Source organism: Phocoena sinus, chromosome 10, assembly GCF_008692025.1.
Source record: "Phocoena sinus isolate mPhoSin1 chromosome 10, mPhoSin1.pri, whole genome shotgun sequence".
NCBI classification, from domain to species: Eukaryota; Metazoa; Chordata; class Mammalia; order Artiodactyla; family Phocoenidae; genus Phocoena; species Phocoena sinus.
Window position 1 is genome coordinate 49,001,162 of NC_045772.1, and position 72,089 is coordinate 49,073,250.

Here is a 72,089-nt window from a genome sequence, read left to right on the forward strand (position 1 = left end):
ATGAACTACTGTATTTACTATATTCTTTTTTTTCAATCTTTATTGAAGTATAATTGCTTGTATTCTTAAAATACTTGCATGTTAAGAAAAATAGCGATCAGATTGTTCGGCATTAATACCTCCAAACTTAAATTGATATTGATTATAATTTAATGAAAAAATTTAAGGTATATTTGCATCTAGTATAATTGTTACGATCACTTAAAAAAAGTCACAGAACCGGAGGAAAACAGTGCTTAGATTAGCCAATACTGTTATTTTTAAAATGTAAGTCTTCTCCAGGACTCAGCATATTTTAAAAAATGAGATAAAATTATTTTTTGAAAATGGAATTATCCTCAAGCTGTCATTACTGTTTATTTTAAAGCAGAGGATGTAAGTGCTTTATTTTTGATCACCTCCAATGAGATAAGAATCTATGAAGCTGGTAGGAAAATGAGTTCATGACCAAAATGCTTACTCACTGACTATAGGAAATCAAAAACTATTATACTAAACCTGGAACCTACAAAGCAAAGCAATTGTTTTCTTTGAAAAGTATGTAGGGTTTGGAAAATTTCTGGGATTTGTCTGTACAAGCATCCTCTGGGCCCTAAAAGTGACGTTTTAGGGAAATGCTGGCGTATCAATTTGGGAAAGCTAGGAAGTGGTGCTTTGCGGGCTCCTATGGTGGTTAGGTAGTTCTCAGAAGACAGCACTGGAAATTAGATAATTGCTGATGTCATATTTTTCACACACACAATTTGGTGTCCTGGAGGCTATAAAAGCAGCATCTTCTACCTTCCCATCACAAGCAGAATCATTGAAAGCAACAGGTAAGTCCTCCAACAAACTTGGTATGCATGCTTGTTTGTTGGGGGTGACACTTCTTGAGACTTACTTTTTTCCTTTATGTTGTTTTTGCTTCTTGTTCTCTTGATACCAGGTTCTCCTTCCCTAGTCACCAGTTGCTCGAGTTTGTGTTGTCTACAATGGCTGCCCGGCAGAAATCTATGAGCTCTTCCCTTATGGGGACTCTGGTGGCCAGCTGCCTCCTCCACATGGCCCTGTGGGTGCAGGGAGGAGCGGCTGTGCCCATTGTGTCGCAGTGCAGGCTCGACAGGGCCAACTTCCAGCAGCCTTACATCACCAACCGCACCTTCGCGTTGGCTCATGAGGTACTCATCTCACTCTTTCTCTCTTTCTTTTGCATCCTTATCTACCTGGAAGCTGAATAGTTCTTAAAGTTTCTTCAGAGCACATCTAAGATCTTTAAGAAACCAACATTTATCTCTACTGGTAGACCAGCCATCATATGCTCTGTCTCTTCTGAGACTTTGTGGAGATCTTCCAATGTACGCCTTTAGGATGCGAACATTGAGTTTTACCCTGAAAGGAGCCATTTAGTAGCTCATCTTACTATTTATTTTTCCCTTTATTCCTCTAAGCATTATTTTATTTTATTTTTTGAAGAGAAAGAAAATGACATTTATTGAGCACTTACTATGTTATGAACTCTATGCTAGGAGCTTTAAATCCATTTTTTTTTAAACTGAGGTATAGTTGATTTACAATATTATTTAGGTTTCAGGTGTACAACACAGTGATCCACAATTTTTAAGGATTTATAGTTATTATAAAATATTAGGTATATTACCTAAGCTGTACATTATACCCTCATATTTATTTATTGAAGTCTAGTTGATTTACAATGTCGTGTTAGTTTCAGGTGTACAGCACAGTGATTCATATATATATGTATATATATATATATATATACATATATATATTCTTTTTCAGATTCTTCTCTCTTGTAGGTTATTACAAAAAATAGTTTCCTGTGCTATACAGTAGGTCCTTGTTGGTTATCTGCTTTATATATAGTAGTGTGTATATGTTAATCCCAAACTCCTCATTTATCCTTCCTCCCAACACCTGAGCATTATTTTAAACTCATGCACATATCTGAATCCTTTCTTTAGTCCTTATGTGGCTGCTCTGGGGAGAGGGGATAGAGCACAGCTCTACTTACAGACATTTCTTCTAGCTCCTTGACGTCCAGGCACTTAGTCTTTTCTTCTCTTCCAGGCTAGTTTGGCAGATAACAACACAGATGTTCGTCTCATTGGGACCAAACTGTTCCAGGGAGTCAAGGTAAGCCATAGGCATGATGCCACTCAAGGTTGTTTGGAGCGGTGGTGAGGATGGGTTGGGTCTTCTGAATGTCGCCTAATATGAGCCCTGCTGTTTCACTTTCACTAACAGATGATGGAGCGCTGCTGTATGCTGAAGCAGGTGCTGAACTTTATCCTTGAAGAGGTGCTGCTCCCCCAATCCAATAGATTCAAGCCCTACATGCAGGAGGTGGTGCCCTTCCTGGCCAGGCTCAACAAAAAGCTAGGCCAATGCGTAAGTTCCTTTCCCAACCTAAGTCCACCCGCTCCCAGGTGCCCCCCCTCCCTCTTTCTTCTGCATGGAGCCCTTTTCTTTCCCACCCTCGTTTGTTGCCCCTCCCATGCTGGCAGTTAGAAGTGCCTCAGTAACACCATTACAGGAATCATTGGGAGTCACAGAATGTTTACTTTTGCTTTAATTGAGTCACACTTTGAGTTGATGGTGATGGACAGGGTCTGAAAGACCACATGGAGCTTATTTGTCCCTGGGAAAAACCAATTCGGGTTATGTGAGATGAGAAGGGAGTTGGGAGCTGTAAGGAAAAATACCAGTTGGTGCAAATGAATCCACTGAGTATAAGTTGATGGAGGGAGGGAACTGGAAAGAGAGAAAGAGGGAAACAAGAAGATTTAATATTTGGTGGTGGGTGGGTGAAGACTGCTGTGCTTTTGATATGGGAAGGGACAAAATCAGAGGTGTGTGAACTCGATGCCTCTGAACATTTAAAACTATGAAAAAAGATTTGAGTGGAGTAAGCAGAGCAAAGAGGGCCTAGTATTTATTGCGGAGTGCCCTGTTCACATAAGATGCTTTATGTATGTTTCTTGTTCTGAGCACGCATTTTTGATGAGTTGCAGTTATGGTTTTATTCTTGACAGGATTTGCATAAACCACTCCACTCTTTCCACAAACTTCAACCTCAGTAGGGTTTCCCAAAAGTGAAGTGAGGTCCCATGTAATAGAAATGACTGGACTTTGGTGTCCAAGGAAATTCAAGAGCTCAGAAAATCTAGGCCACTGGTGAAATCTAGGTCATTGTGGGCAAATTTGCTAAGCACATTAATTCCAGGTGAATGTAACTTACCTCATTTAGGGGCGCTGAGGTTCAAAAAGCTTCAGTACGGCTGTGTTAAAATTGTTACTCTGGTTTTCATTTTGTAGCATATGGAGTGTGACAACCAGAATATCCAGAGAAATGTACAGAATCTGAAGGACACAGTGAAAAAGGTACTACTAATAACTGTTAATGCTAAATCATTTGCTAGAAGAGACAAATGTTGTTTTCCTTTCCTTTCTTTTCTTTCCTTTTTTTCCCTCCATGTCATGATTTTTTACTTGATTCTCCTGCCATTGGGTTGACTATTTAGGTGCATATGTGTTTATATGTGTCTATATGTTTATAAGTCAATTTCCAAATTTTGCAAATCATAGAATTCTAGAACTGGCTAGGAACTTAAATCATCTAATCTCATCACCCTATATGCCACTCACTGGCAGAGCCAGAATAGAATGCAGGTCTTCTGAATCCCATCCAGGCCAGAAGCAATGGGTATTATATTTAGTCTCATTAATTCTAAGGGAAATTTAAGATTCCTACTGATTCATTTAACCTGAAGAAGCATTTGTTCAAAACCAGAAAAGTGTCTGGGGGTAAATTTATTTGAAATAATTTTTGAAGTCATTCATTTGAAGATTTAAAACTTGGAGAAATATAGCCAGAACAACCATAACAAAAGAGCTGGACGTGCATATAGGATGAATTTCTGGAATGATTGATACTTACATTTAACTGTTATAATATAATACCCAATATCTATTGATTTTAATTTAAAAGCAAAAGTGAACAACCCCCAGTTTCTTTTACACCGTTTCAAATAGAATGAAAATACTAGTAACGGATTCATTATAGGGAAATGAAAGTCCGAGCTGGAAACCCTCTTTTCTTCCTCTCTCATTTTCCTTCCTTTCTAGTCTCCTCCCTCCTTCAACAATGCCCTAGTGAGCATCTATCTGGTATAGGTTAGTGTATATTTCAACAGTGAAAGATATTGTCAAGTGGCCTATTTGAGGAAAAGAACAATGGTGGAAGGGTCAGGCCAGCAACTGTGACTCATCCAAAAACCAGAGGTATGATTAGTAGCAGCAAAAGTGATGATTTGGCAAGCAGGTACAATGAAACCTCAGAAACATGAAGGCTCTAGTTGATGGAATTTTCAGGAACAAGCGTAACCTCAATTCCCCCTTTTTTCCATCTTGATGTTTTTTATAAAAAGTCTTTCTTCCTGAACATGCTTTAATGAACGTGTCTGGCTCTTCCTTTGATAACTGAAGGATTTGTTGTTTTTCATTGTGAAGATCAACTCTCTTTTTATAGAATCATTAGCTAGACGTGGAGGGCTGAATATTAGCATGCCATAGCCAAGAAGTACTTTGCGCTTCTGGTTTGAAAAATCCCTCATGTCGGCTTACTTTGTTGTCTTTAGAAAAGTGAAGTGTGGGAGAGAAAAATCTGATGGTGATCTGTGTGGGAAAACAGATTTTAAATCTTTTAATCCATTTTGAGAGAATTGACTTTCACGTTTGCCACCGGTTGCCACGTGGAAGAGCGGTTATGCTTTTGTTTTTCCCTTTAGCTCCAGAAAGCATAGTGAGAGGAATGTTATTCAGACAAATCGCAGCATGAGGAAAAACTGGTCAACGCTGTCTGAAACGGGAGGGTTGTCTTGGGGGGTAGTAATTCCGTCACTGGAGGTAAAAGCAGAGAGCAGGCTATAGCAGAACGGATGACACACAGTAGGGCAAGAGAAGCTTTAAAATTCTTTATAATCTTGGGAGTCTTTGAGATATAAAAATGATCTCTTGGCATTATGTCAAAGGAAGTATGGAAAGATGGAATGGTGGAAGAGAGCAGGAAGAGAAAGGAGACCGCAATCTAGATGACAGTGATGACTTAGGGTTGTTGTTTTCTTTGAGGTAATCTTGAGCACATTTAATAGATTAGATGAATTTCAGAGGAGGATGATTTGGACTTGAACTTGGGTTCCCTCACCCATGGAGTTTGAAAGCCTCATTTGCCTGCTGCTTGGAAGGAGGAGGAAAGAAGGGGTGTTAGAAGTCGTATCTGGCCTTCTACTCTTAAAGCAACTGGATAGGATGCATTTGGTATTTTCCCCATAAATGTGAAAACCTGTTTTTTCTACCCCTCGGTCAAGAAAGTGGAAACAGAAAAAGCCCATGTGTATTGGTAATGTGCAGTTTGGATACAAGGCTGTTTGAACTAAGTGGTTATATGTAACTGGTTGGTCATAGACAGTAGTGGGCATGGGAGGTAGGGCAAGGAGGATGAGTGGCACTCTGGGTCCCCCAGATCCCAGCACAGCCTCTATCTGCTTGCTCTGGTTAGGAAGTGGTTTGAAACATCATCAGCTTAGATTGATGCCCACAGGTGCCCTCTCAGTTCAGATAGCCATACTTTTAAAGTCTTTGGCAAATCACGTACACTTGCTAAAAGGGTATTATTACTGATCTTTTACAGAAGGCTAAACCTTGGTTTCTGTCCCAGCAACCTAACCATCTCATCTCCCTCTAATTCGTTTCTCTTTAGAAAACATGGTATAAATGCTGAAATACTTGTGTGTTCTTATTTTCACAGCTTGGAGAGAGTGGAGAGATCAAAGTAATTGGAGAACTGAATTTGCTGTTTATGGCCCTGAAAAATGAATGCACTCGTCCAGGGCAAAGCTCGAAAATGGATAACTAACGCTTCTTGCCTGTTAGAAATAACAATAAGATCCCCTGAGGTTTTCTTTTATCAAAAGAAAAAGGGGACGCCAAACTCCACAGTCCTGTGTGGATTCTAAACAAACCCCTGCTTAGCTTAAAAAAGAGAACAATGTCACTTTTATCCATATGACAGAAGGTAGACCTTCCAAGCATAACGAAATCTATTAATAGATAACATTTTATCGTAGTTGGTGTTTTATACACAGAAATTTAATTTTTAAGCAGTTGTCTATTTCCCCACAAAAAAGATTACTTTCCCATGTCTTTAGGGAAAAGCCCCTAAATAATTTCATTTCCATAATCAATAATTTATATTTATGAATTAATTTATTGTTATAAGTACCTGTCTTATTTATGTCATTTTACTAATATGGGTTTATTTATAGAAGCATTATAAGATATTTCTACTTAATCATAAGGCTAATATTAATATTTATGATAATAATTATGGAGCTATATATGATATGTTTATTTTATCTCAATAAAAACTTCGGTATCCTAAATCTTGTGGTTTTGTGATTTTTCCCCCTTTAATATTACCACCACCACCACCATCATCATCATCATCGTGTAATCATTTCTATTTGCTAAATGGGCCCAGAACCTGTATAAATGATTTTATTCCTGACTCTAAGTAAATGAGGTGGCTATTAGTATTATCCACATTTTACAGATGAGAAAACTGAATCAGAAACATGTTAAAAAACATTGTGTCACTATAAGCAGTGGACCCTTATTAAAGCTAGGTCTAACTGATTTCTGGGGGAATCTGTTATACTACCTATATAGACTTGTTTTGTTTTGTTTTGTTTTTCATTTTAACATCTTTATTGGAGTATAATTGGTTTACAATGGTATGTTAGTTTCAGCTTCACAACAAAATGAATCACTTATATATATACATATGTTCCCATATCTCTTCCCGCTTGCGTCTCCCTCCCTCCCACCCTCCCTATCCCACCCCTCCAGGCGGTCACAAAGCACCGAGCTGATCTCCCTGTGCTATGCGGCTGCTTCCCACTAGCTATCTACCTTGCGTTTGGTAGTGTATATATGTCCATGCCTCTCTCTCGCTTTGTCACAGTTTATCCTTCCCCCTCCTCATATCCTCAAGTCCATTCTCTAGTAAGTCTGTGTCTTTATTCCTGTTTCACCCCTAGGTTCTTCATGACATTTTTTTCCCTTAAATTCCATATATATGTGTAAGCATACGGTATTTGTCTCTCTCTTTCTGACTTACTTCACTCTGTATGACAGACTCTAGGTCTATCTACCTCATTACAAATAGCTCAGTTTCGTTTCTTTTTATGGCTGAGTAATATTCCATTGTATATACGTGCCACATCTTCTTTATCCATTCATCCGATGATGGACACTCAGGTTGTTTCCATCTCCGGGCTATTGTAAATAGAGCTGCAATGAACATTTTGGTACATGACTCTTTTTGAATTATGGTTTTCTCAGGGTATATGCCCAGTAGTGGGATTACTGGGTCATATGGTAGTTCTATTTGTAGTTTTTTAAGGAACCTCCATACTGTTCTCCACAGTGGCTGTATCAATTTACATTTCCACCAACAGTGTAACAGGGTTCCCTTTTCTCCACACCCTCTCCAGCATTTATTGTTTCTAGATTTTTTGATGATGACCATTCTGACTGGTGTGAGATGATATCTCATTGTAGTTTTGATTTGCATTTCTCTAATGATTAGTGATGTTGAGCATTCTTTCACGTGTTTGTTGGCAGTCTGTATATCTTCTTTGGAGAAATGTCTATTTAGGTCTTCTGCCCATTTTTGGATTGGGTTGTTTGTTTTTTTTGTTATTAAGCTGCATGAGCTGCTTATAAATTTTGGAGATTAATCCTTTGTCAGTTGCTTCATTTGCAAATATTTTCTCCCATTCTGAGGGTTGTCTTTTGGTCTTGTTTATGGTTTCCTTTGCTGCGCAAAAGCTTTGAAGTTTCATTAGGTCCCATTTGTTTATTTTTGTTTTTATTTCCATTCCTCTAGGAGGTGGGTCAAAAAGGACCTTGCTGTGATTTATGTCATAAGAGTGTCCTGCCTATGTTTTCCTCTAAGAGTTTGATAGTTTCTGGCCTTACATTTAGGTCTTTAATCCACCTTGAGCTTATCTTTGTGCATGGTGTTAGGGAGTGATCCAATCTCATACTTTTACATGTAGCTGTCCAGTTTTCCCAGCACCACTTATTGAAGAGGCTGTCCTTTCTCCACTGTACATTCCTGCCTCCTTTATCAAAGATAAGGTGACCATATGTGCGTGGGTTTATCTCTGGGCTTTCTATCCTGTTCCATTGATCTATCTTTCTGTTTTTGTGCCAGTACCATACTGTCTTGATTACTGTAGCTTTGTAGTATAGTCTGAAGTCAGGAAGCCTGATTCCTCCAGCTCCGTTTTTCCTTCTCAAGATTGCTTTGGCTATTCGGGGTCTTTTGTGTTTCCATACAAATTGTGAAATTTTTTGTTCTAGTTCTGTGAAAAATGCCAGTGGTAGTTTGATAGGGATTGCATTGAATCTGTAGATTGCTTTGGGTAGTAGAGTCATTTTCACAATGTTGATTCTTCCAATCCGAGAACATGGTATATCTCTCTATCTATTTGTATCATCTTTAATTTCTTTCATCAGTGTCTTATAATTTTCTGCATACAGGTCTTTTGTCTCCTTAGGTAGGTTTATTCCTAGATATTTTATTCTTTTTGTTGCAATGGTAAATGGGACTGTTTTCTTGATTTCACTTTCAGATTTTTCATCCTTAGTGTATAGGAATGCCAGAGATTTCTGTGCATTAATTTTGTATCCTGCTACTTTACCAAATTCATTGATTAGCTCTAGTAGTTTTCTGGTAGCATCTTTAGGATTCTCTATGTATAGTATCATGTCATCTGCAAATAGTGACAGCTTTACTTCTTTTCCGATTTGGATTCCTTTTATTTCCTTTTTTTCTCTGATTGCTGTGGCTAAAACTTCCAAAACTATGTTGAATAAGAGTGGTGAGAGTGGGCAACCTTGTCTTGTTCCTGATCTTAGTGGAAATGCTTTCAGTTTTTCACCATTGAGGACAATGTTGGCTGTGGGCTTGTCATATATGGCCTTTATTATGTTGAGGAAAGTTCCCTCTATGCCTACTTTCTGCAGGGTTTTTATCTAAATGGGTGTTGAATTTTGTCAAAAGCTTTCTCTGCATCTATTGAGATGATCATATAGTTTTTCTCCTTCAATTTGTTAATGTGGTGTATCACGTTGATTGATTTGCGTATATTGAAGAATCCTTGCATTCCTGGAATAAACCCCACTTGATCATGGTGTATGATCCATTTAATGTGCTGTTGGATTCTGTTTGCTTGTATTTTGTTGAGGATTTTTGCATCTATGTTCATCAGTGATATTGGCCTGTAGTTTTCTTTCTTTGTGACATCCTTGTCTGGTTTTGGTATCAGGGTGATGGTGGCCTCGTAGAATGAGTTGGGGAGTGTTCCTCCCTCTGCTATATTTTGGAAGAGTTTGAGAAGGATAGGTGATAGCTCTTCTCTAAATGTTTGATAGAATTCACCTGTGAAGCCATCTGGTCCTGGGCTTTTGTTTGTTGGAAGATTTTTAATCACAGTTTCAATTTCAGTGCTTGTGATTGGTCTGTTCATATTTTCTATTTCTTCCTGATTCAGTCTTGGCAGGTTGTGCCTTTCTAAGAATATTTCCATTTCTTCCAGGTTGTCCATTTTATTGGCATAGAGTTGCTTGTAGTAATCTCTCATGATCTTTTGTATTTCTGCAGTGTCAGTTGTTACCTCTCCTTTTTCATTACTAATTCTGTTGATTTCAGTCTTCTCCCTTTTTTTCTTGATGAGTCTGGCTAATGGTTTATCAATTTTGTTTATCCTTTCAAAGAACCAGCTTTTAGTTTTATTGATCTTTGCTATCGTTTCTTTCCTTTTTCATTTATTTATGATCTGATTTTTATGATTTCTTTCCTTCTGCTAACTTTGGGGTTTTTTTGTTCTTCTTTCTCTAATTGCTTTAGGTGCAAGGTTAGGTTGTTTATTCGAGATGTTTCCTGTTTCCTAAGGTAGGATTGTATTGCTATAAACTTCCTTCTTAGAACTGCTTTTGCTGCATCCCATAGATTTTGAGTCGTCGTGTCTCCATTGTCATTTGTTTCTAGGTATTTTTTGATTTCCTCTTTGATTTCTTCAGTGATCACTTCGTTATTAAGTAGTGTATTGTTTAGCCTCCATGTGTTTGTATTTTTTACAGATCTTTTCCTGTAATTGATATCTACTCTCATAGCATTGTGGTCGGAAAAGATACTTGATACAATTTCAATTTTCTTAAATTTACCAAGGCTTGATTTGTGACCCAAGATATGATCTATCCTGGAGAATGTTCCATAAGCACTTGAGAAAAATGTGTATTCTGTTGTTTTTGGATGGAATGTCCTAAAAATATCAATTAAGTCCATCTTGTTTAGTGTATCATTTAAAGCTTGTGTTTCCTTATTTATTTTCATTTTGGATGATCTGTCCATTGGTGAAAGTGGGGTGTTAAAGTCCCCTACTATGAAAGTGTTACTGTCGATTTCTCCTTTTATGGCTGTTAGTATTTGCCTTATGTATTGAGGTGCTCCTATGTTGGGTGCATAAATATTTACAATTGTTATATCTTCTGCTTGGATCGATCCCTTGATCATTATGTAGTGTCCTTCTTTGTCTCTTCTAAAAGTCTTCATTTTAAAGTCTATTTTGTCTGATACGAGAATTGCTACTCCAGCTTTCTTTTGGTTTCCATTTGCATGAAATACCTTTTTCCATCCCCTTACTTTCAGTCTGTATGTGTCTCTAGGTCTGAAGTGGGTCTCTTGTAGACAGCAAATATATGGGTCTCGTTTTTGTACCCATTCAGCCAATCTGTGTCTTTTGGTGGGAGCATTTAGTCCATTTACATTTAAGGTAATTATCGATATGTATGTTCCCATTCCCATTTTCTTAATTGTTTTGGGTTCATTATTGTAGGTCTTTTCCTTCTCTTGTGTTTCTTGCCTAGAGAAGTTCCTTTAGCAGTTGTTGTAGAGCTGGTTTGGTGGTGCTGAACTCTCTCAGCTTTTGCTTGTCTCTAAAGGTTTTAATTTCTCCATCAAATCTGAATGAGATCCTTGCTGGGTAGAGTAATCTTGGTTGCAGGTTTTTCTCCTTCATCACTTTCAGTATGTCCTGCCACTCCCTTCTGGCTTGCAGAGTTTCTGCTGAAAGATTAGCTGTTAACCTTATGGGGATTCCCTTGTGTGTTCTTTGTATTTAACTTTTGACAGTTTGATTAATATGTGTCTTGGCGTATTTCTTCTTGGATTTATCTTGTATGGGACTCTCTGTGCTTCCTGGAATTGATTAACTATTTCCTTTCCCATATTAGGGAAGTTTTCAACTATAATCTCTTCAAATATTTTCTCAGTCCCTTTCTTTTTCTCTTCTTCTTCTGGAAGCCCTATAATTCGAATATTGGTGCGTTTAATGTTGTCCCAGAGGTCTCTGAGACTGTCCTCAGTTCTTTTCATTCTTTTTTCTTTATTCTGCTCTGCAGTAGTTATTTCCACTATTTTATCTTCCAGGTCACTTATCCGTTCTTCTGCCTCAGTTATTCTGCTATTGATCCCATCTAGAGTATTTTTCATTTCATTTATTGTGTTGTTCATCATTGTTTGTTTCATCTTTAGTTCTTCTAGGTCCTTGTTAAATGTTTCTTGCATTTTGTCTATTCTATTTCCAAGATTCTGGATCATCTTTACTATCATTATTCTGAATTCTTTTTCAGGTAGACTGTCTATTTCCTCTTCATTTGTTAGGTCTGGTGGGTTTTTATCTTGCTCCTTCATCTGTGGTGTGTTTTTCTGTCTTTTCATTTTGCTTATCTTACTGTGTTTGGGGGTCTCCTTTTTGCAGGCTGAAGGTTCGTAGTTCCTGTTGTTTTTGGTGTCTGTCCCCAGTGGCTAAGGTTGGTTCAGTGGGTTGTGTAGGCTTCCTGGTGGAGGGGACTAGTGCCTGTGTTCTGGTGGATGAGGCTGGATCTTGTCTTTCTGGTGGGCAGGTCCACGTCTGGTGGTGTGTTTGGGGTGTCTGTAGACTTATTATGATTTGGGGCAGCCTCTGTGCTAATGGGTGGGGTTGTGCTCCTGTCTTGCTAGTTGTTTGGCATAGGATGTCCAGCACTGTATCTTGCTGGTTGTTGAGTGAAGCTGGGTGCTGGCATTGAGATGGAGATCTCTGGGAGATTTTCGCCGTTTGATATTATGTGCAGCTGGGAGGTCTCTTGTGGACCAGTGTCCTGAAGTTGGCTCTCCCACCTCAGAGGCACAGCACTGACTCCTGGCTGCTGCACCAAGAGCCTTTCATCCACACGGCTCAGAAGAAAAGGGAGAAAGAGTAGAAAGAAAGAATTAGTAGAAGTAGAAAGAAAGAAAGAAAGAAAGGAGGGAGGGAGGGAGGGAGCAAGGAAGGAAGCAGGGAATGAAGGAAAAAAAGAAAGAAGACAAAGTAAAATAAAATAAAGTAAGATAAAATATAATGAAGTTATTAAAATAAAAAAATAATTATTAAGAGAAAAAATAACAAAAAAAAATGGATGGATAGAACCCGGAACAAATGGTGGAAGCAAAGCTATACAGACAAAATCTCACACAGAAGCATACACATACACACTCAGAAAAAGAGGAAAAGAGGAAAAAATCATAAATCTTGCTCTCAAAGTCCACCTCCTCAATTTGGGATGATTCGTTGTCTAAAGGAGGGAAGGAAGGAAAGAAAGAACGAAGGTAACGTAAAATAAAATAAGGTTATTAAAATAAAAAGTAATTATTAAGAAAAAAAACAGGACGGATTGAACCCTCTGAGAAATGGTGGAAGCAAAGCTATACAGACAAAATCTCACACAGAAGCATACACATACACACAAAAAAAGGAAAAGGGGAAAGAATAATAAATCTCGCTCTCAAAGACCACCTCCTTAATTTGGGATGGTTCTTTGTCTATTCATGTATTCCACAGATGCAGGGTACATCAAGTTGATTGTGGAGCTTTAATCCGCTGCTTCTGTGGCTGCTGGGGGAGATTTCCCTTTCTCTTCTTTGTTCTCACAGCTCCCAGGGGCTCAAGCTTTGGATACGGACCAGCCTTTGCGTGTAGGTCGCCGGAGAGCGTCTGTTCTTTGCTCAGACAGGACGGGGTTAAAGGAGCCGCTGATTCGGAGGCTCTGGCTCACTCAGGCCGCGGGGGAGGGAGGGGCACGGAATGCGGGGCGGGCCTGCCGCGGCAGAGGCCGGCGTGACGTTGCACCAGCCCGAGGCGCGCCGTGCGTTCTCCCGGGGGAGTTGTCCCTGGATCCCGGGACCCTGGCAGTGGCGGGCTGCACAGGCTCCCCGGAAGGGGGCATGGATAGTGACCTGTGTTCGCACACAGGCTTCTTGGTGGCGGTAGCAGCGGACTTAGCGTCTCATGTCTGTCTCTGGGGTCCGCACTTTTTGCCGCGGCTCGCGCCCGTCTCTGGAGCTCCTTCAAGCAGCGTTCTTAATCCCCTCTCCTCGCGCACCAGGAAATAAAGAGGGAAGAAAAAGTCTCTTGCCTCTTCGGCAGGTCCAGACTTTTCCCCGGACTCCTTCCCGGCTAGCCGCGGCGCACTAACGCCCTGCAGGCTGTGTTCACGCCGCCAACCCCAGTCCTCCTCCGGTGCTCCGACTGAAGCCTGAGTCTCAGCTCCCAGCCCCGCCCGCCCCGGCGGGTGAGAAGACAAGCCTCTCGGCTGGTGAGTGCCGGTCGGCCCTGATCCTCTGTGCTGGAATCTCTCCGCTTTTCTCTCCGCACCCCTCTTGCTGTGCTCTCCTCCGCGGCTACGAAGCTCCCCCGCTCCGCCACCCGCAGTCTCCGCCCGCGAAGGGGCTTCCTAGTGTGTGGACACTTTTCCTCCTTCACAGCTCCCTCCCGCTGGTGCAGGACCCGTCCCTATCCTTCCGTCTCTGTTTATTCTTTTTTCTTTTGCCCTACCCAGTTACGTGGGGGGTTTCTTGCGTTTTGGGAGGTCTGAGGTCTTCTGCCAGCGTTCAGTAGGTGTTCTGTAGGAGTTGTTCCACGTGTAGATGTATTTCTGGTGTATCTGTGGGGAGGAAGGTGATCTCTGCGTCTTACTCTTCCGCCATCTTCCCGGAAGTCCCCTATAGACTTGTTATGTTGATTCAGCATGTGATTCTGAAAGGAAAAAGGTAAGACATTGTAAAGAATCCATCTGCCTTATTAGCAGTTTGCTAAAAGGAAGGAGTAATGCTGCTGGGGGAGAGATACACGTCGCCTCTATTGCTGTAGATGAACTGCTTTTAGTTCTATGTTGAGCTTGTTAGGAAGGGCATCCTCCAGTTTTCCTGTAAGTCAGGGAGGTAAAGGGGAAGCTGACTGAGTCTGGGGAGTCTTATCTGCTAGTGGAGTTTAGCCCTGATAGAGAAGTCTGTGAGTGGAAGATGAGCAAGATATCATGAAGCACACATGAGGGGGGAAAGCTGGATGTCTTCAAGATTTGTACGGTGGTACAGAGAAGAGAGAGGAGAGATAGAGATAAAAGTTGGACTAGTTCTGTCTAGAATAATGGACAAATGACACCAGCACTGAAGCATGTATAGGTCTTTCCATAAAAGGCAAAAGCCAGTGGTCAGCTGTCTAAAGTGTTTACTTCTCCATAAAATCAGGAACCCTGGGACTATTCTACAGGTCACTCACCAATTATTTGCCAAGTTCCTGCAGGATGAGGTCAAGACTGGTGATGATTAAGTTATAGAGAACAAACAAGTGGTAACCCGTGGGGAGGGGGAAGAGGGGAGGGGCAATGTAGGTGTAAGGGAGTAAGAGGTGCAGACTGTTAGGTATAAAATAAGCTACAAGGATATATTGTACAACATGGGAAACGGTGAATATTTTATAATAACTATAAATGGAGTATAACCTTTTAAAAATCCTGAATCACTAGATTGTACGTCTGTAATGTATATAATATTGCACAGCAACTATCCATCAATTAAAAAAGACTGGTGGTGATTGTGAGCACAAATGTAAATTGCAGATTCACTCGTGGATAAAGCGGAGTTAATACTTTGGGTATGGGCTCCAAATGCTTAAAGGTACCAAAGCTAAGCTTCAGGGTTGATGGGATGAGAATTATTTCTGGGATAAGCTGAGGTTTAGGATTCTTTCCGCTCTTCTTCCAAATGAGTCTCAGTGTAATGATTTGAGAAAAATTTGGTATCGTACTTATTTTTGACCAGTCTTCTAGAAATCGAGCCATAAGTGGAAGAAGACCTTTAAAATTGGATTCACAAACACTTCCGTCCTAGGACAAGGAGTCTGAAATAAAGAGATTTAAAAGTTCCGAATGCCAATGGACATAAGTCATGAGGTGCCAGGATCCTCTTCAAGTCTGGAGGGAAGTGCTGATAAATTTGGCAGCGACATGAAATAGTTCAAATTCCTCATAGGGAGTCTCTACGTAATCATTGGCAGCTGTTTGGCATCCGTGGCAGTGGCTAGCATTTGGCTGGCACTGTCAGCACTGCTCTTGTTCTTGGCAGTGGCAGAAGCCTTGGATGCCTCCTCCCCCAGCGCCAGATGGTAACACCCAGGTATTTCAGAAGACTAATTTGTGAGCTTGTGTGAGACCCAAGCCCCCTGAGACACAAACCAGCATTTAGGACTGAAGAGAAGCCATTGGAGGGTTTCAAGTGTGGGAAAGACTTGATATGACTCATGTTCCATAAATATCACTCTGGCTGCTGGGTGGAGAATAGGTCTATAGAAGGGGTAAGAATAGAAGCAAGGCCAATGCAATCGTCCAAGGAGAAAGTGGTGATTGTACTGAAGTACATGGGGGTAGAGCCAGAGAAAACTCATTGTGACTATGACACTCGGCTTGGTTGCCTGGGACATATGAGCTACGTATGGAGCCGATTCACTAACAGGAAAAGTGTTAGTTTTTCTCCTGGTTTTTCATTTATACTATAGTATTCATTCATATACAGTGCTTCATATAGGAATGAAAGTAAAGACAGTGATTTTGCCCTGAAAGCAGGTTAAAATGTTAAGATTTGAGTGCAGACAGTTAAACGAGGAGAATGCAGTGATACCAAGGGTTGAAAGCTGAGGTCCTGTGTCCTAGAGGCAACCATCAATATAGTGACTTTATCTTTAAAATCGACTTCAAGGAATGTTTATTGTTGAAAAAAACAGGTAGGCAAGGCTGAGATGACTGATCCTAATTGCCTAATTGTATTACTGCTACACCCTGAGGGCTAGGTAGACTGTAACTGGACCAAAGGGGTTCACTGGATTGTCTTGTCAACTTGCTCAACAGTCTCATCAATGAAAAATTGCATCAACCCAAGAGAGACAGGATCCTCAAGAACTCCATTTCTATAGGAATGAGGTTTAGTCACTTTACCAGGTGAAGGACTCCATCCAGTGAAGGTGCAGGCAGGAGGTAAGAGGAAAACGGAATGGGTGGTGGAAGAAGGAATTCATGATTATTATTTTAGGTCCTGTGAACAGCTATAAAAATAGGAACTATAGCAGATATGGTTTCTGTTATTCATTCTTTGTCCTTGTTTCTCCTCCTCCTCCCTCCCCTCTTACATGAAGAGTGCTAATGGGGACTGATATTTCAGTTTTCAGGTGGAACTATGACCACATTTACATCATCCCTACAGTGTAGTTGATGAGATTCTGAGTAGTTCCTGTGCTGGAAACAAGCATTTTTCACCTGCACAAAGAAAAGAGTGGGTGCTGAGGACAGAAAGAACGGATTATGCCAATCTGGCCCTCTACATCCATCCTCTGTTCTTTCCCACTCTACTTTGTCCCCAGAGAAGCTGACATACACGAATTGCCCCCTATATGTGCTGGCTGTCTGGCTTTTGATTGCATTTGGCAAGTGAAAAGAAGTTAGCAGGAAATTGAAAGAAGAGAATAAAGTTAGGATATGTATTCCTCTGGAATCCTCTGGCTAAGTTGCCATGCAGGTTGGTTGTATATTCTACCCAAAACCTCAGCTCCTTGCAGACAGCCCTGTTCCATATAGTTCTCTTTCCTGGTTCCGGAAATTGCTCTCCACCCTGTTCACTAGCAGGCTTCCATCTATTCTTAGCTTCAGGGCATCCCATTACTTCTTTATAGGGTTCCTTAAACTCTTTCCACACCTTAAAAAAAGCCAATCCCTTATTAAACTTTTTCAAATGCAATATTGTAAATCAACTATACTTTAATAAAAAAAAATTTTTAAACATAAGTTGGTGCAGCCACTATAGAAAACAGTATGAGGTTCCTTACAAAACTTAAAATAGAGCTGCAGTATGATCCAGCAATCCCACTCCTCGACATTTACCCAGAAGCGATGAAAACTCTAATTTGAAAAGATACATGCACCCCAATATTCATAGCAGCATTACTTACAATAGCCAAGACATGGAAACAACCCAAGTCCCCATCAACAGACGACTGGTTTAAGAAGATGCAGTATATACATACAATGGAATGTTACTCAGCCATAAAGAGAGTGAAATATTGCCATTTACACCAACATGGATGGACCTAGAGATTACCATATTAAGTGAAGTAAGTCAGGCAGAGAAAGACAAACATTATATGATATCACTTATATGTGGAATGTAAAAAATAAAACAAATGAATCTGTATACAAAACAGAATCACAGACATAGAAAACACACTTTGGGTTACCGAAGGGGAAAGGGAGGGGGAGGAGGGACAAATTAGGAGCATGGGATTAACAGGTACACACTACTATACATAAAATAGATAAGCAAAAAGGATTTACTGTATAACTCAGGGAACTGTATCCAATATCTTATAATAACCTATAATGGAAAATAATCTGAAAAAATATATATATAACTGAATCACTTTGCTGTATACCTTAAACTAACACGATGTTGTAAATCAGCTATACTTCCATTAAAAAAACAACTCTTTTCCATTATCCAGTTTGAATGTAACTTATGTTTTCTGCTGGGATTCTGGCCTATATATCTCTGTTCTCTCTTCCATTCTCCTCCCAGCTCCCACCTAGTAGTGGGATGGAGTAGTAGGATGGAGTCTGCTACTTTAGATATTGTTTACGGACAATAAATAAAGCCAGTTTTTGGCATATCTAAGTTGTGTGCAAATGTTTGACCCTGTAATGAAGCAAAATCAGTGGTATTTTGGTTTCTAAAATCAAAATAGTTTTCTTTTTGTTTGTTTGTTTTTTTTGCGGTATGCGGGCCTGTCACTGTTGTGGCCTCTCCCGTTGCGGAGCACAGGCTCCGGACGCGCAGGCTCAGCGCCCATGGCTCACGGGCCCGGCCACTCCGCGGCATGTGGGATCTTCCCGGACCAGGGCACGAACCCGTGTCCCCTGCATCGGCAGGCGGACTCTCAACCACTGCGCCACCAGGGAAGCCCTGAAATGCTTTTTTGAGTTGTTGTTTCACCTGTGACATTTTCATCTTGCCATCGCTGCAGATGCTATTTTTTGGGCACCATGAGTGCGCAGGAACTTTATGAATCTCACATGGCTGCTTGACTCACTGACACCCTTAGGCATTTCAATTCAATGTAGTTAATTAAGCAACTATTTAAATCATAGGGTATGCAAGATCTTCTGCTCATACAGCTTAATATCAGAAAAGCAAATAACCCAATCAAAAAATGGGCAGAAGACCTAAATAGACATTTCTCTAAAGAAGACATACAGATGGCCAATAGGCACATGAAAAGATGCTCAATATCTCTAATTATTAGAGAAATGTAAATGAAAACTGCATTGAGGTATCACCTCACACCAGTCAGAATGGCCATCATTAAAAAGTCTACAAATAATAAACGCTGGAGAGGGTGTGGAGAAAAGGGAACCCTCTTGCACTGTTGGTGGGAATGTAAATTGATACAACCACTATGGAGAACAGTATGGAGGTTCCTTATAAAACTAAAAATAGAGTTGCCGTATGATCCTGCAATCCCACTCCTGGGAATATATCTGGAGAAAGCTCTAATTTGAAAAGATACATGCATACCAATATTCATAACACTAATTACAATAGCCAAAACATGGAAGCAACCTAAATGTCCACCAACAGATGAATAGATAAAGAAGATGTGGTATATAAATACAGTGGAATATTACTCAACCATAAAAAAAGAATGAAATAATGTAATTTGTAGCAACATGGATGGACCTAGAGATTATAATACTAAGTGAAGTAAGTCAGACAGATAAAGACAAATACCATATATCATTTATATGTGGAATCTAAAAAAAAGAAACAAATGAACATATTTACAGAACAGAAAGAGACTCACAGACATAGAAAACAAACTTATGGTTACCAAAGGGGATAATGGTGGATGGGGGAGATAAATTAGGAGTCTGGGATTAACATATACACAATACTATGCATAAAACAGGTAAACAACAAGGACCTACTGTACAGCACAGGGAACTATACTCAACATGTTATAATAACCTATAATGGAAAAGAATCTGAAAAAAAATATATAGATAGCTAGATAGCTAGATATAGATATGTATAGATATAGATATATACATATATGTATGTATGTAACTGAATCAATTTGCTGTACACTTGAAACTAACACATTGTAAATTAACTATATTTCAATTTTTTAAAATGTCTTCTCTGTGAAATTTTCTCTTTTTCTTCCCTTTTACAACCTAGTCATAGTTAATTGCTCCATCTTCAGGACTGGCCAAGCATAATCTATATCTCTCTCTTAGCATTTATCACACCAAAGTTTAATTATTTACGTGTCTATGTTGAGAACGTTTCAAGGACAGGAACTATTGTTCATCTTTGTATTCCCGGAGCTAAAAATGCCTGGCACTTTACAGGTGCTTGGTAAATGTTTAGTACATGAATGCATAGAGGATGGGATAGGATTCTGGGCCCAAGGACCTGGAAAAGCAAAGGGTTGGAGACATGAAAGGGGACAGAGGGCTCAGGGGAAGGTCAGATGTCCAGTGTGGCTAGAACTTAGGTTGCGTGGGCAGATGTATGAGGCACCTGGGCTAAGGCAATTCCTTACTAGAATCTAAGCTCCGTGAGGTTAAGGGTTTTGGTTTGTTTTGCTTACCAACTGGAGTATTGCCTGGAACATAGGAGGTGCTCAATATATATAAGGTCTGCATATATGCATATATATCTCCTATCTTATTGATAAGATCTGCTATGAACAGTAGAATGGTGAGTGTGTGTGTGTGTATAATTTTGAAGGAATTAACAAATATACTGATTCAGAGCAGAATCACGGAAGACATTAGCACCAAAACAAATCTGTAAGAAGGATAAGAGACCTCTCATTAGCTGGTTCCTGTCATCAGAGAACACCCAGGCCTGTAATACAAAAACACGGATACATTTAAAAGCAGTAAAGTGAACAGCTGGTGTGTAGGAAGTTATGAGAGAAAGATACAGAACAAAAAGTAGCCAGCACTCCCTGACTGCCTTTTGGTCTTCTCTCACCTCACAGGGCATTCCATGGTGATGATGGAGGTGCAATCAGTAATCCAACAGTATTTACTGAGCACATACCATGGGCTAGTCTGTTTGGAACCATGGCAGCAGCAATGACCAAGCAGAAAAAAATTCCTGCCCTGATAGAGCTTAGATTTTAGCAAAGGGAGATAAGCAGTAAACAAAATGCATAAGTGAAAGATATGTAAGATAATGGTAAGGAGTTTGGAAAAATATAAAACAGAAAAAGGAAACAAAGGAGCAAGGAGTGAAGTTAATTCTCATTAGGGCACTGTATTAGTCTGCAAGGGCTGCCATAACAAAGTACCACACAGGCGGAGTGACATACTTCTGGAGGCTAGAAGTCTGACATCAAGATGTCAGCAGGATTGGGTTTTTTTTTTTTTTGTTTTTTTGCGGTACGCAGGCCTCTCACTGCTGTGGCCTCTCCTGTTGCAGAGCACAGGCTCCAGACACCCAGGCTCAGCGGCCATGGCTCACGGGCCCAGCCGCTCTGCGGCATGTGGGATCTTCCCGGACTGGGGCACGAACCCGTGTCCCCTGCATCGGCAGGCGGACTCTCAACCACTGCACCACCAGGGAAGCCCCAGCAGGATTGGTTTCTTCTGAGGCCTCCCTCCTTGGCTTATAGATGGCCACTTTCTCTCTGTGTCCTCACATGGTTTTTCCTCTGTGTATGTCTGTGTCCTAATCTCTTCTTATGAGGGCATCAGTCACATTGAATCAGGGCCTGCCCAGATAGGTAATTAACTTGATTACCGCTTTAAAGACCCTACACCTCCAAACACAGCCACCTTCTGGGGCGCTGGGGGTTAGGACTTCAACATATGAATTTTGGAGGGACAACCTTCAGCCCATTAACAGGTATCCTAGGAAAGCCTAGCTGGGAAGGTTGTATTTAAGCAAAGACTTGAAAGACTTAAAAGAGCTGGCCGTGCAGATATCTGGGGTGGGGTGGTGTGGGGTGGGGTGGAGTGGGGAAACATTTCAGGTAGAGGGAACAGCCAATGCAAAGGCTCTGAGCTACAGGCATCTTAGTGAGTTTGAAGAGCAACAAGGAGGTATTGTGGCTAGAGGAGGTGAGCAAAGGGGAGAGCATGAGGAAAAGCCAAAAGGCAAGGAGAATAGCAAAATCAGACAGGCCCTTAGGCCATTGAAAGGATTTGGCTTTTACTCTGAGTGTGACAGGAAGTCCTTAAGGGAGAAATCATGCTTCTAGTGGCTGCAAGTTCAGGTTCAAGTGCATTGCTTAGTCTGAGTAGAGTCTAACAGACACTTATGCTGACTGCCCCAGAACCACAGGGCTAAAGAGATGGACCAATGATTAATACATTTTGACAGAAAAGATACATCTATTTCTAGGACTCTTGCTATTGTGATTTCTAAACTCTGTCTCGATTCTTGCAGTTATTACTGCCAAACTTCTTTTTGATGCACTTAGAAAATGAGGTAAAAAGCTATTTTTAAGTCACGTACTTTGATAAAATTTTGGAGGATGCTTGGATTGATTTATCCATTGTGTATCCTTTTCTTCTGTGGGGCTAAGAGTGAGGGGGACAGCAGCAGAGGTCTATTTCTGTCATCCATTGTGGTGGTTACTATGGGAAATCTGCTTCTGACTTCTTATTTTTTATTTTGAAATCATGGTTAGGGTACCATATTCTTTGCAGTTTTTAGGGATGACATGCCTTTCGTTGCCGGAGAATAAATGGCCGGTATGTACACTACCATCATGTCAAAACTGAGAATGCTAAGATAACTAAAAATCTACAAAGCTATGAAGAAGATCGGTACTGCATAATAGCTATTGGAATGGATAATACTTTTTTTGTATTTGTGTGTTGGTTTATTCTCACACTGCCCATCAGAAGATCTTGGACTCATACATACATAATGTTTATTTATTAACCCAGAGTCAAAATGGTACAGTGGAAATACCACTGGATTTGCCGTTTGAAGACATGGGTCAAACCCAGGTGTGCTACTTCCTGTTTTTGTGCCTTCAGACAGCCATTTAACCTCTTTCAGTCTCAGCTCTCTTACCTGTGAACTGAGAAAAACAAGGCCTTCTTTACCTTTTATAGAAATGTTGGGAAGACCAAGTAAAGGAAAATCTTTATGAAGAATTACATAAAATTAGATATTCCTGTAGTGAATATGCAAGGGCTAAAAAATATCACAAAAAATTTCATTTTACTATTCCTTAGGTTTTTTTCTTTTTGCTCCTTTTTCCTTAAGTCTCTGTTTTCTGTGATCTCCACCACAGCCTCAGACACTCCTTGTATCCTGCTCTCCAGTGTGGAGGGAGGCTGCACAGGGAGTGGGAAACACATGGGCCTGGAGTCTTAAAAACATGGATGGAATCCTCTGCCTTTTTGAGCTGAGTGTCACTGGGCATGTGATTCAACTTCCCCAGACCTCAGATTCTTCGTCTGTAAAATGGAACAATACCAGATGCTCTAAGCTTAACTACATTCTCAAGTATAATGGGAAGCATTTAGTTATACCTCGAACTTTAGGATATAAAAACATTCTCCTCCCAACAAGCTCCAGTAAGCCCGGGAGATGACAAGCACTCAGTTTAAGTACTTGGTGACTGAGTCAATTAATGATGAAGGGTGAAAACACAGAGTACCAGCCACCCAGCACAGGGCCGGGAGCACAGGCTGAGACTGTCAGTGCATTTCCACGCATGTTTCCTCTTCATGCTGCTCATGCATCCAACCTCAGTAGCTCCCTCTTTTCCCGTGCAGACCATTGACAGCACTCTTCTTTCCCTCTCTAACCTGTTCTCATCCATCCCTCTGAGGCTGTAAACATGAGATAAACAGGTTTCCTGGGTGGAAGTGTTCAATAGAATGGGATCTACCATTTCTCAGGGGTCAAAAACCAAAGCTATCATTGTACTGGACATATTTATCTATCTATGACTATTTCTTATCTATATCTTCTGGATCTATCCTGGGAAAAACATTGGATTTCAGTGGGTTTTGGGGTTTTTTTTTTTTTGGATGAGTGGTTTAAATAGATCCATCTGCTTCTTATTTACATCTGTGTTGATTTTAGGATTTATGATCCTGAGGAATTATACCAATCACTGAGGTCATTAAACATCGTATTTCAACAAATTTAAGATACAATATATTGGAAGTTGCAGCATTATTTCATTTACCACTAAGAAAGGAAAAAAATGTTGCTGAATAAACTATGATGCAACGCTTTCTTAACATTGAGCACTTGGCTGTTGCTTTGCAAGAAAACATGTATTTTTGGTCATTCTTCCAAAGACAAATATTTGCTTCTCTAAAAGCAGATTTGCAGTCCACTGCTGTTCTGTGTCTTTCTGTGAACACATTAACTTTAGTTTCAATGCCAAATCATAGGGTGTCTTTCCAAAGGCATTTGAACAGTATGAAAACTCAACACCCACAGTAACAACCATGCACGCAGTTCAGCGGAAGTGATGACGTCATTAGGGACCGCCCAGAACGGACTCCTGACACGGTGATATAATTGTAAGACTCCGTGGATTATAAAACAGGCTGGGGTCCCCTCCCCGGCCCCCGACGGGCTGGCGGGCCGCCCTGAGGAGGCGGGGAGGGGAGGGCTGGGCCGGCCGGCTGGCTGACGGCGATGCCGAACTTATGCAAGGACCCCAATTGCACGTGGAAGCGCACGCAGTCGGACCTGGCTTTTTTCAGGTTCCCGCGGGCTCCAGCCAGTTGCCAGAAGTGGGTGGAGAATTGTAGGAGAGCAGACTTAGAAGATAAAACCCCCGATCAACTAAATAAACATTATCGATTGTGTGCCAAACACTTTGAGACTTCTATGATCTGTAGAGCTAGTCCTTATAGGACAGTTCTTCGAGATAATGCAATATCAACAATATTTGATCTTACCAGCCATTTGAATAATCCACACAGTAGACACAGAAAACGAATAAAAGAATTGAGTGAAGATGAAATCAGGACACTGAAACAGAAAAAATTGATGAAACTTCTGAACAGGAACGAAAACATGAGGAAATAAACAACAGCAATGCTCAGAACCCCAGTGCAGAGGGGGGTGAAGAGCAGGAGGAAGACATTTTACCTTTAACCCTTGAAGAGAAGGAAAACAAAGAATACTTAAAATCTTTATTTGAAATTTTGATTCTTATGGGAAAACAGAACACACCTCTGGATGAACATGAAGCTGATGAAATCCCAGAAGGTCTCTTTACTCCTGATAACTTTCAAGCACTGCTGGAGTGCCAGATCATTTCTGGCGAAGAGGTTCTGAGAAAGTGCTTTGGGACAACAGCAGTGAACACATTGTTCTGTTTGAAAACACAGCAGAAACGGATGCTAGAGGTCTGTGAGAGCTGTGGTAACAGATTTTGATTTCATTGTTACCATTGTTGTTCTTAAAAATGTTCTATCTTTTACAAGAGCCTTTGGGAAAAAGCTTCAGGGGCAAACTTCTGATGTCTTCTTTGCAGCCAGTAATTTGACTGCAGTGCTGCATTCACTAAATGAAGTGATGGAAAATACCGGTTTATCATGAATTTTGGTTTGAGGAACTCACAAATTTGGCAACCAAACTTTATACTCTGATAAAACTCCCAGGGAAATTTCGCAGAGCTCAGCACAGCTGGAATCTCAGCTAACCTCTGAGAGTTACTATAAAGAAACTCTAAGTGTTCCAACAGTGGAGCACATTATTCAGGAACTGAAAGATATATTCTCAGAACAGCACCTTAAAGCTCTTAAATGCTTATCTCTGGTACTCTCTGTCAGGGGACAGCTCAAATTCAACACATCAGAGGAGCATAGTGCTGACATGTACAGAAGTGATTTACCTAATCCTGACACGCTCTCTGCTGAGCTGCATTGTTGCAGAATCAAGTGTAAACACAGAGGGAAAGATATAGAACTTCCGTCCACTAATTATGAAGCCCTTCATCTGCCAGGCAACAAGATTTTTCCTAAAGTTAATGCATTGCTGAAGGTCCTATGTATTCTTCCTGTGATGAAGGTTGAGAATGAACGCTATGAAAATGGGTGAATGGGTCTCAAAGCATACCTGAGGAACACTTTGACAGACCAAAGGTCAAGGAACTTGGCTTCGCTTAACACAAATTTTGATATAAAACACAATTTGGATTTAATGGTGGATACAAATATTAAACTCTATACAAGTAAGTCAGAGCTTCCTACAGATAATTCAGAAACCACTGAAAATACCTAAGAGACTTTTAAAATAGGCTTTCTCTTATATTTGATATTTGAAAAAAATCTGTAAGAAATTTGACACTATCATACAGAAAAGTTATAAGGTGTACGTAGGCCACTTAATCACTGAATATCTTGACCTGTAGGCCTCCCATTGAGTACATTAGTCATTGATAATCTGCCTGTTTAAATGGTCCGTTTGAAGTCCCATGCTTTGGAGACCTAACTCTTCTTCCAGAAGATAGCGTTGAAAGTACCACGTTACACTCTGTGTGATCTCTGCTAATGGCACTTTGGACTTGTATTAGTTAAGTCATTTTACACATAACATTTATCACTGTGGATCCAGCTGTCAGGTACTGAATTATCAGTTCTTTGAAGAAATAAATTTTGAGGAGGTATGGGAGCAAGGAATACATTTTATAAAACATTACAATGAAGCTCATGACTGACCTTTGAATAGTAGGAGTTTTAAGTATGCTGTTAAAAATCTGTAAGGGACAGTTAAGAAAATTATCAGACTGTAAGAGAAATGTGTGAGTTCGCCAAACAAGGATTTCAGTGTAGATTTTGTCTTTATCAAATGGAGTTAAAGGAACAAGTTATAGTTAAAGTTTGAAAGGAAGAGCCTGCCATTGTTGTTCCACATCTTGTTGTTGCTGTTTACATTCCTTTGTTGAGCCTCATCTTCATAAGCTTTTTGGCAGGTATATGTTGAACACTTCTGTTTCATGGTCAAGACAGGATCAGAGGCCATGGATACTGACAACCGGTTTGTCTGTTTTCTTCTGTCTTTTTCCATGACTGTATCTACTGCCTCATCTTGATTTACAAGCAAAACCTAGAAACTACAAAAATAAATGTTTTGTGGTTTATCTAGGAATAATACAGAAAATATTGCCATTATTTTTGGTGAATAAAATCAATTTGGTATAGCTTATTTCAACCTAAATAAAATGTGAATTTTGTTTTTTAAAAAAAAGAAACAGGCTGGGGTTTCAGAGATACTAACGTGTGGAAGGAATGCATCTTAGAGTCAACAAAATGGTTTAGCAAATTAAAAATCCCCAATTGTTTTTTCCTCCAACAGTGGGGCATCTGCAAAGTTGTATCATCGAGGACTCAAAGTGAGCTGTGATTCTCTGCGTGAGCTGGTGTGCTCATTTTGCTTATTGGACGTGCTTGACCGTCAGAGAGGGCTGCTAGCATTCTTCTGGGTGGGAGGGCAATGGCTGTCATGCTGGTGTTTGGGAACGGGGGCAGTCGGTTGTGCTTTGGGGCAGATAAAGCGTTTGAATGTTTTCCTGTATATTACATAGGAGTCGCAGCCCTGAAATACCCACTTAATTGGTTCTAGTCTGCCTTCTGGATGTGTGTGGGATAAATGGAACTCCTCATGCCCACACACTGTGACATGTCAGATCGTTGTCCGTCCTTCCCTTTTCTTGCTTTCTTCAACCATTTCCCAAAGCTTCTCAAGGATTGTAATGAACTTGAATATTATACAGGTATTACACATGCATTTTGCTATGGTCTGAATGTTTGTGTTTTTCTCCCTTGCCCCCAATTCATATGTTGAAACCTAGACCCCAAGGTGATGGTGTTTTGGAGAGGTGATTAGGTCATGAAGGCAGAGCGCTTATGAATGGGATTCGTGCCATTATGAAAGAGGCCCGACCACGTCAGGATGCTGTGAGAGGCTGGTGGTCTGCAACCCAGAAGAGAACCCTTCCTAGAATGTGACCATGCTGACATGTTGATCTTGGACTTCCCAGCCTCAAGAACTGTGAGAAATAAATTTCTGTTATTTGAAAGCTACCCAGTCTGGTATTTTGTTATAGCACCTAAACAGACTAAGACATTTATTGTTTAAAAAATAAGAATGAAATAGCTACCACTTGCAGAGTGCTACTATAGCTGCCATCGTGCTAAGTGTTCTATTTATATTGCTGTATTTTTTGCTCATGACAACCCTCTGCAGTAGGTATAATTATTGTCCTGTTTAATGATGACAAAAACTGAGGCTTAGAGAGGATTAGTAACTTTCCCAAGGCCATACAACTAATGAGAAGTGGATTTGAGTTTCAAAACCAAATCTCCTTGTAATTAACAGCATTTTTTATACAGTTCTGTATAAGAAACTTGTGAACGTGGTATAATAAAAATCGATCCAAATGAGCAGAAACTTCTCTTTTAAATTGGTGCCCGAAGGACATTATGGACTTATTCCAATAGTTCTGTTATTCAGGACACTTTTGGAACCCCCTTTTGGAATTGTCTTCAGGGCCTGTGCTTTGAGTATCCTATTCAAAAGGATAATCCCTATTCATCCTGTGAGCTGAGATTTGACTGTTTAAAGGACCCTAACGAGGCAGCTCTGCTGACTAAGGCGTGGGATGACTGTGATCAACGGGGCGACATACTTTTCAGTCATTTAAGAAAAGACCACGGTTTTCTTGAGTTGGGTGTAAACTAAAGCAGAAACATCCTTGGGATATGTATGATCTTCCTTGGATTATGAGGATTTGAGGGATATAAGACATTTATGGAAATGCAACTATCAGAGGTGAAAAAACAGCACCCACACTGACTTTCTTTATCAATATTAGCAATTTGAGTTGCACTTACATTTTGTTGGTACATATCAGGGGCCCCCAAATTTTAGTTGCTCAAGGCAGTATATGGCTCCTGGAAGTATTCTGTGTGGTGCTTTTATTGTACCCACACAGTGTGTTAATAGGCTGTATAATTGGGCAGATTTTAGGTTTGGTGGCCATATAAGCAGTTTAGTCTCAATTGTCCTATGTCTACCCACTCAGGGTGCTTATATTAATCCCACGCCCACTGAAGGCATTTGGACTTTTGATTCCTGATGTTCACATTCTTTTGTCTAAAAGAACTCTGAATGGTAAGTATTACTCTGCTCAAAACAAAACAAAACAAAACAAAAAACCTTAGGATATTTCATGTCCCAGTTCCAACACCCTTTAAGCTAATCCCAGCTAAAAATAATTCTTCCTTTTCCTGAATTTCTATAAAACTTCAGTGATCCTCACTTTGCAGTCTTGATCAGCTGTCTTCTGTCGTAGCTCTTTAGGAAGGGTTCCTATCTTATTTCAGAGGGAGTGTCCTTTATCAGCGGAGGTGCTCCTGTGGAAATGACGCTTGGGCTTGCCAAAGAGATCCACTTATTATCTGAAACAGCCAAAAATACTTCCATGTGTTTGGACCTTTTACTTTATACTTTCTCTTTGCTCCTTTGCCAGCCCTGGTTGCCTTGATTTAGAAATCAGTCTTGGGTTCTGATGCTTTATTGACGCTGCCTAGTTTTGATGAATCACTTACTCACAACCAGAGTCCTCGTGTTAACTTGCCTGGGATGATGTTGGCTCCATTCATTCCAGGCTTTGGTGACTTAGCTCTGCTTCTCAGTATATGATCCTGAGCTGTGTCCATGTCTTATCCTGGGGATGCTACACGAAAGGAACCATATTTATCACCATGGGAAGAATTGGGACAGAGCTGAGGATGGGAGTCCTGCTTTCGTACGTAGTCCCCTGGTACCAAGCACTGTTCTTTGTAGACAGATCCTTGATAAAAATTTGTTAATGGAATAAATGAAAAAGCAAAGCAGTTATAGTAGCATCTCATGATGTGGGAAGGGAAGTACAATCATCTAGTGCTGAATATGCTTCTTTACATGAGGCATCATGGTAGGCACTGAGAATTCAAAGATGAAAAGGTAAGGAGCTGGCAATCTCCTGGAAGTCTAGAGTTAAAGGAAAAGTGTGGGTGGTCAGCTAGGACAGAGATGATAGAGAACCTATTAAATTGTAGGTCTTAATCCTGGGTCCAGGTTCAAAACAGTCTTGAATATGTTGGGGGGGTTGCAATTTCCGAGCTGGAAAAATTCTTGAGGACTTGGGTCTTGATGCCAGGCTGCAGAACGATGGCTTCTGAGGGAAGAGGGGGGCAGGTGAAGGATCTGGCAAAGGATAAATGTCAAACCCATTTGAGGTCGTGAGCAGGTTTCCCAGGGCTGTTCATTCTACCTTTTGGTCAAATTTTCCTGGGCTACTTGTTAGAAAAGGAAATTCTTTTCATATTAAAAAAAAAAAAATCACATGGCATCCTGGAGAACAAGTTCTCTTACTAGCATGACGTGACTTTTAAAATACTGAAATCTGCTGTGAAGTGCAGCGGAGGTTCTGAATTCTTTTTGGAAACAGGGCCCCAACCTTACTGGTAAATTTGTGCTTTTACTTAAGAGCACAGATAATGTGGTCAGCGTTTTTTGATTATGAAGCAAGCTCTAAGAAAATAGAACAACTGAAGTGATCTTCCTCTCTCTAAACTGTAAGTTATCTTTCACAGCATCTCATTGGAGAGGCAATCTTGAGGGCTAAAGTAACTAGGTTATCTTCTCATCTAACCAACATGAGTAACTGTCTGGCTTCCGTAAGTGACATGAGCCCAGAGTGGGGTGGAGGGAAATGTGGATGAATTGCGTTTTGAGGTCTGGGTTGCTGTTTGTCACTCTGTCTCTTGCCATTGCCAAGCACAAGCAATCTTCCTTCGCCACAAGTTGCTACCCAAGGGGAACACTGTCCCAAGCTGTTGATACGCTCTATGTCAAGGCAACAAGGCTCAAAGCAACAATTCCAGTAAGTATTAGGCTCTGCTTAGAATGATGACCAAAGGGACGTTTGAAATTCTGGATAAATCTTATTTCTCTTTGTTTTATTGTAGGAAGATCGCATAAAAAAAGTACAGTTATTAAAAAAGAAAACAAAAAAGCTATTTATGGTAAGCCAGAGGGTCTTTTTCTTTCTCACGTTTCTACTTGTTGGATGCTTTTATTTCCTTGCATTTTATTTTTTCCAGATGGTCATGAAGTAATAATCGGGGGATGCTTCAGTGTCATTTTACGAAAGCTACTCACAGTTTACCTTATGCAATTTATTCTATCTTATTTATAGAAAAACTGCAGACTTCAAGAACAACTACTGTCCTTTTTCATGGAAGATGTTTTTGGTCAACTCCAATTACAAGTTTGCAAGGAAATACACTTTGTGGAAGACTTTCACAGCCTTAGGCAGAAATTGAGCCACTGTGCAAGTATGCATAGCAAATAAGGTGAATTTGATCCTAGACATCTATCCAGAAAACAGCATGTAGGAAGTTGTCTTTACTCAAAGAGTGGGTAAAGGGGTTTTCTAATTGTTGGCTTGTAGTCCAAATGGAGAGTCCATCACCAGGGAAACAGTATCAAATAACTCTGTATAACTTGTAATGCCACTATGTATTATTTCTTAAGGAATGGCACAGAAAACATGTTGAAGAGAGCTAAAGTGACAGGAGGTGCTTCTCAAATGAATGTCTGTTTTTTCAAATCATTCTCTCTTTATGTGACTCCTAACTAATTCATTCATTCATTTAACAAATACTTCTTAAGCACCAACTATGTGCCAAATGCTATTCTAGGATATTTTCTTTCTCTCTTTCTTTCTTTCTTTCTTTCTTTCTTTCTTTCTTTCTTTCTTTCTTTCTTTCTTTCTTTCTTTCTTTCTTTCTCTCTCTCTCTTTCTTTCTTTCTTTCTCCTCCCTTCCTTCCTCCGTCTGTCTTTCTTTTCTTCTCTCTTCCTGTCACCTCCTCTCTTTCCCATATTGATAAGAGCTTTTAGATTGATTTTTTAATCTTATTTTCATATAAGTTGTTAGAGTTGTACCCTGTATAAGGCAAAGTCTCAATCAAAACAAAATGAAAAAAAGAAATGTGCCTTCTTTGGTACCTAAATTATTTGATGCCGCAGTGTGGTTGCTCTCACCCTAAGCAATGGGGAATTAATTAAGAAGGTAAAAGTGAACACACTTTTCTGTAAAAGCATCCACAATATTAAAGATTGGTACAGAAAAACAAAACAAAGCAAAACAACCAGGCCAGGGTCTGTGCAGTATTAGTTGGCTTGCTTGTGGGAAGTGTTGAATCTTTTCTGTGACATTGTTTGGGCTCCAAGTATGCTTTCTCAAGCCTCCTGTGGTTGTACTTGAAGGTGGTACAAACTGGGCTGTGGGCTGCTGATGACTATCACAGTCCTGGGGTTGCCAGAAGGAAACGAGCTTTCTACCCTTGGGCATCAGGGCTACAGGAACTTGAACTCTGGGCAGTTGCGAGTGGAGTTTTAGTTTTTAAGAGTTAGGGCATCATTTTCTTGTGGTCCATGAAAGTACTCAGTAACCCAAATTCCAGTCTATAGTGCAGAGGCATTTTTGTGAGGGTGAGCTGCTCAGTTAGGTAAAAAAATTCAACAAATTTATATTCTCTTTGGTTAGTCTGTGTTTAAGTTATGTCCTTGTTTGGGACTTGGGTCGCATAGTTTTCCATGAACTCTCCTATTCCATTAAGATAACAACAAGCATAAAAATTACAAACTGGTACCTCTTGGCAGAACACGGAGAGAATGCTCTGGGCCAGTTCCCTTGCCTGAAATAATGGAAAGGTCACCACTTATCTTTGGTGTATTCTATACATAACTTATAAGGTCATCTTATTAAGACAGTGGATAGTATAGTCTCTCTTTTTTTTAAATAGATCTCTATCGGAGTATAATTGCTTCACAGTACTGTGTTAGTTTCTACTGCACAACAAAGCAAATCAGCCATACACATACACACGTCCCCATATACCTTCCCTCTTGAGCCTCACTCCCACCCTCCCTATCCCACCCCTCTAGGTCATCACAAAGCACCGAGCTGATCTCCCTGCGCTATGCGGCTGCTTCCCACCAGCCAGCTATTTTACATTTGGCATTTGGTAGTGTATATATGTTGATGCTACTCTCACTTCGCCCCAGCTTCGCCCTCCCACCCCATGTCCTCAAGTCCATTCTCTATGTCTACCTCTTTATTCCTGCCCTGCAACTAGGTTCATCAGTACCATTTTTTTTCTTTTTAGATTCCATATATATGCATTAGCATACGGTATTTGTTTTTCTCTTTCTGACTTACTTCACTCTGTATGACAGATTCTAGGTCCATCCACCTCACTACAAATAACTCAATTTTGTTTCTTTTTATGGCTGAGTAATATTCCATTGTATATATGTGCCACATCTTCTCTATCCATTCATCTGTCAGTGGACATTTAGGTTGGTTCCATGTCCTGGCTATTGTAAATAGTACTGCAATGAACATTGTGGTACATGAGTCTTTTTATTTTTTATTTTTTTATTTTTTTGTGGTACACAGGCCTCTCACCATTGTGGCTTCTCCCGTTGTGGAGCACAGGCTCCAGACGTGCAGGCTCAGTGGCCATGGCTCTGGGCCCAGCTGCTCCATGGCATGTGGGATCTTCCCGGACCGGGGCATGAACCCATGTCCCCTGCATTGGCAGGCGGACTCTCAACCACTGCGCCACCAGGAAAGCCCCCCATGACTCTTTTTGAATTATGGTTTTCTCAGGGTATATGTCCAGTAGTGAGATTGCTGGGTCATATGGTAATTCTATTTTCAGTTTTTTAAGGAACCTCCATACTGTTCTCCATAGTGGCTCTATCAATTTACATTCCCACCAACAGTGCAGGAGGGTTCCCTTTTCACCACACCCTTTCCAGCACTTATTGTTTCTAAATTTTTTGATAATGGCCATTCTGACCGGCGTGAGGTGATACCTCATTGCAGTTTTGATTTGCATTTCTCTAATAATTAGTGATGTTGAGCATCTTTTCATGTGCCTCTTGGCCATCTGTATGTCTTCCTTGGTGAAATGTCTGTTTAGGTCTTCCACCCATTTTTAAACTGGATTGTTTGTTTTTTTGATATTGAGCTCCATGAGCTGTTTGTATATTTTGGAGATTAATCCTTTGTCTGTTGTTTCATTGGCAAATCTTTTCTCCTATTCTGAGGACTGTCTTTTTGTCTTGTTTAGGGTTTCCTTTGCTGTGCAAAAGCTTTTAAGTTTAATTCAGTCCCATTTGTTTATTTTTGTTTTTATTTCTGTTACTCTAGGAGGTGGGTCAAAAAAGATCTTACTGTGGTTTATGTCAAAGAGTGTTCTTCTTATGTTTTCCTATGTTTAGAGTTTTATAGTGTCTGGTCTTACATTTAAGTTTTAAATCCATTTGGAGTTTATTTTTGTGTATGGTGTTAGGTAGTGTTCTAATTTCATTCTTTTACATGTACCTGTCCAGTTTTCCCAGCACCACTTTTTGAAGAAGCTGTCTTTTCTCCACTGTATACTCTTGCCTCCTTTATTAAAGATAAGGTGACCATATATGCATAGGTTTGTCCCTGGGCATTCTATCCTGTACCATTGATCTGTATTTCTGTCTTTGTGCCAGTACCATACTGTCTTGATTACTGCAGCTTTATGGTATAGTTTGAAGTCGGGGAGACTGATTCCTCCAACTCCGTTTTTCTTTCTCAGGATTGCTTTGGCTATTTGAGGTCTTTTGTGTTTCCATACAAATTGTAAATTTTTTTGTTCTAATTCTGTGAAGAATGCCATTGGTAGTTTGATAGGGATTGCATTGAATCTGTAGATTGCTTTGGGTAGTATAGTCATTTTCACAATATTGATTCTTCCAATCCAAGAACATGGTATATTTCTCCATCTGTTTATGTCATCTTTGATTTCTTTCAGCAGTGTTTTATAGTTTTCTGAGTACAAGTCTTTCGCCTCCTTAGCCAGGTTTACTCCTAGGTATTTTATTCTTTTTGATGCAGTGGTAAATGGGAGTGTTTCATTAATTTCTCTTTCTGATTTTTCATTGTTAGTGTGTAGGAATGCCAGAGATTTCTGTGCATTAATTTTGTATCCTGCAACCTTACCAAATTCATTGACTAGTTCTAGTAGTTTTCTGGTGGCATCTTTAGGATTTTCTATGTATAGTATCATGTCATCAGCAAACAGTGACAGTTTTACTTCTTCTTTTCCAATTTGTATTCCTTTTATTTCTTTTTCTTCTCTGATTGCCATGGCTATCTGCACTTTTGGTTGGAATGTTCTATAAATATCAATTAGATCTATCTGGTCTGTTGTGTCATTTAAAGTTTGTGTTTCCTTATTTATCTTCTGTTTGAATGATCTTTCCATTGGTGTAAGTGGGGTGTTAAAGTCCCCTATTATTAATGTGTTACTGTTGATTTCTCCTTTCATGGTTGTTAGCATTTGCCTTATGTATTGAGGTGCTCCTGTGTTGGGTGCATAAACATTTATAATTGTTATATCTTCTTCTTGGGTTGATCCTTTCATCATTATGTAGTGTCCCTCCTTATCTCTTGTAACAGTCTTTATTTTAAAGTCTATTTTATCTGATATGAGTGTTGCTACTCCACAGTAGCATTTCTACTGTGGCCTGAGGTTCTCTGTTAGTCCAGTGGTTCGGACTTGGAGCTCCCACCACAGGAGCTTGGGCCCGACCCTGGCTCATGAACCAAGATCCCACAAGCTGCGTGGGGTGTGAAAAAAAAAGAAAAAGAACAATAACAAAGTAAAAAATAAAATTAGACTAGAAAACTAATGTTATATGTTAGAAAGAGTATAAAAATAAAAATATAGATGAATCAACAACTGGAAGGTACATCAGTACCACAATAGTAAAAAAAGAGTAGGAGGGAAAAGAAAAAAAGGCGGGAGGGAAGGCCTTGGCTGTGGAGGGCGGGGCCTAAGCAAGGGTGAGGTTTGGGTGGTGGGCGGGGCCAATGCTCAGGACCCACAGGGCTGGAAAAGGACTTGGGGGATGTGCAGGGTGGGGCTTAGGCTCAAGGAACAGAAGGGGCCCAGGCGTGCCCCCAGCCCTGGTCTCAGAGGGCAAGGGACCTCACCTGGGAGCCCAGCAGGCTTCCTGGGCTCGAGTGGGTGAGGCAAACACCTTCCTCTCATCTCCTGCTCCTCTGGTCTGGGAGGGCCCCTCCCACCTGCCTCTCCGGATCTCCCTGGCCTCCCTCCTATGCCCTCAAGGACCCACGTGGCCTGGAGGGAGCTTTGGAGGGCAGGGAACCGGCCTGGGAGCTCAGCAGGCTCCCGGTACCCAAATCAGTATAGTCTCTTTATTTAAGTTGAACGATTATGTAATTTTATATTTCATTTTACCACCAGCTGATTAGGTCATTATCATCCCCAGTAAGAGTTTTCACCATGAAAAGACTTGAAGAGGAGAATAATCCATTGAAGGACTTGATATTGGGGTAAATAATGAGACCTATGGCAGTCACTGTAGGCCAAAATGGAGTCTTCCTAAGGAACAGTGAGCTGGTCTTGTTTCAGTATCTGGAGACGAGGATTGTCTTCAGAGACCCCATCCTCCCACTTTTTAAAGCACCTTCTGTTTTTCTTTTTGCTAGTGTCCTTCGTTCCTCTGTGCAGGTGCTGTCTCTTGCACTAGCCATACAATTTAATGTAATATTATTCTAAATGAACTTTGGTAATGATGACAAGGCACTAGAAATCCTTGCCTGATACAGTACAATATATCTGGACACCTGGAACCAACAAAAGCCATGTCTGTTTTGACCATTGATTTGGTTCTTCAGTTCAAATAGCTAGAAAACACATAATAGTTATAACCTAAACCAAGCAATGTTCTAGATGAAAAACTTAGAAAACATAGAGCTATCTAGGAACTCTGGTTTTCCTTGATTTGTTTTGGGAGAAGTTATTTCCTGAAGGGACCTTAATCTGTCAAGAGATGCTTTTTTCAATGCCTTGGACCACAGCGCGATGGGAGCAGGCAGTACCTCTCAGGCTGGTCATGGAGGCTTTCCAAAGCGGCTGGCTCCCCCTTGCGGCCAAATATGAGCACAACCACCCCCAGCGCCATCTAACTGGGCTTTCCTTCCTACCTTCTCCCACTCCAAGACAACCCTTGTAATCTTCAGTTACTTTGTCTTACAAGCTAAGGCATTTATGTGCTGGAGTAAACCAATCACCTCTGTGAAACTGTAAAAAAAGAAGTCTAGGATTAGCCTGAGCTTTAGAAAGTCTCCACAGACATTGCTTTAGGGAAATAGGTTTAATTTTAGGCCTTGCATTTAATCTTTCTGCCAATTATAAGTTTATATTTTTGGCCACAGAAGCTTGTATCTGTTTAATATAAATTAACCGAGCATTTGCTCTGTGTGGAATTCTAAATTAGTGGTTGGGGCGGAGTTTAGGAGGGAGAAGTTATAAAATGTGAAGTAGGTGACATTAATTTACATGTGATATTTTCTTTTCTTCTTTTTTGACCACTTGCTTTAATTTGGGGAGACAGGGATCCAGGCAGCTTTCCTAAGCAGAAGCAGCTGTGCCTTCCACCAGATGTGTAAATGTCATATTGTTTCTCTTTTCTTTCTTCATTCCAGGGACCTCAGGCTATCATTAATTCTTGAATATGGCAATGAATCAAAGCTTTGCAAGTTACAGGAAACTTTTCTCCCCCTTCCCAATGGTTCTACTGGTTGCTTTAAAGCTCTCCTCTCTCATACTGTTTCTCTAACCATCTGAAACTTGGGTGGACTTTCTAGGAATGGATTCCGAGACTAAATCCATGTCTTGATCTATAGAATTTGGAGTTGAAAAATAAAAATAAAACCAGAAATAGCATCTATAACCCAATCTGGGTCATCTCATTTTTTACTGGATGCAGACACCCCCCTAGATGTGCTGATTCTGAGTCAAGAATAACTGCACCGCAAAAGGCAAACAGGTCGCTCTCAGCAGTGGCTGTCATTTCCATTTTTTTTTTTCAACCTCTTCCCTTTGTTCCCTCCATCCTGCAGATGGTAACTGCTTCCTGCAGTTACTGCCTCTATGATGTCTCTCTTTACCCTTTTAGTTGCCTAGTTAACAACTTTATATCTAATTAACTGTTCTTTAAAAAAATGAATATAGTCATTGAATATATTTATATTCATGAAGCATGTTTCCATAAACAATATGTCAGGAAAAAATAACTTATGAAATAATTTGAAAGATGTGTCCATGAAGAGTTTTTGAAAAAGAACATCTTAATAAGAAAACACTAATGAGGAAAATATTTTAAAACGATTAATGATGAAGAAAATATTCATGAGAATGTTGCTCATCTTCCCTCTCTCTGCTGCTCTGGTTGGACTGTTCTGAGATGTGATATTTTCTTAGTCAAAAAGGGACACTAGGGTTTCCCTGGTGGCGCAGTGGTTGAAAGTCCGCCTGCCGATTCAGGGGACACGGGTTCGTGCCCCGGTCCGGGAAGATCCCACATGCCGCGGAGCGGCTGGGCCCGTGAGCCATAGCCGCTGAGCCTGCGCGTCCGGAGCCTGTGCTCCGCAATGGGAGAGGCCACAACAGTGAGAGGCCCGCGTACCGCAAAAAAAAAAAAAAAAAAAAAAAAAAAAAGGGACACTAAATATAGTCAATATAGAAACAGCCAATACATAGAAAATAATTAACACTTTTTGTATTTCCCCTGTTGCCCTTGCTATTTGGGGTATTGTGGGAAAAATGAGACTTTACCCTCTAGGAGTTCTGCACTGTGTGTGTGTGTGTGTGTGTGTGTGTGTGTGTTGGTAGAAGGGTTCTAGGCAGAAGGAAGGGGATGGCAAGGTAACCTCACAAACAATTATAAGAGGAAGAAAGGAAAAGCACCATAATATTAGTGCTAACAAAGCCCTGGGGTTTCAGAGCAGAAATACTAGAGTCTGGATGGAGCAGGTAAGTTTTCAAGAAGGAGGGACTTTGAGAGGGGCCCCGAGTTCTGCAGGTTCTATTTCTGCAGAACCTCGACACGTTTCAAAACTGGTCCAAGGCTTCTTGCATGATCTGGAAACAGGAGGAAATGGCCCAGGCCCTGTTTCCAAGACCCAGAATTCTAGAATAATGCTTTGGTTATGTGAGGCTTTAGGATAAATAGGATTCTGAGGGGTTGATTAAAAAACCAGTGTTGCATTTATGATGTTGCTTCCAGAGCTCTAGACAGTTAAGCTACATACAGAATTTTGGCATATAGTAATTTGTTTAATGTGTTCACTTGGGATTTGAATTTATGCCCGCCATAAGCATTGGTGTTTCCTCTTCTGAAAACCGCCCCCCCCAAAAAAACTTGTAAATAGCAAAAACAGCAAAATCTATGATACAAATTGCTTTCTATAACTTAGAGAATCCAACAATTATTTATTTTGTATCTTAGTAATTGAAGAAAATATTAAGGAGTAAGGATTACTACAGCCTCTTTATAAATTGTATATAGTATTTTTAAAATACTCTGATTCTATGTGGATGTTTTATTTTTGGGGATACTTTTTTTTTTTTTTTTGCCATACGCAGGCCTCTCACTGCTGTGGCCTCTCCCATTGCGGAGCATAGGCTCTGGCCGTGCAGGCTCAGCGGCCATGGCTCACGGGTCCAGCCGCTCCGCGACATGTGGGATCCTCCCGGACCGGGGCACGAACCCGTATCCCCTGCATAGGCAGGTGGACTCTCAACCACTGCACCACCAGGGAAGCCCATCTGAGCACTTTTAAGGTAGGCTAAGCTAAGCTATGATGTTTGGAAGGTTAGGAGTATTAAATGCGTTTTTGACTTACAATATTTTCAACTAGCAATAAGTTTATCGGGACTTAACCCACGTGTAAATTGAGGAAAATCTATGTATGTGTTATACTCTTTAATGTCTGACTCCTTCCACCCAGCATAATTATTTTGAGATTCATTCATGTTATTGAATGTATCAATGACTTCTCCCTTTTCACTGCCAAGTAGTATTCCATTGTAATGATATACCACAATTTATCTATTCATCTATTGATGTCTATTTAGTTTTTTTTCCCCAGTTTTTCACTATCACAAATAAAGCTGCTATTAATATTTATATACAAGTCTGTGTTTGAAGAGATATTTTCATTTCTCTTGGGTGAACACCTAGGAGTGGAATGGCTGGATCATAGGTTAGGTGTAGGTTTAACTATGTAAGAAACAGCTAAACTGTTTTCCAAAGTGGTTGAATCATTTTAAATTTCTACCAGTAGTGTGTGGGAGTTAAAATTGCTCAGTATCCTTGCTATCACTTCATATGGTCAGTGTTTAAAAATGTCAGCCAATCTAGCTGGAGTGTAGTGGTATTACATTGTGTTTTCAATTTGCACTTCCCCAATCATTAATGAGGTTGACCATCTCTTGATTTACCTATTTACCATCTATATATTGTCTTTGGTGAAGCGTCTGTTCAAATATTTCGCCCATTAAAATAAATGGATTGTTTCCATGTCTTGGTTATTGTGAATAGTGCTGCTATGAACATAGGGGTTTATGTAGCTTTTCAAATTAGAGTTTTCTCTAGATATATGCCCAGGAGTGGGATGGCTGGATCGTATGGTAGTTCTATTTTTAGTTTTTGAGGAACCTCCATACTGTTCTCTGTAGTGGCTGCACCAATCTACGTTCCCACCAGCAGTGTAGGAGGTTCCCTTCTCTCCACACCCTCTCCAGCATTTGTCCTTTAACAGATCTTGTAGTACAGTTCTACTGGTGATGAATACATTCCGTTTTTTATGGCAGAAAAAAGCCTTTATTTCCTCTTTCTTTTTTAAATATATTTTTTCTGAATATAGAATTTGGGGTTGATAGGTTTTTTTTCCAATACGTTAATGGTGTTGCTTCATTGTCTCCAGGCTTGTTTCTGACAAGAAATCTTCTCCCATTCTTATCTTTGTTCTTATGTCATATCTTTTTTTTTTCTGGCTTTCTTTCTTTTTAAAGATTTTTCTCTTTATTACTTGTTTAAAGCAATTTAATGATAATGTGCATTGGTTTGTTTTCTTCATGCTTTTTGTGCTTGGAGTCAATTGAAATTCTTCCGTCTGTGAGTTTATAGTTTTCATCAAATTTGGAAGTTTTGGGCCATTATTTTTTCAGAAAAAAATTTTTTTCTGTACCTCCTTCTAGCTCTTCTATTCTTGAAATTCTAATTTCATATACATTAGGCCATTGGCAATTGTCCCACAGCTCCCTGATTCTGTGTTGTTTTCCGTGTTTTTCTGTGTTTCATTGTGGATAGTTTCTATTGCTACATCATCAAGTTTATAAACCTTTTATTCTGTAGTATCTAATCTGCTTTAGTCCCATTCAGTATATTTTTCAACTCAGCCATTGTAGTTTTTATCTCTAGAAGTCTGAATTTGGTCTTTTTAATATTTTCCCTTTTCCTACATAACATGATCAATCTTTCTTTTAGCTTCTAGAATGCACTATATGGCCTGTATTTCTATGTTAGCAGTCATTGATAATTATTGTTTTGATCTATTAATTCATAAAACTGAAAAATGATGCTTTTAAGATTCTATTATGCCTACTTTATTTATAAGTGGGGATAATTCTGTAAAGAGAACTTACCCCTTACTATTTGGCTGTCCTGAGGAACTTATCATATAAGACAGGCAGAATAAACATGTAATTCTTTTTCTTTATTTCCCACTTTTGAATATAAGGAATTGATTTTCTAACATTCTTCCAGGGTGATCAATGAGTTGTTATTTTCTCTTAGTTTCATTATTAACTCATGGATTTAAATTATTTTTTATTTTTGAGAAGTCTTTCTGATTCTATAAGCTACCTGCCTTTGGGATTTCTTTATAAGTCCACTAAGACTGACATCGTTTCGAGCCACTCTTAAGATACAAAACTACAGTGATTTTCGTGATAGACCCCAAGGTCTGGAATCCCAGTACCACTGTATTTGAATGTCATCTTATTGTTTCTGAGAACATTCTAAGAATTTTGCAGCACCTAATAAAATATTACATATTTCCACACTCCTAATGCAGGGTGCACAGGTTCGATCCCTGATTGGGGAACTAAGATCCCACATGCCACAGGCAGGGTGCAGCCAAAAAAATAAATATATAAAGTCACACAGATCTGTGCTTAAATGCTGAAAAAAAAAAAAAGAATAAAATGGATAACCTGTATAGCACAGGGAACTCTGCTCAATATTCTATAACAACCTAATTGGGAAAAGAATTTGAAAAAGAATAGACACATGTATAAGTGAATCACTTTGTTGTACACCTGAAACTAACACAACATTGTTAATCAACTATACTCCAATATAAAAGAAAAATTTTTTTAAAAATTAGTCTGATTTGGGTAATTCAGGTGTATAACTGTTTAAAGAAAAAAGTTATGGATAACATAAATATATTTATTTTTAATCTTTGTTAACCACGGTATTTGCCCTAATGGTATTTGGAAAGTTGGTATATGTTAGAAGACATTTTAAAGATTCTTATAGAACTCAATACTCTCAGACTTGAAAGGGAACTTAATAGTTGCTTAGTTGAATTCATAAAATAATTGGCCTAATTGCTAGTGATCAAAGTTGAAACTGAAAAAAATTACATTAGCTTTCAAGATTTCATCATTTACTTTAATTAACATTTTAAGAGCCTGAATAGTAATTGGTAATTAAAGAGCTCCATTTCTTTACATTAATTGTATGTAATTAATTTTAAAGTCTGGTAAGTCTTGGCAAATAGAATATTTGTGTCTCCAATTCCTGTAGGATGTTTGATAAGTAATTTGTATCCTCAGTTGCAACTAGCTAATCAAGCTGTGAAGCACTGCCAATTATTTAGCCTTATAATTTCAAATATTTTAAAAATTGCAGTTGATTGAACTGATAAACAGAAGTAGGAAGTGTGACAAACTCTGTTTTATTCTTTCATTAAGTGCAAAGTCCTAAACCTGTTTTCAACAATACCAATAATCTCATCTTGTTGTTGTTAGAAGAATTAAGTAAGGTAATATATCAAAGCACCTAACAAGTAGTAGTTCTGTAAAATTGTTACTGTCTTTTCTTATTGCTTGCCATACACAGAACACTAATTTTCTTCCAATTACATTTTCTCAACAATTTTCAATGGAGTGGTTCTCTTAAACAATCAAATACATTTTTAGTGCCTAATGTTAGAGTTTTATTTACAGTATTACTTTAACTGAAAGATAAAGAGATCATTTATGAATCATTGGTTTTAATCTGGGTAAGTATATTTTCTAATTATAATATTATAGAATCTCTTTTCTGACAAATTCATTCCTTGGTTAATGATATATAACTTTTCTGTCAAAATTATGGGGCTCTACCATTTCATGTGAAAAATGGCATGGATTCATTCTTTTTTTAAATTGAGGTAGAATTGACATATAAGGTTGGGGTTGGGGTATAATTGACATATGAGGTTGGGTACCATATCATAATTGAATCTGAGGATTTCAGCTGAGACCCAAAGGGTGTGTAAATCATCTCTGCTCTCTCCAGCCTTGGCACATTTTGCCTCCTCTGCCTACTTGTCCCTTCTTTCTGCTTCTCCCACTCCATCTTAGTCACCCTTCAAGATGCAACTCATTTGTTTTCTCCTTCTGGACGGCTTCTGGCATCCCACAGTTGGGTTGCCTCTGCTCTGTTGCCAGAGCAGTTTGTTTGTTTGTTTTAAATCACAGTATTTATCACTTAGTATTGTAATTTTGCTTCACTGTCAGTAGATTATGAGCCATCCCTTGCGCCCCAAGGCAATTTTCACCATGAAAGTTACTTTTATAAATTAAATAAATCTCTGCTATGTGGGCAGAGAGAGTATTTCATGCCTAGCGTATAGTAAGCATGCAATAAAAATGTATTGACTTAATGATGAATGATTAGCCTGTTGCCTTGTGTTTGTTGTTCCGTGACTATCTCACACTTTTTTTTTTTTTTTTTTGAACCTGTCTCTGGTTATTCCAGCCCTACTAATACATTGCCTCTAGTCTAGATCGTATCTGCTTTGGTTGGGTTTGTCAAATCATTCAGCCGTTCTTAGAATAAAACTGCTGCCCTTTGGTTGTGCATTCTGCTTTCAGACAATGGAACTGTATACGCTGAAATATAAGGTAAAGGAAATCATTCTTTCGTAAATTCCTCCTTCCAAGCAAAGCAATCTAGATTACAGCAGTAAAATCAGGCTGTCCTACTGGGTCTGTAGACATATTTACAAAAGTGAGGAAAATGAAAACCTCTTGCATCAGATCTTTACTAGGAGTCATTTATAGTAAATGGAGCTCAAGGTGCTAGAAAGCATCCCATAAACCCATGGAGCTCTGGTGGCAACATTGGCACTGTTAAGTGATTTTTTTTGTTGTTTTGATTTTGTTTGTTTGTTTGTTTGTTTTTTTGCCTGACCTTGTTTTTCTCCTTTTCTACTCTCCTTGCTCTTCTTGGGGTAGCTTGTACCTTAGATGAAGTCAGAAGCCTTTCTTGTACTTCCCACCATGCTATGGGAGACACTGCAGACCCAAGTTCTCTGGGCAGAGGGCCTAGTCAGCAGGAATGCCTTAATGTATTCACCTTCTGTAACGTCCAGAATTTGGTTGACTTCTTTGGTATCCCATTTTCCGTGTGAAATCTTTAAACCCCAACACAAGCATGTTTGATATTGTGCCCTGTGACTTGCTTATTTGGTACTTTGTGATTGATCTTTGCATCTAAGAACTTTGATCGAGTGTATTGGAATCAGCAAATATTGATTCTCTTTGTGAAGTCCTCTTTGTTTTCCCAGTTGCAAGATTTGGGCCAATTACTTTTTTTTTTTTAGTATTTGACAGTTTATTAAAATAAACCTTTTTCCTCCATACAGATTTTTTTTTTTTACATCTTTGTTGGAGTATAATTGCTTTACAATGGTGTGTTAGTTTCTGCTTTATAACAAAGTGAATCAGTTGTACATATACATATGTTCCCATATCTCTTCCCTCTTGTGTCTCCCTCCCTCCCACCCTCCCTATCCCACCCCTCCAGGCGGTCACAAAGCACCGAGCTGATCTCCCTGTGCTATGCGGCTGCTCCCCACTAGCTATCTACCTTACGTTTGGTAGTGTATATATGTCCATGCCAATTACTTTTATATTAGATAATTTCTGCTAGAAGGATTTAGCATCTAATCAAACTCTCCATTTAAAATATAATGGGCAGAATTCTCTAAATTTTTTCCATAGCTACTCTACTTGGTTGGAACTAGACTTGGTATTTCTAGAATTTGCATTTGCAGTTCCAATCTGAAAAACAAATGAACAAAGGGAAACACACGCATACACACAAACGCACAGAGGATTTGTTCTTTTGTTTATTATCACATTGTCCATTTTCAGGTTGAAATCTCTCTCTCTCTCTCTCTCTCTCTCTCTCTCTCTCTCTGCCAATCAGCTTAGTCTTTTAGAGGCATCTCCAACATTTCCCCTGGACTCTGGAGTCAGAATACTTCAGATCTCAGCTCTGCCACTTACTATGTGAAAATAGGCAGAATTTTAACTTCTATGCTTCGCCTTCCTAATCTATAAAATGAGGATAAAAATAGTACTTACCTCATAGGGTTGTTGTGAGGACTGAATGAGTTAATATCACTAAAGCCTTCAGATCAGTGCCTGATACATAACACTAACAAAATACATGTTGACTGCTATTATTTTTATCTAACAATCTTCTTAGTAGTTCTGTCGTCACATGAAGGGGAATTGGGATAAAAAGGAAAGCTCCTGGAACTGCTGGATTTTTTATCTTCTAATATGGATCTTGTATTTTGTTGATTTTCCTGTCCACCACTGTTCTATTTACTAATTCTGTTTTGCTCATTGTTATGTCTTGAGTGCCTAGCACACGATCGGACACTTAGTAGGCACTTCATGAATGCTTGTTTAATGAAGGAATGAATTCCTTCTGAAAGTATGCTCTGACACTGGCTGCCTGCGTTGTTTTTGCCTCACAGGATCTGGTGTGGGAGGAAGTGTCCTCTTAATTCACGACTCTTCATAAAAAGGAACGAAAGTGAGTGATTTGTAGTGAGGCGGATGGACCTAGAGTCTGTTGTACAGAGCTAAGAAAGTCAGAAAGAGAAAAACAAATACCATATGCTAACGCATATATATGGAATCTAAAAAAAAAAAATGGTTCTGAAGAACCTAGGGGAAGGACAGGAATAAAGATGCAGATGTAGAGAATGGACTTGAGGACCCGGGGACGGGGGTAGGGGAAGCTGGGACGAAATGAGAGAGTGGCATGGACATATATATACTACCACATGTGAAATGGATGGCTAGTGGGAAGCAGCCACATAGCACAGGGAGATCAGCTCGGTGCTTTGTGACCACCTAGAGGGGTGGGATGGGGGGTGGTGGTGGGAGGGAGATGCAAGAGGGAGGAGATATGGAGATATATGTATATGTATAGCTGATTCACCTTGTTATAAAGCAGAAACTAACACACCATTGTAAAGCAATTATACTCCAATAAAGATGTTAAAAAAAAATCCACGGCTCTTATCACAGGGAGGTCCAGCACTTGTGAGTCCTGCAGACTAAACCTTCACCCGAATATTCTGTGTCTGCAGCTCTTCTGTGCCTCGTCATGAAAGCCCCTTTCACAAGAAGAATCTCTTCCTACGCGGGGTCTGACCTGAAGGTAGAGTCTCCACTTGGGTAGAGCCATGACAACATCACCACCTTTAGGCCCCTGCAACAGCATTCAGGAGATAACTGTCAAATCGTTTCAGTTATTTCCTCTTGATAAGAGAAAGACCTGAATGTTGCCCCTCCCCTGTCCCCTCTTCTCCTCTGTGTTCTGGTCTAAAGGGACCTTTGGGTTGATGTTGGCCATGTTTTATTTGTTTTAATAGGTGTTGTCATTTAGCTGCTTCCATTTCTCGAGTTTTGATTACGTATTATCTTTATTGATGCACCGACACTATTTCATCGCGAGGTCAGGACATCCTGGGACACCTTGGGCCTTGGTTTCCTTTTATGTAAATTGAGAACAATTGAACCATATGATGTCCTTGGTCAATTCCAGCGCTAAGGTTTTATGAGTAAAAGCTAGGTAGATAAATTAGACACTTTCACCTTTTTCTTCCCTTCCCTTTTCTCTATTTAACCTTATGGAAATTTGTGGAGTAAAAAGGATGACGAAGAATTTCCTCCTACTTGACTCCTAAGCAATTCTTGTGCTCAGATGGGGTTTGAAAATTCACCTCCTCAAAGGAGACTGGCAGTTCCCCCCCTGCCGAGGTACAAGCCATCTTCTCCAGACATTAGTTTGCTCCTCCTCCTAATTTAGAAACTAATACTAATTTCCTGGTGCTTTCTCCTGACAATCAACAGCTGAATATTGTACCGTGCAATGTATATAACAGCCAGGGTGATTTTTCAAAAAATAATTTTTTTTCTTGTCATTCTCACATCTCCTATGCTTCCCATATCTCTCCTGCTCCAGCCATGCTTTCTTTCTTTCAGTTTCTGGAAAGCACTAGGTCTTTCCTGCCTCAGGACATTTGCACACTTTTCACTCAGGTTACCTGAGTTATTCTCTCCTTTGCATCCTCCCCAAACCCCTATTTTCTTGCTTCACTTCCTCATATAGCTGGCTCCTTCTCCTTTTCCAGATCTTAATTTAAATTTCATTCCTTGAAAGAACCATCTCTGACCACCCAATTGAAAGCAGCTGTAAATTCCTAGCATAGAATTTATGCATTACAAACACAGCTTTAATTGTAATTTGGAAATTCTAATTTTTCATTTGTTTTCTTATTTATCATCTCTCTCCCCCATGAAACTATAAGCTCTGTGAGGACAGAGACAGGTACTATATATTTGCCAGTGTATATCATGCCCAGCACATTATACCTGCTCAAAAAATGTTGGTTGAGTGAATGGAAGAGTATTATTAGCCCCTTTTCAACAATATTTTCTGTATTTACTTCTGATTTCTTAGATTTCCTGTGTTTCATCAGCTAGAGAAATGAAATCCATTACCAGGATGAAAAGAAAATTTTATGAGGTAAGTATTCCAAATTCTTGTCTTTGAATGCTTTGTTTTTTAAAATGTGAAATATTTCTGCTTCTAATATTTCCACTTTATCCACAGATTGGAAAGAAAGGAATCTACAGAGCCATCAGTGAACTGGCTATTCTTCTTTCCTGGATTAAACAATTTCTGGAAAGCGTTAAGTAATGCAAGAAGCCAAGTGGATTGATTTGACTGTTATTTTGAAATATAATGAGAACAACCAGAAATCAATTTAAAGCAGTGTATTTCCTTTTTAAAATTTTGTACATAATACTAACAGCAAATCAGATGATTCGGAATAGACTAGAGGACTTTAATGTAATAAAATTTTGGAGGTAAGTAAATTGTCACTAATATGCACATTTTCTGTATTTTCAAAGAATGTTTTCATCCTGAACATGTTTTGTCATTCCCAAGTACATTGCATGAGTTTAATCTAAAGGTGTATAGCCAGAATTAAATCATGCAATATTGGTGCATAGAAAACGACAGATTTCTGGGATACAATATAATGTTATTGAGACTTACATAGATGCCGTGTATATGATTACTGTCTACTTAAGGGCTTGATGATTATTAATTAAGCCCAGTGCGAACTTAGCCCCTGATAGATTTTGATTTTAATGAAATAAGCTGTGTTTCTTTCTCCTGGATGTCCTTTTTAGGACGGTATGCTAGAATTTCATTGAGTACAATGGGTAACTACCAGATCAGATCAAATAGGACACACATGTAAACTAACTGCTTGGAATGGTTTACTAGAAACACCTTTGACAGATAACCCAAGCTACACAGACTACAATGAACCAAGTTGAAATGATGCCGAAGCCTGATTATGTTCCTTCCGGGTGCCATACAATTAAGAAGGTTGGTAGAGGCCAAATAGAAGTCTGAATAGCAGCTCAGAGTTCACCACAGGAAACTTTCCTTACTATCTAAAAACCTTACCCACACAGCTAGCCCTTCAGCTGAATGAGTCATATTGCCTGACCATTGTTTTGCATTAAACGGATCCTGCCTCGGCATTGTAGGCATGGGCAGTTTCAGACAGCAATTTGTGTGATGGCCAGTTTGCTTCCACAAAGCACCCATTGTGCCTCTGCCGCGCACAGCCAACACCAGGACTTGGTGTTTTGTGATATGAGTAGGCGGGGCTTCCCGAAGGCCTTTGTGGATTTCATCCTTGGAACCTCCTCTCTACTTTGCTTTCCCACCATCCAGTTCTTTTCAATTACATGGTCATTAGTCTGTTCACCTGGGACTATCCTCTCTTGGTTTATCTCATAGTCCAAAATTACCTCTTTGTTCTCTGCCCCTTCTCCATTCTGCCTTCCCCAGTAACACTCCGTGGCCCCATGTCTTATCCTACTGAGGACCTCATTGTTACACAAATCCACAGGCAGGGAAACGTGTGGTGAGTGGAGGGGATTGGCGGTGGGGAGACTGGGGGACTCTGTCTTCTTTTCGTACTGTTGATTTAGGGCTTCCCAGTGCAGGCTCCTAGGCCATCAGTAATGGGGCAGCCTTCTTTGTTGAGAAACATTTGGAAGAGCTGGCATCTTGGGGATCAGGAATCTACCCCCTGGCTCTCCCCTGGACCTGAGAGGAAGTGGTGCACCCACGGCCTCTCATTGCCCCACTTTCAGGGCCCTCGGTGGTTTCCAGGATCAGGCACCCTCACAGCTGAGCTTGTGCTGTACTTCCACAGAGCTGGGAGTCTCCATCTTGGTTACAAAGCATTCTTAGGTGCTCCATTACTTAGGGACGCCGGGTATTAGAGGGGCTGTGAAATGTTCATTTGCCAACTTTAGGTCCTTAGGGATAAAATTTTATCTGTGTTCCACAGTACTCTGGGGTGATTGAATTCAATGTTTTTATTTGCTGGATTGTTTCCCAAATTCTTCCGTTCGCCCAGAAGAGTCAAAAGGCTGCTGAAGCACAATAGGAATTTAAACATCATCACTGAGCAGAAAACCAACATCCACGTGCTGGTGCCTACTCACAAACGTTTTTCAGATACCAAAGGAAAAAGCGTGGTCTTAGTGTGTTTGAGTAAAGACTGGTATTCTGAAAAGGCAGTTAAGGAGGGAGAAGCTGTTGTCCTTGTGCACAGGGAGGAAACCGTGTTTGGTGGGGTCACTGTGGGCTCAGGGTGAAAGCTTCCCTCTGATTACAGGTCCCACTCTGGACGTTACCAGAGCCAGAGATGGCTGCATTTTGGGAAATGGCGGCATACCCCCAAACACCCACGAGATGCTCTATAATCCCCAAGCCCTTCAGCATTCATAGCAGGAGATTTCTTCTAGCAGATCCCTCCTGGATCATACCTAGGAGACTATGTTTCCTATTAAAATGTTTTGTCTGACAGCATATAATTAGAGTTAAGGGCATTGAATCTGCTCTTAACACAGGGAGAGCAGAACGAGCCTGAGTACCCGTGAGTAGTCTGGAGTGGTGGACACAGCCCTCAGTGTGGTCCAGAGACCCGACTAGTCCCAGCTCCCTCCAGGTCATCCATACAAAACATCAACCTCCTCCCTCATCATTTTTCTCTAAAACACTTCTCTCGCACTGGCGTGCTTGTACTGACTTGTTTGTTTATGGACTGTCTCCGCCATGACAGAATATAGGCTCTGCGAGGCAGGACTTTTGTCTTTTCTGTTCTCTGGAGGGTCCCCAGCACCCAGATCAGGGTCTGAACGCGGGGCACTACATCAGCACATGGTGAATGTGTGAGCTCTTGAAAGAATGGACTGAGGCTTTGGCCCTGCTGCTCTTAGGATGTGTGACCAACGTCAGGCTAATTCACTTCCTGGGCCTCCGTTTCTGGATGGATCCTGATTGACATTAGCTAGCACGGGTGATCTGTACAGATATCTGCAGAGTGGGGGACTGAGGTCTTTCTTTACTCCAGACACGTGCCCTCAAAGGACCTCACACACTCTCTTCTCTCCCACCACCTGCCCCTACTACCCCGAGCCCTGCTCTGCCTGCTTCATTTCTCCTGAACCTTTATGATTTGATTGAAACATCGTCCTGTTGTTAATGGTCTCATACACTCTTTACTTCTTCACAGAACCTGTCGTAATTATAATTCTTCTGTAGATTTAATATCTGTTTCTCCCTCTAGGCTGTCCCTCTCGGATTCACAGCAGTTCTTCTCCTCATACATGGTAAGTGCCCAATAAATATTTGTTAAGTGAATAAAGTAGTAAATTGGACTGGATAGCCTCCAAGATTTCTTTCAGCTCTGGCATTTCTGCTGCCATAATCTTCACTGGTTGGCATGAAACTTGAAGACTGTGATATAACAATGTTTTCCAACCCAAGTCCTCTAAGAACATCTATGTTATTATTTACATTAACGAAGAATTTAAATCAGCATACTTTTTTACTTGCCCCAAATAAGAGGTAACTGTAAATACATATATGACTATTCAAATAGGTCATTCAACTTAAACAAATATGTTCTCAACTAAAACATGTTCACAAGTGTACCATGTAGAATCATCTTGCAAAACCCAGGTGGAGTGTGCTTCAGACATTGGGAAACACTGCATTGTAATGAATTTTCACTGCCTCACTCTGGTCCAACTTAGAGAAATAGTTGGAAATTCGAACTTGATCATTTTAACCTACCCACAGAGACCAGTTTAGAAGAAGTCAAGCCACGATGTTTAGGTTTCAAACAGGTTTCAGAGCGCCTGTCATTGTTTCCAGAGATGGAGGTATGAAAGCACGCTCACCCAGTCAGTCATTCCATGGGGCCGATGACTATGGCTCTCCACAGGGGATGCTGGGATGGCAGTACAGCCCTGCTCCTGTCCTGTCAGCCCACCCTGTCCAGGTAGCCATGGTCCACGCGGCTTCCCAGGGAGGGAAGCTATGGGAGTCATGGTTAAGAAGGCTTCTCGAGAGGTTACACACGGTGGATGGAACAAAAAGCGAAAGCTCAGTCAGGCTGACGGGAAGGAACAGCAGAAACTCTCAAAAGCAGATGCGGAACTGTGCTGTGGATTACCACATACCCTAAGAAGTCAGGAGGATCGATTCCTTCACTAGGACTAAGAGTTGTTCACTAAAAACTAAAATGAAAACAAATCAATTCTGTAAACATTTACTGAATGCTTCCTATCTGCTAGTCGTGTGGTCATGGCTGAGGTCATAATTATCAATAAAACTCATAGTTTCTTTTAGCAATTTAGGATCTAGGAAGGTAAACAATCACACGGTAGAATATAAGCAGTAATGGAGCTATGTAGAAGGTGCAGTAGGGTGGAGGTCGGACACACTGCACTAAGGAGGTGAAGTTTGAGGTAATTTAGCCTTGAAGACTCTGCTCAGGTGTTGCCTCTTCCAGGAAGGCTTCCTTGATCTCTCCTCCCAGCCCCGACTCTCAGGCTGTGTTCTATGTCTCTTGCATAGCATAACATTTACCACATCGTATTGTAACTTTCTATTTGCTTCCTTATCTCTTCCTCGAAGACACAGACTGAGTCTTATTCAGCATCATGTCCTCAGTGCTTAGCATGGTGCTGTCATATAGCAAGCATTCAGGAAGTATTTTTGGAATGGAATGATGGAAAAAAAACAGTGGCCGTGAGGCTGGAGAAGGGAAATGGATTTGGGAGATGTTGAGGAGGTAAAACTGATAAAACTCAGTGAACAACTGGTTGAGGAGGGATTGGTGCTGAGGAAATAGCCTAGGATGACTCTAGGGTTTTACATTTTCTACGGATTTGTAGTAAACCAGGACTCAGAAAAATAAACTTCAGTGAGATTCTAGTATCTCCTTTGGGCCAACAGAAATGCCTTGAAATTTGGACTTCATAGGAGCATACAATCTCACAATTTGAAAGGACCAGTGAGAGTGCATTGTCAACTTTGCGTGTTATACTGGAACCTTCTTTATAACACTGTTCCCATCTACCATATGCTTGGGCACTTACAATTAAGGAAGACTACCTCCTGGAAAAGCCCCCTCTCTCTCCAGATAATCTTGCCTATCACACAATTATTTATATTGATCTGAAACCTACCCTCCTGAAATTTGTCAAATATTTTTCCTAGTTCCAAAATTTGGGGTTTAGAGTAATTGTGACCCATCTTCCATTGGACAGGTGGGTTACTTAGGAGGTATGTTGGGGGAGGGGAGACTCAAAGGTTCAAGCTGGAAGTTACATACACCCTGTGTGTGCACAGACCAGGGCCAGAACTTAGAGTCACACCCAACTGCAAAGAAGGTGGAAAATGCAGCCTTTATTTGGGGTAGCCATGCATCCAGCTAAAAACTGAGGGTTCCATACTGTGAATGGTGGGAGAATGGATATCAGGTGATGCAGCCACACATTAAATATTTGCAGACATCCATCATTTCCTTTTGTTTCCATCTCAGCTTCATCATCTCCTCCCACCTAATTTCTTCTCCAGTAAACAGCTTCGTTTTCCCACCTGTGCTCAAATGGCATGGTTTTGTGTGCTTACAATAGTTAAAACTTAGTCTCTTCCAGTTGAATCCGCAATTATTCATAATGAATCCTTGTTGGGTTCTTGGGGCCATGTTTTCTCGGCGTCATCCCCTTGCTTCTCTCTTTTATACTTTATTAGGGTTTTTAAAAATAGGGGCTGGAAGAAATTGCTGCTGCAGGAGGCCTGGGTTTAGGAAGAGCAGCGTTAAGTACATCACGGAAATTTTATCCCATGAAACAAAAACCTTGGTCTGAGTTCCTGTTAAGAGGAATTCCACAGAGAAGAAATTCCTGGAGCATTTTTTCAAAACAATGGTAACAGCCTCATTTTTATTGCAGAGGAAAGCCTTGGGTCATCCATTAAAAAAAGTCACACGGGCTTCCCTGGTGGCGCAGTGGTTGAGAGTCCGCCTGCCGATGCAGGGGCCGCGGATTCGTGCCCCGGTCCCGGAAGATCCCACATGCCGTGGAGCGACTGGGCCCGTGAGCCATGGCCGCTGAGCCTGCGCGTCCGGAGCCTGTGCTCCGCAACGGGAGAGGCCACAACAGTGAGAGGCCCGCGTACCGCAAAAAAAAAAAAAAAAAAAAAAGCCACACAACTATGACATGGGAGTATCCCACTCCCTGGAAACAGTCAATAAAATCAATTTGCAGGAAAAATTATATTCAAGGTGAAAAGTAGAGAGCGGCCATGATGGCAGAGTAGAAAGACCCGGAGCTCATCCCCTCTCACGAGCACACCAAAATCACCCCTATCTGCAGAACCACCATGGATGAAGAAGGTTGGAACCTACCAGAAAAGACCTCCTGCAACTAAAGACATAAAGAAGGAACCACAATGAGATGGGTAGGAGGGGCAGACTCGTGATATAATCAAATCCCATACCCACCCCCAAGGTGGGCAACCCACAAACTGGAGAATAATTATATTGCAGAGGTTCTCCCACAAGAATGAGAGTTCTGAGCCCCATGTCAGGCTCCCCAGCCTGGGGGTCCGGCACCGGGAAGATAAGCCCCCAGAGCATTTGGCTTTGAAGGCCAGTGGGCCTTAATTGTAGGAGCCCCATAAGACTGGGGGAAATAGAAACTTTGCTCTCAAAGGGCACACACAAAGCCTCATGCACGCTAGGACACAGGGCAAAAGCAGCAATTTGATAGGAGCCTGGGCTAGACCTGCCTGCTGGTCTTGGAGATTCTCCTGGAGAGGCAGAGGAGTGGCTGCTGTTCACCGTGGGGACATAGACACTGGTGGCAGACGTACCGGGGAACGTTCAGCCCTGTGAACACTGCTGCTGCTGGCGGCTGGGATCTTGGCTCATTACTGAAATACTAGCAAGGCGTATAAAGAAAAAACAATATGGTTCTACCTCTGTATCACCACCTTCCCAAGCGAGCCAATGGTGATGGTTTGCTAGAGCTCTTCCCACAATTTTTCTATTTTCATCAGCAACAACAATAATACATATTATGTACACATACACACACACACACACACACATACATCTTCCCCTTTTTTAGAAATAAAAATGGTATCACACCATTTATTCTACATTTTAACTAGGTCTTTCCACTTAACACATCAGGGATGTCTTTCCAAGTATGTATATATTATATATAAGTTCATTTTAATTAGCTACAAAATCTTCCATGGAATGAGTACAGCATAATTGATTCAACCATTCCAGTTTGTTGTTTCATTTTTTTGTCCATATAAAACAGGCTGTGACAAGCATCCTTGTATGTATATCCTGGTCTGTGCTTTTATTTTTATAGGAATACTTTCTAAAAGCAAGATTGCGGGGTTAGAATATATGCTAAATACCGGCAAATTTTCCCCACAACTCTTCCATTGTTAATTTCTCCCACATTTTTGCTAGCACCGGATATCATCAATATTTTTCCCTTTTTGCCAGCTGTTGGCTGAAGATGGCATCACGTGGTTTTAGTTTGCATGCCTCTGACAACTTGTTCAATAGATCATCTTTTCCTATGTATACTCCAACATTTTCTTTTTCTGAGATACATACCCCCAAAATGTCAGGCCATTTATTCAATAATAAATTTGAAGTCTTACCCAAACCTAACTAGAAATAATACATTTTGATTGGTTTTAGCATTTCAAATAATTTAGTAGACGCATGCCCTGGATAATACATTGTGCTTCCTCTCTACCCTGACAAAGTCCACATTGTCAGCAAGAGACTGCAATGTGGATGGCTTCTGCCTGTGTGCCCCAGCTGAGACTGGGGAGTGCATCACCCCATCCCTCTGCTGCTCTGGGTGTGCAAGGGAGAGGGAAAAGCCCAGCCTAAATGTAGGTGTCTGCATTTGCTGTGGGAGGGTAGAGGTGGGGACTCAGAGTCCTCCAGGGGTAAGGAACTCCCCCAGCTTGCTTTTTCAGCTCCTGTCCAAAGCTTTGCCCAATTCCATCTGCTCCCCACCCCCCAAAACAAGACAGCCCATCGTGCCAGCCGATTTGGGATGAGTCATGCTGGTTCCACTTTCCCAAGAATGAACTCTGATCCCTGCACTCCCAGAAGCCTTTGAAAACCAGGGCTGGTAAACTGGGGTCCTCCAGGGCCCCATGCCTCCCCCTCCATGAAATGTCTTCATGCATCACTGGTTTTATGTTTTTAATAATTAGGAAAAAATTCTTCCTAAGTAAAGGTAGTTGGTACAGAAAAAAAGTGTCTAAGAGAGGTGGCCAGCCTCTTTAAATTTCACACCTCCTACCATAGCCCTCCACATGTTTTTCCCCTCTCCATAGTACACTCTTATATAACTTACTTACATATTATTTTTACTTAGTGTCACCTGTCTCCCTCTACTAGAATTTAAGTTTCATGACAGGAGGGATTTTTGCATGATTCATTTACTGTTGTGTCTCTGGTACTTAAATGGTGCCTTATCCAAGTAGGTGCTCGATAAACTGTTGTTGAATGAATAAGTAAGTGAGAGAGTGAACGGTGCATTCAGAGAGAAAGGGAAGAAAACTGAAAACCCTTGTTGCCAAGGATGTTGAAAATCCTAACCATGACTGGTTCCTAACCTCACTTTCTATGACAGAAACTCTTCTATGATAGAAACTCTTGCAAGAGAGTGGGTGAAATGGCTTCCCAACCATGTGGTTACATTTCCTTTAAATAGAACTGTTTGCAAAGCAGTTGACATGAAATGAGGCTCTGGTGATTTTCTATTTTCCATTTACCCATATCATTTATGGTTGAGTCCTGCCCACTTGAGATCAGGCTTAGAGCGGCATAGACTGAGAAGGCGTGTTTGAGGGTTAGATATGGGCAACCATGAGCGTGGGCAGCCTTCGTATGGTAAAAAAATCTTTTGAGATTCTTTGGAACAGGTGAGAAAGAATTCTCTTCATAGAAATCAGGTCCCTCTAATACTTTACATCCATGGTAATTTTCAAAATTCTGGTGATAGTTTCACGCAAATTACAAGCTACAGTGGATGATGGAATCCCAGCTTTTCATCCGTATATCATGAATGGGACCCTACCTTCAAGCTCCCTAGTTGCAGTGATTGGTGTAGAATTGAGAAATGGGCCCATGATTTAAGAAGGTCCAGTCAGACAGAATCCCAGGACTTGCTTCCTGGGAAGAGTTTCTCTTTCCTTTGAGTATTAAGCTTGAAAGGCTATAGGCTGAACCACTGCATCCATGTTGCCACCATGAGGACAGAGCTTGGCTGAGAACAAGCCAATACTTTAAATTCTCAGTTTCTGGGAATCCGTGTTCCTCTGAGTTTCTTTCTACCTTGTTTGAATGCTGCTTCTCAGTCTTTCAAGTGAGTTTCTATCTGAAAACTACAAATTAGAGGACCCCAGGACTTGGTTTGGGGGTTCTTCTAAACTGTATTGGAGATTGCTATTAGATATATCCAATTCAAACCCATGGCTTTAAGTACTATCTGTGTGCTGATGACTCCATTAATGTCTCCAGCTTGACCTGTCCCCTGGCTTCCGTACTCACCCATCCAACTCTGTACCTGACGTTTCCATGTAAGGCATCTAAAACATAATATGTCAGAAACAGAAATTTTGTTTCACCTTCTAAAATCCATCCAACCTCTAGTCTTCAGCAACTTGGAAATACAAGATAGAATAATGTCATGGTTAAGCACACAAATTCTGGAATGAGTAGAGCCTGGGTTCAAACATAGGCTGAAATTTAAAAGCTTAATCTCTCTTCCTCCCTTCCCTTATCTGTATAATAGGGGTGATGGTAATAGTATCTATTTTTTAGTGTTGTTTGTAAGAATTAAATGAGGGAATATATGTAAAGTGTTTAGAGCTGTGACTGGGGCATAATAAAAACAATAAAGCATGAATTATTATTATGATATGATAAATTAGCACATACTGAACTGCAAAAGCCAATAATCTAGGGTTATCTTTGATTTATTCTCTTCTCCCATACCCAAGCCAAGTTCACCAGCATGTCCTTTCAGTTCTGTCTCCCAAATACATCCCCAATCCTTCTGCTTCTCCTTCCCCTATTGGTATACACTGGCATCTCTGCAAAAGCCTCACATCTTACTGGTCTCAATGCCTCCACCCAATTCCTGCCCCCGAATCTAGCCCCAACATAGCTTCCAGAGAGAACTTAAAAACTGTAAGTCAAAGCATATCCCTTCCTGTTTGATACTTTTTAGTGGCTTCCCTTGCACTGAGAATAAACCTTATTATCTGGTGTAGAAAGTCCTACATGAACTCATTGACCTCATCTCTTTGCTGATCCTTCTGTTTCTGAAACATCCAAGTTCACTGTCTGGGGCCTTTGCACTTGCTACTTCCTCTCCCTGGAATGTTCTTCTCCGGTTCTTTGCACAGCCGACTCCTCTCATTCAGGTCTTAGCTCAAGTGTCCCTTCCTTCCAGAAGACATGCCTGACCATCTTCGTGAGAGCAGAGGTCTTCTCCAAATAGTTTGTGAGCTTACCCATCTATCCCATATTCTTACTCCCATTCCTAGCCTTGTTAGATTCCTCCCCTGGATTCTTGTTGCTGCCACAATACCTGCCAAATACAATATGTCACTTATCACAGCATACTGCAACCTTTGACTCCCTTGTCTATCTCTCTCACCGAATCAAAACTCATTAAGAGGAGGGCTTATGCCCCATTGTTCTTTGTTCTGCCAACCTTTAATGAGAGCCCAGCACATAGTAGGGGCTCAAAAGTCACAGGGCTGAATTAATGAGGCATTTTCCATTACATGTAGCAAAGGTTTTGACAAGTTTGTCAGAATGAAAGAGGCATGATCAGATCCTTGAGGATAAAAGTAATGAGATGTTTTGAGAAAAACGATTCTTGCTGTTAAACTGGTTAATTTGCGGCAGAAGAGTGCATTGAGGCACACGATGTAGGTTTGCTTTTTCTCTATTTTTCTAGTAGACGTTGGATCTTATAGACAGCGATCAGTTCCCTTTAGTCACTTGTAATTTTCCACCCAACAATTTTAAATGAGGTAACAGAAGAATGTTTTATTAGTTTCAGAACAGTGTTTTTTAAAGGTCTGGATCCATGCTGGGAAAGACTGAGTTTAGCACTTAATTCTAGCAGTTTCTGTTCTTAAAGCGTGAAACAGGTCTGTTGATTGATGGTGCTTAATCTATTTTATGGCTTTTCTACTTTCCCCACAGCCATGCTTTCTAAATTCTGAAATACCATATGATCTTCAGAAATATACTGTCTCTGACCACCTGGTTAAATGTATGGTCTAACATGAGGTTTTCACTACATCAGTCTCCAGCTGGGTAACAATAGAGACGTATATCATCATAGAATGTAATGGCTTACAGAGCACCCTGAGTACACTATTTAGTTAACCTTGAAAATAACAATAACCCCATGGGCTAGCACAAACATCTTCCAAACTGTTAGTCTGATGTTCAAAGAGTTCATCATCAGGCCCTCAACTATCACCAGTCCTCACTCAAATCCGGCATGTAGTAGGTACTCAATAAGCATCTGTTGACTAAGTGACTGAATGAGTTTACAAATCCATCTCTCACTAGTCCTTGAAATGTATTCTTCCCTTGAAGACTAGTCCATTTTTTAAAAAGCCCCCCCTGTAAGGCAAGCTTATTCTGCTTTCATGATCTTGTATATGCTGCTTTGTCCAGCTGCAATGCCCTCTTTATTCTTCCATCTCCCACCCAATTCTATATTTTCTTCATGATCCCCTTGGGTCTACGGATTCTTCTGTGGCCACAGTAGCCCACAATGCCTATTTCCTATCAGTTAGTTTCCCAGTGTTATCAATGATTGGCTATAAATATATACTGAACTTTCATATGTACCTGATTTCATTGATATTGCAGTTGACCCTTGAGCAACATAGGGGTGCGGGTGGGGTTAAGGGTGCTGACCCTCCTGCAGAATGGAAAATCCCCCTATTATATTGTAGTTGGCCCTCCAAATTTGCTGTATCTCCGTAACCACAGTTCCTTGGTATATGCAGTTTCACATCTGCAGATTCAACCAAGTGTGGGATCCTGTAGTACTTCAGTATTTACTACTGAAAAAAAACCACATGTAAGCAGACTCATGCAATTCAAACCTGTGTTGGTCAAAGGTCAACTGTATTTCCAATTCTGCTGATTGAATCTAATATCACTTTCCAAGTGTTTCCATAAATTTGATCACTTAAAAATTTTATTTAGCCAACAAAGATTGATTTGTTTTACTTGTTATGTGTCAGGGTCTGTTTTAAAGTTTAAATAGATGAAAATATCATTCTAGTTGGGGAGATATGAACAATAAACAAATAAAGAAGTAAATATAAAGGCAACCTATCGAATGGGAGAAAACATTTGCAAGGCATATATCTGATAAGAGGTTAATTTCCAAAATATATAAAGAACTCACACAACTCAATAGCAAAAAAAAAAAACCAAATAATTTGATTAAAAAATGGGCAAAGAACTTGAATAGAAGTTCTACAAATGGGCAATAGATACTTGAAAAGGTGCTCGACATTGCCGATCATCAGGAAGTGCAAATCAAAATCACAGTGAGATATCACCTTATACCTGTTAGGATGGCTATTATCAACAAAACAAAACAAAATGAAACAAGAGATAACAAGTGCTGGTGAGGATGTGGAGAAATTGGAAGGTTTGTACCCTTTTGGTGGGAGTGCAAAATGGTGTAGTCACTTTGGAAAACAGTATGGAAATTCCTCAAAAAATTAAAAATAGAACTACCATATGATGCAGTCATCCCATTTCTGGGTATGTATTCCAAAGAACTTAAGTCAGGATCTCAAATGGGTGGCACTCTTATGTTCACTGCAGCATTGTTAATCATAGCCAAGATATGGAAACAATATGTGTCCATCGATAGACGAATGTATAAAGGAAATGTGGTATACATATACAATGGAACATTATTCATCCATGAGAAAGAAGGAAATACTGTGATATGCAACCTCATGGATGATCTGGAGGACACCACGCTGAATGAAACAAGCCAGTCACAGAAGAACAAATACTGCGTGATTCCACTTATCTGAAATGTCTAAAAATAGCCCAGCTCTTAGAAGTGGAAAGTAGAGTGGTGGTTTCCGGGGGTTGAGTGGGGAGGGGGAATAAGGAGTTGCTATTCCATGGCTGTAAAGTTTCAGTTACACAAGGTGAATTAATTCTAGAGATCTGTACGACAGTGTACCTAAGGTTAATACTATATTGTACACTAAACATTTGTTGAGGGTAGATCTCATGTTAAATATTCTTACCAGAAAAAATAATGTCAGATGATGACAAGCATTAAAAAGAGCAATCAAGCTGGGAGGGGGTTTAGGGCCAGGGGTCAGGGCAGGGGATGGTTCACTCTTTAAAGGTTATGGTCAGGAAAAGGCTCACTGATGAGGTAGCATTTTTGCACAGATCTGAAGGATCCTCACGATGACTGAGAAGTAGCAAAGGTAGTATTATTTTTGTTATTAATTTTGTTTTAATTTTTATTTTTTAATTATAGTTGATTTACAATGCTGTATTAGTTTTAGGTGAGCAAAGGTCTTACTGATTTTGTGTTTTCTGTGGCTATAGAAACTGGAGCTTGGGGATGTTAAATATTTTCAGTAATATCACATAGTTATTAGGAAACAGATGAAAACCGTAACCTACGAAGTTTTACACTTCTCTGAGCTGCCTTTTGTGCCTTACTTTCTCTCATCTCAGTTACATGATGACTTTTAATAAACAGCAGAAACAATTTCTTAACTGTTGAAAACCATGTTCTCTTGACTGAACAAACTATTTTTTTAAATATATGTAGTGAATGTATTTTCTGAATCAAAAATTGGGCAACAAGTTCAGAAACATTTCTAAAGTACTTAGAGGGACAATGGACCAAGTAATTGAAGTTGACATCAAATCAAGAATATGTGGCCACCATAATAATACAGATCCTTTGGACCTGACAGAAAGCATTAAACACAAACTAGGGTGTACCTTGCTCCTAAGGAAAAAACAAATATGTGACTAAAACCAGAATTTCTCACTCTGTTCCATGGAATATTAGCATTTCCTCAAGATAGTAGTAGTTTTTTTTAACTTACAAAAGTGTTTTCTTATTTAACAAGTTTGGGAAAGTGATGTAAACTATATTTTCTACCTCGGGAATTATATTACACATTGGAATATTAAAGGCTTGGAGAAGTTCTGCTTTAAAATAAATCTTTAACTTTGTTTAACCTGTTTTCAGAAGTTGTTTGACCAAGAACATGTTAGCTTTATCACTTAGCAACATCTGTGTCTTTCTTTCACAGAAAATAGTTTTGGAAACACTGGTCCACACAAATGATAATCTTTTTTTTTTTTTTTTTTGCGGTACGCGGGCCTCTCACTGTTGTGGCCTCTCCCGTTGCGGAGCAACAGGCTCCGGACGCGCAGGCTCAGCAGCCATGGCTCACGGGCCCAGCCGCTCCGCGACATGTGGGATCTTCCCAGACCGGGGCACGAACCCGTGTCCCCTGCATCGGCAGGCGGACTCTCAACCACTGTGCCACCAGGGAAGCCCACAAATGATAATCTTTAGATGAAGCAGAGCTAGAAAAGATTTAGTATTTCTGACCTGACTCTAGATGTCACTCAAGGAAAATATGATAAGGATTAAAATTGCCTTGCCTTGCTTCTTGAAATAAGACATGGAAGCCAATTTGTTCCTCCGGTTACATTACATTAGGTGTGTGCAGTACATACTTCAAACTCTCCCCTCTCTGGATCTTTTTCCTCAGCATATAAATGTGTAGAAAACTCTCTTCTTACAGAAAGAAACCTTGCCTCAAGTTCACCTTCAGTCTCTAGCCCCAGCCTTATGTTCTTCTTCCATTTAGAGCTAACATTCCTGCAAGAGCAGTCTGCCTCTGCTTCCTCAATAGCCATTTACCACTCACACTACTACAGATCACCCATCCATCCATCCATCCATCCATTCATCCAACAAATAGTTATTTATGTCAGGCACAGTTCTGGGCACAGGGAACAAAACAAAGTGTCTACCCCCATGGGACTTACATTATTCTAATGGCAAATAGGCAACGTATAAACAAACACAAGTATATAATAAGCTAAATGATCAGACCTATAGAGTAAAAATAAAGCAAGGTAAAAAGGATAAGGAGTGGGGAAAGATGAGGATAGAGTTGGTCAATGTCTTTGCCACAATGAATGGTTCAGTCAACACAGGACCAATGGAATTAACCTGACCATGGAGATTTATTCAGAGGGAGCCCAGTCATTTTGAGGTTTATAAATTTGGATCAATAATTGAAAGAAGGAGCACTATCTCTTCCTGATATGAATGAGAAATATTGTAACAGCAGTTACTATTGTGGGCCTCTCATTACCAGTAAGAAATTTAGCCTAAGAATGAAGCCAGTACAAGGAGGCCAAAGTTTAGAGAATCACCAAGAAGTGGAGCTGTATTTTAAATTAAACTGTGCCCCAAATCTTCCCTATGTTTTAGTCAGGTGGAATAATTAATCATTGTTTTAGGCCAAATTGAATAGAATTTTTTGTTATTTGCAACCAAAATCCTCCTAACTCTAGAGTTTAGATTTCCACCCACACAGACATGGGATCTCTGGGCCTAGGTACAATTGTTGGGATTCTGAGTTGTTCCTAGAGGTTCCTTTGTTGTTCCTATTTCCACATCATTGCCCTCTTTTTCTGACAGTTGTGGTGTCCCATCAATGTCCAGGCGCTGGGACCAGGTTTCAGAGGTTCTCTAGCTGCCCAGGACCACTCTTGGCTTAGGTGCTGGGATGCTGTGTACCCGTGGATCCTGGGCTACATAAGTCCAAGGAGAGAGCTTTTAAAATCTGAATGGGCTGTGAGAGCTGGCTGTGGGCCACTGAAGCATACTTGGGCAAGTTTTCCCAGAATCCTCTGGAGCAGTGAATGATCAGGATTCCCAACCAGGCACTTGCTTCATATATAAGCACCATCAGCTGTCCACACTGGATCTTCTTGGCTAGCATCTTCCTTGTCTGGATAGCCAGGGAGAACTTTGCAAAGCACAAATACTATCATGACATCCACCTCCGTCACCCTTCGAAACATGGCTTTTCATTGTCCCTATCATAGAGAGCAAGCTCCATGAGCTGATCTCTGGCAGGGCTGGCACTTGGGTGAGGCCAGTGGGGCACCTGGTGTGCACACTTTAAGCAGGCGCTCACTGTCAGCATCGTGCAAATGGAACTTACCTGATGCTGATAGTGAGAGCCTCCTTACATTTTACGCTCTAGTCACCTAACTCTCCTCACCTTCAGTCCAGCCCTGGCTTCCAGGGTACTATGTGTCCTCATTCAACCTCATCTTGCAACACCCTTACCCTAATTGTCCTTCCTCTTTGAGATCTAGACCCCTAGTCTTTTCATTTCCTCTTGTTGGAAACATTTGCAAGGGTCAGAGTTGAAACATGGAACATGGGCTTCATCTGATCAGAATGGATGCCCAACCACTCAGAATGGATGGTGGCTTGAAAACAGGTGGCATGATGCTATTGGTGTGTGCGAGCATCAGCCCTGCAAGCCTGCACATTCTGTTCCCTCCCTGCGGAACATGTTTTTTTCCCCCACTTTGAACATTAAAAAAAAAAAGTCCTTCCATGGTGCATATTATGGGCTGGACACTATTTTGAACACCTTACAAATATTAACCTATATAATCCACATAATAATACCATTATTATAAGTGGTTTAGGTGAAGTACACCAGTTCACACAGCGGCCGACCAGCGTTTCGTATTAGCATCTTGGCATTCCAGCTCCAGGGTCCATGCTCGTAGGCACCATACAGCCTTTGCAACAACTCCCAGTTTAATCAGATTTGTTTGTTATATGCTCTCAAACAGCTGTTCTCTTTCCTTCCTAGAATTTTATTATCAATCAATCAATCATCCATCTAACTAATCATCTAACATTTCCTTACCCACATTAGAATTAATGTCCAAAATGCAGGAACTTTTGCCTGACTTGTTCATACTACATCCCCAGCATGCTGAGTCAGACCTAGCGCTAGGAGGTATTCTGTAAATACTAGTTAAATATCGACTGAATTACATTCAGTAGTACATTTGATGACTATCTCAACTCTCTCTCCCCAGACTGTAAGGTCCTTGACAGCAGGAACTTTGCTCATGGTTGTATCACCAGCCTGGGCACAGTGCCTGGGACATGGTAGGTTCTCAACATCTGGGTGCTTAATTAATGAACCCAAAATATGGGAGGATTTCCTGGGATGGGGGCTCCTCTGTTACCCCTTAGTCTCCTTCTGGAGTAGGCATCTTCTGACTTCCTGAAACTCAGAGGATGTTAAAGTCCAAATAATGGCTGAAAGAATGCAATTTGCCTCACACGGAGTCACTGGGATTGTGGGGCTGGTCTTGATTTTTCTAGATTTGGTGATTTGAGCACATGCTTGAAAAAGGTATTTTCTTCCCTCTGAGATGCTCTTGATGACCCATGTTTTTCCTTCTCCCATGACATTGGTGACCTCTACTGGAGCAGCTTTTCAGGGATTTTGTTTTTCTTAAATGGTGGCAGGAGCCAGGATGCTGCCGAGATGCTGAGAAAGAGTAGACCAGACTGTTAACCTTCTAGATAAGGCCTTGGTCCTTCAAGAAGTTGTGTTACTAGAAAGGCCAAAACAGAAATATAAAAGATGAAAAGGGAAATCTGCATAATTTCACAAGTAACTAGGTATTTTTATTTGTTCTCAGGACTTCTAAGTCAAAATTTCCAGCACCTAACCTTGTACTCTATCAATATCTTAGCTGAGTAGAATGTGACCCATGAATTCCACCACTGTGTCCTCAAATACAAAACCTAAGGAATATAGATATTCCCAAAGAAGAACTTCTCTCCCCTTAATTGTAATAGCAGCAACGCACAAAGGCATAACCGTAGAAAACGTTCCAAATTTATATGAAGGAACTGAATATGTAAATAAATATGTTCCAGTCAAAATAGAGGTATTTAATTGATCTTAGGTTGATGACCAATTTTGCAAATACCAAAATAGGCAACACCATTAAGAATAGACCAATGTGTCTTATTATATCAAATTTTAAAAAATCATACGTGAAGAACAACTTTTAGCACATTTAAAAGATAAAAACCATGTTGGAAAAAGATTCTTTTAAAAATTATGACAAAGGTTTAATATCTTTAATGCTTAAATAGATATTATCAATAAGTAGGTATAAAAAGTGGTGTAGATAAATGACATGAGAATTTTCCTTTTGAAAAATGCAAGTAGAGATGTCTACCAGTTTTTTTTTTTTTTTTTTTTATGCTTTACGCGGGCCTCTCACTGTTGTGGCCTCTCCCGTTGCGGAGGACAGGCTCCGGACGCGCAGGCTCAGCGGCCATGGCTCACGGGTCCAGCCGCTCCGCGGCATGTGGGATCCTCCCAGACCGGGGCACGAACCCGTGTCCCCTGCATCGGCAGGCGGACTCTCAACCACTGCGCCACCAGGGAAGCCCCTGTCTACCAGTTTTTATGATCACAAAATTCTGTGTAACAAACATCCACCAAATCTCAGCATCAGACATAAGCAGTCTTTTGGCTCTCAGCTCTACATGCCATTGGGGTCCATTTGCCAAGGTTTGACTTATCTGGATGGCATTGCTTATCTTGGCTTGGCTCTGCTTCCAGTTGTGCTCTCCTCCTTTGAGGATCTAAGGTGGTGGGTGTAAAAACGTAAGGTCTCTTAAGTTCTAAGCTCAGAACTGCTAAATTGGCATGTCCTCCTTATTGGATTGGCCAATGCGAGTCAAATTCAGAGACAAGTGGCAAGGACATATTTCTGCCCCCTTAGTGGGAGGAATTGTAAAGTCCCATGACAAAGGGTGTCGATGAAAGGTAGGGTGAAGAATTAGGGCCAGTAACATAATCAACAATAGGAAGTAATAGCTTGGAAGCTGCTTCTGAGAAGTAAACTGTGAACTTGGAGTAGGGTCAGTGGCTTGTCTCCACTTACAAGGGCTGCAGGAGCAGTGGGCTGGAGGAGACCACTACAGAACAGAGATGGCATGAGGGTTTTACATTTTGAGTCAAATTTGACATGGATACAAAGCATCAACTTACTAGAAGGTTAGAAAAAGCTTGAATGCAACATTGCTTTGAAGTTATTGGAATATCAGTGAGAATTTGCTGTGAGGCCATCAAAAATATTCTTGATCAGGTGAATTAGGGGTAGTGTGGGTCAATTTTCCAGATCTTTTCCTCATGTGAAAACAGTAGTAACTCCTAAAGGAAAAGGACATAGTTCTCTTTCGACAGAGTTTTATAGCCTGCATTACTTTGTATAATTGGGGAATTTTCATTGGGTCATCAGACCATGGTGTGATGCTGATGTGCTGAAACCTTCTGATGTGACTGAAACCTTCCTCAATTGAGAAAACAACAAAGACCAGTTCATTAATGAAGAGGACAGAAGGAATCACTTCACTGAGCTTTGATTTTTGAAGTTCTGTGTGAGGATGAATATGTTGTGTGATAATGCCGTGTAACAGATAACCCCCAAATCTCAGTGTTAAGACAGTGCCTTGTTCCTGGGTATCTGGGTCAGCTGGGGCTGTTCTGGTGCAGCCTTCAAGCTGTTGGTCTAGATTCAGGTACACTCTACACATCTTTCATTCTGTAACCTAGGGCACGTCCTTCTCACGCAGATGGCAGAAGTGCAAGAGGCCAAGCCAAATCATGCAAGCATATTGTAAGCTTCTGTTTTCGTAACGTCTGTTAAGATTCCGTTGGCCAAATTCAGTTAGATGGCCAATGCCGATGTCACTGGCGTGGGAAAATAAACTCTGTCTAATCTAGTGGTTGTGATATGGCAAAGAGGCATGGATGAATAGTTCTAATATAAAGATAAAGTGAAGAATTGAAGCAATAATCGAATCTACTTTAAGGGCCTCACTGAGTTTATATCCACTCAACTAGAGTTTATGTCCACTCACTTGCATATTATCTGATGGGACTGACCTGCGATGTGTAAACCTTTGGTGACTTGGGTGATAGTTTTGACTCCGATTTACTGTGCTAGCACCATCTGTGAACCTTGCCAAGGTTGTCCTGCCTGACATAAGTGTGCCAGAGCTGTCCAGCCAGCTTGTGATCTTGGGAAAGGCATTCTTAGAGCAGGGAGCCAGAAAAACTATTGTCTTATCAGGACTGTGACCCTGTCATCATTCTCAAGTGAGGAACCCGGGCCCCGGGTAAGAAGACATTCTCAAATTTAGAACTGAGACCAGTTTTTTTTGGAATAAATCAATAAGGAGCTTTTGATGTGGGTCCTCTTAACCCTAAATATCACCCAGTAGTATTTGTAGGGCTAAAAAGAACAGGAGTTATTGCTGTGTTAATGTAATGATGCTTTCTCTCGCTCCGTCCTCTCCTGATGTACCAGTTTGCTTTGAGGATTTCAGGTGTCCATGAATCTTGGTCTCTCGGAGACCTGAAATTTCACGCACATTTAAGAGGGGTGAGGTTGGGGAGAGACAAGTGATGCAAGTTCAGTCACGCTCTGCCTCCTGAAGCACCTTGTGAACTGCTGAAACGACCGGGCAAGTATTTATATATTTAGATACCATCTACTAGCCTCATGGTGACCCCCCTACTCTGGAAATTCTGGATTTCATTAGACAACAGTCACCTCTGAGCCAAATGAGAGGAACAGTTTTGAATACTCTGAGGCAGTGTTCCTGCCTCATTTCAATCCAGGAAATCTGAGTCATACTCCACTTCTGACTGTCTAGGTGTTTAGTTTCAAACAGGACTCAATTGATTAGCTAATTCAAGCTCTCTGATATCAGTTCTTTGTCCTGGTTGTTTGTTCATTTTTAATACACTATTTGTTTATTCAACATATATGTATTGAGTGCTTATTGCATGCTAGGTGCTGTTCTCATACCGGGGAACAGCCATGAAAAGAGACTACACCCCTGCCTTTAAGGTCCTTACAATCTAACGGGGAAGCAGAAAGCAAAGAGCCATACAACGACAATGACAACAAAACCGATAATTTCAGAATGTGGTAAGTGCTATGAAGGAAATTACTGGGGTAATAGGATAAAAAAACAATTAGCTGGGGGTGGGTGGGTGAGTATGTAGAGGGTTATTTTAGCTAGGGTACTCAGGGCAGATTTCTGAGATGAAATGACATTGATATTTAAGCTGAGACTTGAAAGATCAAAGTTGAGACAGCTATGTGAGTTGCTGGAGAAAGAGCATCTGAGGCAGAGGAAACAGCAAGTGCAAAGACCCTGAAGTGGGAAAGACCTTGGAGTATTCAAGAAACAGAAAAGGAGTCAGTGTAGCCCTAGCACAATAAGCAGTGAGAATGGGACAAGATAGGGTAGGAGAAGCACGCAGGAACTAGATGATGTAGGACTAGGAGGACAGGGCAAGGAGTTTGAATTTTATTCTGAGAGTAAAAGGACATCTTTCTATTAATATCTTCATCTTTTTACTATAAAATCTTGAAGCTTACAAAAAAGTAGAGAGGCTATTACTTAAAAAAATTAAAAAAAGACAGACCCTAATATACTCAGCATTCAGCTTAAAAAATTCTTAACATCTGGCAATCTTGATTCACCTGTACCTCCTACTCCTCCAGCCCAGACTATTTTAAAGAAAATTCTAAGTTTTATCCATAAATACTTCAGAATGTCTAAGAAATGAAGACTAAAAAAACCCATCACCATTGAAATATTGTCATGACACGTGAGTTGAAAATCATTTATTAATATAAAATTAAACATCTCACAAATATCTTTTTTATAGTTGGTTTGGTTGAATCAGAATACAAAACAAATGGGTAGATATATTTCTTAGATCTATAACAGTACCCACATGCTTCTCTTTCCCTCTCTCTCTCAGTCTTAATATTTATTGGTTGGAGAAACCAGATTACTTGTCCTATAAGATTTTCCAACTTTGCATTTTGCTGTTGGTATCCCCACAGTGGCACTTAACATGCCCCTCTCATCCATGGAATTTCCTGTAAATTGGTTATTAGATGCAGAGGCATGGTCAGATTCAGTTTTGATGTTCTGGCAAGAATACTTCACAGTGGTGCTATGGATTGCCTATTGCGTCTCTTCAGATAGCACATAATGCCTGATTGTTTCTCTTTTCTTGATGTTAAGATAGATCAGTGGTTTCAGATGTTGTCAGCCAGATAAAATCATCATAATCAGGGGAGTGGCAAGCCATGATTTACACGGTAAAGATCACTCTGGCTGGTACGTGGCCAAAAAACGTTGTGGGCAGGGATGGTAATAAAAATATTTAACAAACTGTATGACATGGGTTTTGACCAACCACAGGGAAAGCAAACTTACTCATGGATTCTCATCCCTCATTGTAGGAGTGGGAGCTTGGGAAGCAGTTAAAGGGCACTTGCAGTGGCACATGTGACAGACGGTGGCAACTTAGACCAGGGAGGAGGTAGCAGAGATGGAGAATGGTGGATTCAAGGAAGCTTTGGAAAGGTCCAGAGGTGCCCAGTGTGCGGGTTTTCCAAACTGGAGTCGTCATTTCTGTCTAAAAACCACGTATCGTGAGGCTCCTTATTTGAAGGTCGCCCAACTTATTATTGTTAGGTTCTCCTATCATAGCCCTAGAACAAACCCTGGTTCTAGAAACAACGATGTTAGCTCTCATTGTTCTTTGAGACACCAACTGAGTAGGAAACTAGAAGAATCGATGTACCATTGATGGAGCAGAAAAAAATCTGTTGGACTTCTTTTCAAAGAAAAAAGAGAAACATTTAAGAAAGCAAAACATTAATATGGTATGTGTTGTGAGGCGATTCAAGGGAGAAAGGTTAATAAGTATATAGAAATAATTTTTATATTTGCTATTTGTATTAGTAAAACAAAGTGAATCACGTAAGTGTCAAATTCACTGATGATACATCTCATGTTGCTGCTTCCTGCATAACTCATCTCTTAATGAAAAAATGGTGTCACCACAGTTATTTACCTTTAACCACAAGTGAAGAACTAAGTTTTATTTCCTAGACAAAAATGTAAGAAGCCAATATTATTCACTTTTTTTTCTGTTCAGGTGTAACATCTTGGGGATGACCAATGACACTTTCCTACTGAGAAAGAAAATTTTCATGGCAGTGGTAACCACAGGTTTGGTTGATTACTCACATTACTACATTAGTAACATCTTTTACTCTATACTCCACACAAGGAAAAAAGTGCTGAATGCAAAACCACAACCTCAGCTGTTGGTGGAAATGATAGTTAACGGCACCTTTCTGCTGCATCAGTGGGCCAATTCTCAGTAAAGAGGATTAGTTTGAATATGGTTTCCAAATCAGTGGATAAGAGTGAGTTGTGGCAAAAGTTAAATGATCCATGGAAGTAACCTAAGTGTCCATCGACAGACGAATGGATAAAGAAGATGTGGCACATATACACAACTGAATATTACTCAGCCATAAAGAGAAATGAAATTGAGTTATTTGTAGTGAGGTGGATGGACCTAGAGTCTGTCATACAGAGTGAAGTAAGTCAGAAAAAGAAAAACAAATACCATATGCTAACACATATATGGAATCTAAAAAAAAAAAAATGGTTCTGACAAACCTAGGGGCAGGACAGGAATAAAGATGTAGACGTAGAGAATGGACTTGTGGACACAGGGAGGGGGAAGGGTAAGCTGGGACGAAGTGAGAGTGACATGGACATATATACACTACCAAATATAATATAGATAGCTAGTGGGAAGCAGCCGCATAGCACAGGGAGATCAGCTCAGTGCTTTGTGACCACCTAGAGGGGTGGGATAGGGAGGGTGGGAGGGAGACGCAAGAGGGAGGAGATATGGGGATATATGTATATGTATAACTGATTAACTTTGTTATAAAGCAGAAACTAACACACCATTGTAAAACAGTTATACTCCAATAAAGATGATAAAAAAAAAACCAAACATATGTCATATCATTTCACTGTCTTGCTCAAAACCCAGTGGAGACTACCCATTTGTTTACTAGAATAAAATCTACTTTTTGTTTTCCTATGACTGAATGAGCTGGTCCCTGGCTATTTCTCTAACCTCACTACCTGCTCCTCAGGTCCAGCCACACCAGCTTTCTTGCTCTAACCCAGCCCCGGCTCACGATGCTTCCATGTTTGATGTTTCTATTTTGTTATTTTCTCTGCCTGGTCACTCTCCTCCCAGCCATGACCCTGACCCCCTCCTTCCCTTCAGTCAGGTCTCTGCTCAAATGTTCTTTCCTCAGAAAAGCTTTCTTTGACCCGTCTGTTTAAAGTAGCACTGTCCCTTGTTCACTGCAGCATTAGTCACAATAGCCAAGACATGGAAACAATCTAAATGTTCGTCAGTGGATGAATGGATGAAGAAAATGTGATATATGTAGATAGATATGTAATTATCTACATATAATGAAATATTATTCAGCTTTTAAAAAAAGGAAATCCTGCCATCTGTGATAACATAGATGACCTTGGAGGACATTATGTCACAAGTGAAATAAGCCAGATGTAAGACAAATATTGC

General features: G+C 40.4%; 2 protein-coding genes and 1 pseudogene across 2 annotated transcripts; all 3 read left to right on the plus strand.

Annotated features, from left to right (window-relative positions):
* The first annotated feature begins 971 nt into the window (after positions 1 to 971).
* Positions 972 to 5,914, plus strand: IL22 (interleukin 22). The gene is made up of 5 exons (XM_032646508.1): positions 972 to 1,157; positions 2,068 to 2,133; positions 2,245 to 2,388; positions 3,316 to 3,381; positions 5,807 to 5,914. Exons 1-5 carry the CDS (start codon positions 972 to 974, stop codon positions 5,912 to 5,914), a joined length of 570 nt encoding a protein of 189 aa, XP_032502399.1.
* Positions 5,915 to 16,264: 10,350 nt separating this feature from the next.
* Positions 16,265 to 48,032, plus strand: IL26 (interleukin 26). Its single transcript, XM_032646348.1, has 6 exons — positions 16,265 to 16,455; positions 27,321 to 30,398; positions 30,484 to 30,540; positions 30,714 to 30,848; positions 47,481 to 47,546; positions 47,634 to 48,032. Exons 2-6 carry the CDS (start codon positions 30,228 to 30,230, stop codon positions 47,718 to 47,720), a joined length of 516 nt encoding a protein of 171 aa, XP_032502239.1. The 5' UTR covers positions 16,265 to 16,455; positions 27,321 to 30,227; the 3' UTR covers positions 47,721 to 48,032.
* Positions 24,155 to 25,750, plus strand: LOC116760859 (annotated as a pseudogene).
* Positions 48,033 to 72,089: the final 24,057 nt, after the last annotated feature.

Bases quoted from the DNA above. Each gene is read 5' to 3' on its own strand.
- IL26 (XM_032646348.1), top strand. From the start codon at position 30,228: ATGTGGATGAATTGCGTTTTGAGGTCTGGGTTGCTGTTTGTCACTCTG. The intron at 30,399-30,483 runs GTAAGTATTAGG...GTTTTATTGTAG, and splicing joins GGCTCAAAGCAACAATTCCA to GAAGATCGCATAAAAAAAGT. The intron at 30,541-30,713 runs GTAAGCCAGAGG...TCTTATTTATAG, and splicing joins AAACAAAAAAGCTATTTATG to AAAAACTGCAGACTTCAAGA.
- IL22 (XM_032646508.1), top strand. From the start codon at position 972: ATGGCTGCCCGGCAGAAATCTATGAGCTCTTCCCTTATGGGGACTCTG. The intron at 2,134-2,244 runs GTAAGCCATAGG...TTTCACTAACAG, and splicing joins AACTGTTCCAGGGAGTCAAG to ATGATGGAGCGCTGCTGTAT. The intron at 3,382-5,806 runs GTACTACTAATA...TTATTTTCACAG, and splicing joins TGAAGGACACAGTGAAAAAG to CTTGGAGAGAGTGGAGAGAT.